At 49.7% G+C, this 69,841-nt stretch overlaps 2 protein-coding genes across 9 annotated transcripts in view; one reads left to right on the top strand and one right to left on the bottom strand.

Moving 5' to 3' along the window:
- PDLIM4 (PDZ and LIM domain 4) overlaps positions 1-10,596 on the bottom strand; it is a 14,764-nt gene extending 4,168 nt beyond the window's left edge. For both annotated transcript variants that reach the window (XM_032837623.1, XM_032837624.1), the window contains exons 1-3: positions 10,430-10,596; positions 5,399-5,550; positions 1,607-1,688 (exon numbers count right to left, since the gene is read on the bottom strand). In XM_032837623.1, the coding sequence (XP_032693514.1) occupies positions 1,607-1,688; positions 5,399-5,550; positions 10,430-10,522 (327 nt within the window). In that variant the 5' untranslated portion in view covers positions 10,523-10,596. The remainder of the gene's footprint in view (positions 1-1,606; positions 1,689-5,398; positions 5,551-10,429) is intronic.
- A 22,010-nt stretch (positions 10,597-32,606) lies between these two features.
- Positions 32,607-66,908, top strand: P4HA2 (prolyl 4-hydroxylase subunit alpha 2). Of its 7 annotated transcripts, none has more exons than XM_032837564.1 (16): positions 32,607-32,653; positions 33,199-33,332; positions 41,131-41,230; positions 41,853-41,949; positions 42,309-42,460; positions 45,335-45,472; positions 49,011-49,250; positions 50,520-50,713; positions 51,498-51,674; positions 55,476-55,546; positions 55,795-55,894; positions 61,534-61,587; positions 62,120-62,185; positions 63,961-64,029; positions 64,367-64,463; positions 66,430-66,908. In XM_032837564.1, the coding sequence occupies exons 3-16, from the start codon at positions 41,149-41,151 to the stop codon at positions 66,498-66,500; spliced, it is 1,608 nt and encodes a 535-aa protein (XP_032693455.1). In that variant the 5' UTR covers positions 32,607-32,653; positions 33,199-33,332; positions 41,131-41,148; the 3' UTR covers positions 66,501-66,908. The 7 variants fall into 7 exon arrangements, with proteins under 7 accessions (XP_032693455.1, XP_032693456.1, XP_032693458.1 ...); XM_032837565.1 differs by having other exon boundaries at positions 41,107-41,230; XM_032837567.1 differs by lacking the exon at positions 33,199-33,332 and having other exon boundaries at positions 32,608-32,653.
- The last annotated feature ends 2,933 nt before the right edge of the window (positions 66,909-69,841 follow it).

Raw genomic sequence — 69,841 nt, 5'->3', positions numbered from 1 at the left:
AAGGTAAATTGTGGGGGCAGGGGCAGCTGCTCTCCAGCCCACCATCCCCAGGTGCCCTGGCCCTGAGCCCCTCCTGAAGGATGGTCTAGAGCTGAGATTCAGATTCCAAGACTCAGGCGCTCTTGCCCTATCCACCCTGCACTCACACGTTACAGCTGGCCTCACAGGTGTGCTGGGGGCCTACACAATGCTGCTGCCTTCCGCCTGGCCTGCATTAAGCCTGGCTGACTTGTCAACCTCTGCTCACCCCTGGCCCCTTGGACCAGGTCATGCTGTGGAGACACAAGCGTGGCTACGAATCTCTGCAAGGACAGCTGAGGAAACCAAAAGACTGTCTGTGGTTCTGCCCCATCACCTCATCCCTTGCCTCTGCCCTCCCACCCACAGAAGCTTGTTTTTTTCTGAAACTGTGATGCACAATCTCACTTCTGCAGCTTTGCATGTGCTTCCTTGCACACTGCCTTTCTCCATGCCTCTTTGCTGGCCGGATTCTTCCTAGTCCTGCAGGTCTTGGCTTGGCTACTTCCTCCTCCAGGAAGCCCTCTCTGAACCCTTAGGTGAACCATGTGCCTACTCTGGACTCCTTTGGCCCTTGGCTTCTGCCATTCCAGAACTGCTAAGTACCTCTTCCTTTTCATAATGGGCACTCTCTGGCGTGTAGTAAGCATCTGGCCTCCGAGATTCTAGCAAAAGGAAGTTAAGGAACAAACACCAGAACGAGAGGATTAGGATAAAGGGTGAGGGAGATGGCCTTCTCTACAGGGAAGCCTCCATGGCAAGAAAGTAGACACAAGCAGGCCTAGATGGCCATGGCCCCACATTCTGAGTCCCACAGTTCTGCTTCCATCACAGAGCAGTCCAATCTCCACCTTTTCCAAACTCTGTAGCCCAGGGATGTGGAGTGGGCTCTGGATACCTCAGTCCTGCCCCCTTGGCTACCCCTCATGTCCATGGCAAAATGAGGCCCTAGAGCCCCTTCTTCCTGCCCCCCACCCTTCATTTGAAGACAGTATCATAGTTGTGACTCCTGTCAAACATGGAAAGGTAACTGTGGCCTGAGGTCTGCTGGGTGTAATCACAGGACAGCCAGGAGAAAACTTCAGCCTTAAGGGCATCAAAGTGCCTTATATTCTAAGGTCAGTCTTGAGGACTGAGTTTGGCTCTAGCCATGTGGGTGCCCAAGGCTAAGATAAGACAGAAGAATACCCAAACGGCCTGAGGTCAAGCCATAGCCTACAGCTTCCCCCGACCCAGCCCCCAAGCCAGTGACTTCCTCTCGGTCTGGTATCACTAGGCACCAGAGTGAAACCCAGCTAGGGCGATGGGGGCGAGGTAGCCCTGAGCCAAGGCCTAGCCCCGTTCCTACCCACTCTAAGTACCTTTGTCTCAGAATCTAGGACTATTTAGAGTACAGACAGAGCCCCCAGCAGATGCTTATCACCTGGGGAGCACAGGATGGGGCATGGACATGGCCCAGAGAAGTCTGCTGCTTCAATCTCTGGTTTGGGCATCTGAAAGCCAGACAGCAAGACTTCTAGTGCAGGCCTGGCCCCTCTGCCCTGGGCTTGCTCTGAACCAGGCCAGGCCAGGTGGTGTTCATACATACCTGGGCCTCAGGGTCAATATGGATCCTCTGTGCCTGAGCCTTGCTGTCCTCTGGGGCACCGGGCCAGCTCCTGCCTTCAGGTCTGTGACAGGAATTAGGATGGTCAGATAGATCTGCTTACTGTGCCCACCATGACTGGAACCATGGCTAAGAGGGGCTGGGCTCGGGGCCCAGAGCCACCCAGGACCAGGCCTGGCACCCTGAATGGCAGAAGCCACCACCGCAAGCACTTGCCCCTGCACCAGATGGTAGCTGTTGTGGCGAGGAGACAGAACTCGAGATCTGCCACCTGCCTAGGGTGGGGCTGTGTGTTCCATCCCCACCAGCTGTTCCAGGCCTCTCTGGTCTCATTCCCAGACAGGATGCAACAGAAGCCCTTCAACTTCCCCACTTTTTCACCCTCTCCCTGGCCTCAGCAAAAAAGAAGGCAAGCTCATAGCAGGGTGTGCCAGGCCTCACACATGGATCAGCGAGGAGCCCATCTGCTTATCCTCTTCCATCCACAGCCTCTGGCCTGGCCTGGAGGTCAAGCATCCCTGGGCTCTAGGGGAGGTGACATAGAGGCTTTGAGGGGTGCGCCTCCCCTCTTGCTGCCAGCAGAGTCATCACCAATGTCTGCCCAGCCCAGATGGGAAACAGGCCATTAGGAAATTCCTGCTTCACCATAGAAACCAAAAGCCAAACACCACTCAGGAGGGAGAAAAACATCATAAACCTGCCATAAGTTCGGCAGGCGGGGCTGGCGGGGCTGAAAGACTACAGGCCTGGGGCCCAGTCTTGCCATTCAGTAGCCCTGTGAGGAGGCAAGCCAGGAGGTTGCATGGACCCTGGACTGACAGGTGGGTGAGAAGGGAGGCCCATTAGACCAAAGGGGAATAATGTCCCCCTTCACCTCAAAAGGCCTCCTGGGGCTTTCCAAGAACTCACCACTGGGCCAGCAGCTTCTCTCCCTGCAGTTCACTGAAGGATTTTTAACTATCTGTCTACACATATAGACCACACTTCCTCTACACTTCCTCACCGTGGCCCATTCCTTAAACCGGTACAGACTAGCCTCTCTCTCCCAGAGCCTTCCGCAGGCCTGTGCCACCAAGGCTCTGCTGCCTGAGGGCAACACCATCCCCACTGGCGCCTGGCCCCTCTCATCCAAGCTCCCGGTGACTGCCCTAACTCACAGCTCCACCTTTGGCCTCCACCAGCTCAGAACTCTGATGGGATCAGTCTAGGACATCGAATGTGGCTACGACGACCTTATACTCCCCTGAAGTTCTGCCCAGAAGAGAAGTACAAGCCTGTGGTCTGGAGATCAGAGTGCACGAAGTACCCAGAGCAAAGAGCGTAGCCCAAGGCAGCAGATCAGAATGAAGGCTTATTCAATCTCCATCCATAGGCCTTCACTTCAGCTGGACAGGTGGCAGCATCTACCATCTTTAAGCAAAACGACAGCCCAAGGGTGGGCCATGTAATTGCATCTTGTAACATATACAATGGGCAACACAGACCTCACCGGAAGCCTGGGTTTAGAGCTGATGCCAGGAAGGTTCTGGGCCTAGAGAACATGCCCAGAAAGTATGGGTTAGCTTGGATTGTTGGTTAACTGGCTCTGAGTTCTAAACAAAATAAGCATAGCAAGAAAGCTGGGCCCTTCCTTCACTTCTCATCCTGTGGAGAAGTCTGTGGAGGATTAGACCCCTCTGTAAATAAGAGGGCAGGCAGGGAACTGGTCTGGGTCAAGCTCTGTGGGCAGGGGCACAGAATAGCTCTCTCCAGTCAACAGGCTGGATCCTCCACAGAAACCATGCTGAGGGGGGTCTGTGGAGCATAGGTCCTGTCCTAGCAGGAAGGTCAGAGAGCAGGGTCAGAGGCCTTGTGGATGGTGCCCAGAAGAAATGCTGGCCCAGAGGGTCAAGGTGGCCTTCATGTCTTAATTTCTCAGAATCTGCATGTGTGAGCACTGGGGTTGGGGGCTGGAAGACAGGACCCCAGATTTTCACCCTAAGCAAACCCAGTACATCATAAGCATTTAATCTCCCAATCATAAGATGGTCCCATTTTGGAGCTGAAGAAACTGAGGGCTTTGAGATTAAATCACTTGCTGGAGGACAACACAGTTCTCCAGTGCAGAGCTGGGACTTGAACCCAGATCTGTGACAGTAGAGAATATGCTCTCACCTGGTCCATGGCCAGGCAGCATTCAGGGGCAGAGTAGAACAGATCAGGGGACCCGTGGCTCCATCCATGCTTGGCTTGGAACAAATGACCAGGAAAGGAAGGAAGGAAGGAAAGGGAACCTCCACCCTGCCCCCATCCTGCTGCCCTCCCCTGACATCATTCCCTCTGGGAACCTCCTGACTCAGGCCCCCTATAAGCTCCCACTGCCTCCCCTACCCCACTACTACCAGGGCTTCCCTTCTTTAGCAATGCAAAATGAAGGCCGGAGGTGAGTCAGGGCCGAGGAAACCAGCCAAGTGGGGCGGCCGCAGAGGCCACTCGTGGGCAGAGCAGTGCTGATGTTTCTCCCAGCCAGACTATACCTCAGTCTGGGAGAGGGCAATGAATGTGATCCTGTTTGGTGGAGTAGGAAACCCAGGCTCACAGAGGTCATCTTGTACCTAAGATCCCACAGAATCTGGATTAGAACCAGCTCTGCTGAACTCCCAAGCCAGGGCCCATTGCCCTTGGAGTTGCACTCAGCTCCAAGAGCACAGTCAGGGGTCCTGACCCCAACCTGGACCCACAATTGGGCCAGACGCACATGGAGGCTATCTCAGAGCCTTCCTAACATGTTTAATGGCTCCCAGCCCTGCCAGCTCTAACGCATAGTTAGCCGTGTTGTGGTTTGGAGAGGCTTTGCTGACACGCATCTACAGGAGGGTCATGGAAAGTCCCTGTTAGCAGTGAACGTGGCAGAGCTAAGCAGTTCTGTCTGACTTCTCTGGATCCAAGCAAGATAGGGGGAAGGGAGATCCCACTCAGCCAGGACCTGGCCACCTACCTTTAGAGCTAAACAAAGACCTAGTGCCTGACTGGGGCTAGGGACACCTCAGGTGGACCTTCCATCCTAGATCATTTATAAGGCACACACACGGCCTGGGGAACCCCAATCCTCCCCCTCCATGTAGGCAATATGGCATGATACAGTCCCTAGCATCCAGATTGAATCAGAATCTGTTGCAGAGGCAGGAGGCGTGGTGGGGCCAGCCGAGGCAGGGTACCCTTGTGGGGGCAGGAGTGGTCAGCAGCCACTCCTAGGAGTAAGAGACACCTGAGGACAAGCTTTGCTTTCCTACTCCCTTGCTGTGGAACTTTAGGCACCCACTAACCTTTCTGGGCCTCAGCTATCTCATCTGCAATATGAGGACCATACCAGCTTCCATTTTATCAAGCAGGTCTAAAGGTTAAATGAGGTGTGGAACAAGAAACCACTTTGAAATGATCATCAAAAGGATCACTCACTCAGGGGTGGGAAGAAGACTGAAATCACTGCCTCCATCCCCAGAGGCTGCCCAAGGTCTTATTTCATCATTGATTTGAGCTGCCTGTCCCCTCCCATAAGTCCCTCAACGACTTCCAGTCCTGAGCTAACAGGGGGCTTCTTTCCTTCTTAAGCACCACCCTCTCCAAACAGTGTCACGCCCCCTGGGAAAGCACTAGCTCCTAGGACTGGAGTGCCATGGAGCTGAGGCAGAGAGGCTGTGTGGGGCCTGGCTCTCTGAGGATGCTGGCTGTTCCTGACTTATCCTCCCCTTCATTCCACCCCCCACCCCCCAGGCCAGACTACCCTGTGCGTACCTGCTCACAGAGAGTGTGAGGTGGTCGTGGCAGCCCTTGATGCGATTCTGCGCCTCCAGGTGCGTCATGAGCTCTGTGCTTTCCCCATTGATGGCCTGGATCAGGTCTCCAGGGCACAGGGCAGCCAGTGCAGCCTTGCTGCCAGCATGGACCTGTAGAGGGACAAGCCAGAGGGCTGGGCATCGGCCATTATGTGGCCTTGCTGTGGTCTCGGGCCTGGACCCCCTCCAACCTCAGAACCTGGGCTGTGCAGCCCTTCTGCCCACATGACCTGTGGGTGGGCCAGCCCTAAGACTGGGTGAGTTCCCATGTGGTCTTGCCACAGCCTCTGTTGTAAACACCCCCAATTCCAGCACCTGAAGGACCTTTGGGGTGTGAGGGCATGTAAGCGGGCCTTCCTTGGAACTGGGACAAGTGGGATGTCCCAGTCCCAAGCAACTCTTGTCGCTTGCATATGTGCCCACGGATATGCAAGGGATACACGGGAATAAATAGGCTCCCAGATACGTACAAAGCATGGACATGTCATATATACCCTACATAGACAGGGCCCTACCCAGACACACAGCATAGCAGCCCCTTGACCTGGTATTTCCTTGTCTCCCTACTCATTTCGTTTCATCCCTAACCCCCACATTCACCTCCACTTCCCCACACTCTATCCAGACCAACTGAATATCCAGGCGCTACCGACAGCCCCAGATAATTCTCACCTCCATGCTTCTGCAGATACTCTTCTCTCTAGCTGGAACACTCTTTCCTTTGACCTCAAACCCTAATTACCAGCTTTTTCCTCCTCACTTTCACATCTTAGCAGAGAAGGCATTTCCCCTAGGAACCTCTTCTTTGGACTCTCACAGTCCTCTGTGCACCCCTTTACCACTTTGCTCCCCTAACATTGTTAGTGCCTCATTCTGGGTCTCTGTCATCACCTCCCCAGGCAAGTCCAGGACCACATACTTCCCGCTGCCTGCCTGCACTCCTGAGTCACCATTTTACCTCCACTTCATCAGCAGGATAGACACTCTATCAGGCCACCCCAGTGCTACTATTGACTCCAGGCAAATGGTGTCCATATCTGGAGCTTCTTACAATGCTGGTGCCCTGACGAGGGCCACATGGGGTTGAGGATAGGCTAACAGAGAGGCCAGAGTAAGGAGCCCAGGGGAATTCAGGCAACAGGGAACTCTTCACCCTTTCCCCAGTCCCAGTACCGCCTTTGGAAAGAAACTTTAGGCACCCTTATTAAAGAAAAAAAAAATTTTTTTTTTCGGTAATTTCTGTGCCTGATATGGGGCTCAAACTTACAACTGCAAGATCAAGAGTCACATGCTGTACCAACTGAATCAGCCAGGGTGTAGGTGCCCTCATTCCTACCCGGCCTCTCCAGTGGTGTCCTCAAGAGCTTCCAGCGACCCCGTTCCTATTGCTGGAGTTGGGAGCTCCTGAAAGCCCAGCTAGGCTCAGCCTATCCAGTTTTCAGTAGTGAGTGGACAAAGCCGAGGTGCTGGCAGCTCCTTGGCTGGAATCCTGGTGTGGGCAGTGCTGAAGCTGGCCCGCCCTGAAATAGGCTGCCCCAAGGAATATTTTTCTGGAGCATGGCCCCCTTAGCAACCAGCCCACCATGAATGCTCATCCACAGGGCCTGGGCACCTGCACAAGCCTATCATCCTGGGGGAAGGACCTACTGGGCATTATCCCACCCTCCACTCAAGGCCCTGCTCCAGGCCCCTCTCCTTCATGGACACATGCTCTGTGACATGGCCTGGGCTCAGTGCTTTACCCATAACTAGTTCATGACAACTTTTCAACCACCTGATGAGACAAAGGCTGTTCTCATTCCTAGAAATGAAGTAAGGGAGGCTTGGGGGAAGGGGCACCTTGCCCCAGTCCCCATGCTGGAGAGAAGTCTTCTTCTTCAGGGGGGTGGCTAGCTGCACGATGACTCAGCCAGGACAAGGGGTGCATTCAGGCCCCTGTGGGTGGAGGAAGTTCTTGAAAGCAGGGGTGGCTGGGACTCTGCCAGCTCCACTAGCTCGGGGAGTTCTGGTCAGAGAGGGCATGAGGCCAGGAAACCGTGACTCTCCCAACTGCCTTTATAAGCATTGTCTCAATCCTCCAGGAAAGCCCATTTCTTAGGTGAGGAAACTGAGGTCCAGAGAAGTGCAGAAGGATGTTCAATTAATAAACGGCAGAGTCAGGATTTCACTGCAAGCCAGCCGGTTCCAAGTCTTATCCACTAACCCCTGTGTGATTTGCTGCAGAAAGGGAGTGAGGGGAGAGACTGTCCTAGGGGAGAGAGAGTATCACAGGTAAAAAGGTCAGCATGTACAATGGCTCACTCGGAGAGAGAATAAAAGCAGTCTTCTGGGGTTGAAGCATCATTAGTGAGAGGAGAGTGAGAAAAGTCAGAGAAGAAGCAGGGACCCGACCTGCAGGTCTTGTAGGCCCAGGTAAGAAGCTGGCATTTCTCCTGGGTGGTTGGGGACTATGGAGGGTTCTAAGCAGGGAAGTCACAGGACACAGTTTAACTCAGGCCTCTCCCTCTGGCTGCTGAATGCAGGATAAATAGACAGAAGGAAGGGAGAGGGGTACAGCGAGGTCAGCTGGGAGGCTGGAGCACAAAGCAGGCTCCTCACTTGTAGCAGCTACATTCCTGGCCCCTGCTTCACTCTGCCCAGCCTAGACACTGTGGTGGACTGGGAGTCACAGAGTCTGGGGCCATATTGTCCCATATAGTCACAGCAAGTGCCGGGTAGGCCTGGATTCCTGTCCCTGCTCTGCTTCTCTGGATGCACCGTGGCCTCTCTGAGCCTCAGTATCCCCATCTATAATGTGAGCCCAGAGGGAGCCCTTACTAGTAAGAGCTCTTGTGAGGACTATCTGAGGCAATCAGGTCAAAAAGCCCCCACAGTGGGTTGAGCACATGGTGGTGGGGAGCTGATACCAGCACCCATTAGGGTGGGGCCTGGAATGCTATGGACGCTCAGTCAGGGCCACCAATCACTGTAGTTCATAGGGGAAGAAGCCCAGGCCAGGGATCTTGGGGGCTCCCCCAGGCTTCATGGGCTGAAGGTGTAAGGCCGCAGCTCTGCCAGGCAGCCAGCCTCCTCCCTGTCTGAGTGTAGCTGTCCTCACAGCAGGATGGGCGGGGGATGGGGGGCGGCTCTGGAAGCATGGAAGAGGTTGGGTCTTGAGCCCCCTTGGTAAAGACACTCTCACACATCATCCGTGTCTGTAGATCTGCCCTTGACACACCTGCTGGGCAAGCTATGGCCTGTGTCTCCCCAGCCTCAAAGATCTTCCCAGATCCACCCCCAAATCCAGACTCAGGCATCCTGGTTCCTTAGGTCTGAGCTGCTGCTGCATGACTTTGGGGGACAAGGAGGGGGGTTCTTCCTGGCAAACCCTCTCCCAACCTGCCTGCCTGCCAGGAGCCTGCATCCCAGTTAGCTCCAAACAAGGCCGCCACTGCTGCTGCCACTGTGACGTGTGGAGGCCTTTCCTCCACGGGCCAGCAGCCGCGTGGGCAACAGATGTCTCTGCTCCCCGCCGCCTGTGGCCGTCAGCCGCCGCCACTGAGCCTGTCAGCGGCCTCACGCCCAGGGTGCCTGGACTGCTGGCTGGCCTAGCACCCCCACCAGCCCGCCTTGGCGGACACACAGCAAGGCATACATACAGCAAGGCAGACAGACACAGAGGTGCACGAATACACACACACACACACAGAGCAGTCTCCCTCAGGGAAGTGGGAGATGTGTTGAAGGCCCACCTCACTTAGCCCCAGGAAACTGGTGGCCGTGGGGTAAGGGCAGATGTGGGAAGTCTCCCAGGACAGCTGGGCCTGCCTGTCACCCTGGCCCCCAGAAATGGGATTCCATGATTTTTTTACTCCACCGGGTGCCCACTCCCTTCCAAGTAGCAGAAAGAAGCCTCTGAAAGCCCAGCCAGCTTGGTCCAGCCACCACAGAGAGAGGAGGCAACACAGTGGGGGAAGGTGATTCTCAGTTCTCCTGACTCAGGCCTCCAAAGGCAGCCTGTGTGTGTATAAAGGATGGCCCTCAAATGGCCCCAGGTCCCTTTGCTCTTCCTTCCAGAGTGAGAGCCTTCAAGGGCAGGACCTGGGTTTTGTCCTCTTTTGTCCCCTAGTCTGAGATCCCCAAAGGCAGAGTCTGACTCCCTTTTTTAGCCCTTCAAACTAAGGAACCCTGAAGCCAGACCAGGATCCTGTCTCCCTGAGACTGGGCACCCCTTCTGGCAGGGCCTGAATCCCTTCCTCAGCTCCTCTGTCTCCCCAGATTAGCCACTCCCCAGGGCTGTGCCCACTCCTCTTTCTCCTGTCCTAAGCCTGGGGCAATGCATGGCCCTGAAAACCAGAGAAACTGGGCGGAGATTATTCTGGCCCCTAGCCTTGTGTGGTCTTGTGGGGAGAGGTCTCAAAACCTCACAGTCAAGTCTCCCCTTCCCCTGGAAGCCCCAAATTCCTCTTGGTCACTTCCCCTTAGGACAACTGAGGTCACAGATGAGAGTCGGCCCAGAACTGGAGTGAGGAAGTGAATGGATCTTCTCCTTTTCATATTCAGAGAGGACCCCAGACCTCCCTGGGGTTACCCAGCTCTACTGGCAGGGACCTTTGATAGAAGGGGCTCTCAGTCATTTTGCCCCAAATGCTCAGGCTGGGTTCAGTTTAAGCAGCATTTCCTGGCCTCTGTAGATCTGTCCAGAACCCTGGCCCAGTGAGCTCCTTCCCCGGCCTGCAGCAGCTCCCCCAAAATAAGACCAGCAGGGAGGCTGGTGTGTGAACTGGGGTGGGGGTTTCCTTCAAGAGATAGGGCAGGCAGGCCCGGCGCAGGGAGAGAGGGGGTTGGGGCAGTACTGCCCTGCTTGGAAGCCTCCAGAGGCCATGTGTCGCCCAGGCCAGTCTTTGGCTTTCGAACCTCAGGGACGTCGGGGATCTGGGTCTTGGATGGTCCGCGAGGACAGGGTCTCAGATCGAAGACCTCCCCGCCGCCCCGTGGCCGCCGGACTCACCCGCGAGATGGTGAGGGGTGCGCTGAAGTCCCGGCCGCCTACTAGGCGGAAGCCCCAGGGCGAAGGGCCGCGCAGGGTCACAGAATGGGGCATCACGGGCCGGAGCCGCAGCCGGAGCCTGAGCCGGACACTGAGGAGCCGCCGCCACCGCCACCGCCACCGCCGCCGCCGCCGCAGCCGCCGCCTGGACGCCGCGCCCCGCCCCCGGCCCGCCCGCCCCCGAACCCCGCTCCACCCGGCCCCCGCCCCCGCTCCCCTCGCGCCCGGATTGGCCCCGCGGCCGGCCGGACCCGCCCACTTCGGGGGTCTCTGAGGACCCGCCCCTTGGCTCCCGCTCCTAGAGCCCCGCACCCCCGGCGCAGTCGCGGAGACCCCGGGACTAGCACAGCCCCGACGACGGGGATCCTGCCCTGGCTTCCCTCTGAGGGCCACGGACCCGACGTCGGCCGCGGAAGCTCAGGCACAGGCCCTTTGAAGTCGCATCTACCGGGCGGCGCCCCAGCCTGATGAGGGACTGGGGGGGGCGTGTGTGGGGGGGGGGCGGCCCAGATGGGGGATGGGGCCGTGCCTTGCTCCGAAAACTCCTTAAGGTCCTGGCAGACAAACATGCCTCTCTACCCCACTGTGTGGTGCGAGTTCTGTGAACAGCAAGCCCTGAGGAGGAGCCTCTTGCCTGAGGAAGCCTGGGCCTGGGACACAGCCCCAGGATGACAGCAGGCAGTGCCAAGTATGGGGTGAGAAGAGAAAGGTCCCCAGCCTCATTCTGGGATGTCAGGAGGTCTTTCTGGAAGCAGTGGCCCCCAACTTGAGTCTAGAAGCAAGGTGGTGTCTTGTCCTTCCAGGTGTCACTCACTCCTTCCCCTCTGGGGCCATGTCCCTGGCTGCACTGCCTCTTCCCTTCCTCCTTTGAAAGGTTTTTTGTTTTCCCCAGGCTTCCCAGAAAAGGAGCTGCTTAGGTGGTTTGGGGGTAGTAACTGCATCACTGGAGGGGAGTGATGTGTTTGAGGGGCATGGAATCGTGGGCAGGCTTTCGCTTGAGGCCCTTCCTGGTGCTGTCTTCACTCTCAGCCATTGTCCTCCAGGGACGTCCTTGAACGGCCCTCGTAGGCGCCATGACTGGGCTCCCCTAAACACTCTGTGCCTGGCTGTGTCAGGGAGCACTGTTTGTTTCTGGTCCCCCCGCCCCAGGTTCTGAGGAGGCCCCTAATTTAGCCATTTTTGACAACCCTGTGTGCTGTCTTGGCCAACTTTGGGAGGCTAACGGGTGATGGGGTGAGATATGTCCATGGGGTCTCTAGCAGCCCCAAGAAGGAAAGCTGCTTAAGAGGCACAAAGTTGGGCACCTGGGTGGCTCAGTTGGTTAAGCATTTGCCTTCCGTTCAGGTCATGATCCCAGGGTCCTCGGGTTGAGCCCCACATCTTCTGCTTGCTCAGAGGGGAGCCTGTTTCTCCCTCTCTGTCTAACTGCGGGAGCTGCAGTTAGACGCAGAGGGAGAAACAGGCTCCCCTCTGAGCAAGCTGAACAAGCTCTCCGCTCGTGCTCTCTCTGTCAAATAAATAAATAAAATCTTAAAAAAAAAAAAAAGAGAGAGAGAGAGAGAGAGAAACTTACAGTAGTCCAAAGAAGGGGGGTGCCTTCACCGTAGAACATGGATTCCTCTCTGGGAGGTGAGGTGCTGCTGTCTATTCAGCTGGCAGAGAGAGGTGAGTGGTATGCATGGCGGGGAAGTGTGTCAGCCACATATTGGGCTCTCAGCCCTGTGAGGTGGAGGTTTCTGCTCAGCCCTATACAGACCTGGAGAGGAATGGACTTGGACAGAGTGGAGGGGCCAGCAGGAAAGCTGGTCTCTGGATGGTCTCTCAGAGGTCCTTAGGCCAGAGACTCTGCGGACCTTGGATCCCACTAAAGGACAGGGACAGTGGGGGCAACCATCACCTATCACAGACCGTCCAAGGGTTAGATGCACAGAAAGGCTGGGTAGCCAGAGACCCTGTATCTGGATTCCAAGAACTATAGTGAATGTAAGTGGCACAAGTCATGCTGGTACAAAGGGTCCTTAGGTCTGTGGAAGCTCCTACCTGAGACATCCTATAGTCTTGAAACTTGAAACATATTCTTTTTTTTTTTTTAAAGATTTTATTTATTTATTTGACACAGACAGAGATCACAAGTAGGCAGAGAGGCAGATAGAGAGAGAAGGGGAAGCAGGCTCGCCGCTGAGCAGAGAGCCGGATGCAGGGCTCAATCCCAGGACACCGGGATCATGACCTGAGCCAAAGGCAGAGGCTTTAACCCACTGAGCTACCCAGGCACCTCTTGAAACATATTCTTGAAACTCCTCCTTAACCCTGCTTCCATCACCCAACTTACACACCTCCAGAGACTGTCAACTGCCCCCATCCCTGCCCCCCCCCAGCCCATCCTGAAATCACTTCACTGTCTTCCTGTTTATGTCCTTTTTTGGGGAAGCATATCACTCCCTCCCAGAAGTCCTCCTGAATATGACTTTCCTAGCCCTTTATCATCTCATCAGTGTAATCCGTCTGTGGGGGCTTCTATCACAGGGTTGAAGATGGGGCGCGGGGAGGGCTCTTCTCAAATCTGTACATAAACTTACCCTTTTCAGTGTGTAGCTTCTGGGTCTGTTCCAGGGTCCATGCCAGTTATCCTGCACAGTGGGTCATTGAAGACATCCTTGAGAGGACATCAGAGGCCCATTTCTGACAGTGCCCTTCCATAGGACACAGCCTGGGCAGGCTGTGCTCCCGAGACTGGGAACAGACCTTAGGAGCCACACTATGGGCTTGCTTCTGAGGTAACCTGTGTCTTGAATAACAGGCCAGAAGAGTGCTTCCAAACCATCCCTGATACTTCCTCCAGGAAGCCTTCAGGATTTCCTTTCACTCTTAACAGCTTTATTTGTCAGGGTTGCTATGTTGTTGGATCTCTGTCATGCCAGGGCACCACAATACAGGGTAATTACAGGGTCTGGGAGTTCTCTCCAAGGTGGGGGATGGGTGGCAGCTGGGTCATGCCTCACCTCTGTCCTAGTAGACTTCATTTGTTCACTGCACACCGCTAGGCATCTGTGCTGTTGGATATAGCCAATGCATTTCATGCGTTCTCTATTCATTCAACAAAGATGTACAGAGTGGTTTTCCTATGCCATGGCCTGTGGCTGCCCAGGCCTGTGGTCAAGGCATCTATGGGGGCAGGGGCTGCATCTATCTTATTTATTTCTGTTTTCCCGGTACCCAACAGAGAGTCTGGCACACAGAGGGTGTTTAAAAACATTGGCTTTAAATAGCATTATCACTATTATGGGAAATATCATCCCTGCTCACTCCTTGGTCATCACCCAGACACAGGCAAGGAGGGCACGAGGGGCCAGGAAGGGGGAAGACTTCTGCTCCTGCTGCCTTGGAGGTCACTCTCAAGGGCCCCAAGTGGCTCAGGGCACTATGCCCAGGCTCTCTGTGAGCAGCCAAGGTCAGGAGAAACCACAGTGCTTTTTCCTCAATGGGTTGGCAAGCTGAAGCAGGAGCAGAAGTGTTTGGAAGATGCCCTTGGGGCTGAGGGTACAGTGAAGGAGAGGGAAACACTAGGGCAAGAAGAACCTCAGGCCAACCTGAGGCCAACCTGAGCCAGCCAAGGGGCCTGCCCAGCACAGGAAGCAGACCTGGGTTTGGGGGTGGGGGTGGGATGAAGCTAATGGAGCTGACCATGAGGATACCTTTCTGTGAGGTGCTGGAGGTTAGCTGGAGAGCTCAGACCTGGACCTACCCCATCCTGGCCCAGTGGCCACAGGTCTCTGGGTGGATCCTGCCCCATTCAGGCTCAACTCCTCAGGTCAATACCTCCCTTTCTGCAGGCCCAGCTTCCTTCCCCAGTCAATAGCCTGGATTCCAAGGGGATTTAAATCCTTGATGGGGCATCCCTTTTTCTTCATGAGAAGTCAGTCCACAGTACTGACTACTGCAGGGCCCCAGAGGACAGCCAAAGAAGAACTTGAGAAGCTCCCATTTTAGGATGGCCTGTTTGGCCTGGCTCCCAGTTCTGTAGCTTCTGGTCCCCCAGGGGTCTGCTCTCCACAAGGCTTGCAGGTGAAGGTTAGGAGTCTCGGAGTCTGCAGGATGGAAAGAACAGCAATCTGTGGCAAGCCTGGAGGAGGAGGGGCTGTGCGGGCTTTCTGTAGAGCTAGGACTTGGCCCCCCAGTAATAGGGAGCCAAGGTGGGTCCTAGGCAGGGTTTGAGGAGATCTGAAAGGAACAGAGGCATCCAGGAGCATGGGCACCAGGCAATATCTAAAAGGAAACCTGGAGTCTTGTGGCCTATGGGGCGCATGGAGGCTGATGCACCACACATCCTGGGTGGACAGGACTTTGTCAGAGAGGTAACAAAGCTGGCTTTTGAGCTGTGTTTGGTGCCACAGAACACACAGGGGAGGGCGTGCCTGCGACCAAGGGAGTTTCCCAGCTCCAGTTTTGTGCCATTCGATCCCTCAACAAACACGGAGTACCTGCTGTGTGTGTGTAGTCTAGACCTGATTAACAGGACTTGGAGGTGTGGTAGGGACTTCCCACCCTTCCGCATCTCCCCCGGGGCCCGAGAGGCTAGGGGCTCCCAGGGGGGGGGGGGCGGGGGGGGGGGGCAGTCTCTGTGGGCCCAAGGGAGACAAAGCTGATTTTGACAATTGAAGCCTAGTTCCTGGCTCTGAGCCAGGTTCCAGGACAGGCACAAAAGCAGAACCAGTTTCTGTCAGGAGGGCGTGTGACCAACCCAAGCTCATCTATCTTCTAAGCAGTTGATGTGGGGCTTTGACCCTACCCTGGTGGCTTTAGGCCATGCCCCTTGCAGCAGGGACAGGACATGTCTTTGTCAGACCTGCAACCCCCAACAGCACCCCTGTCAGATTTGCTCTGTGTCCACTTTCACGGAGAAAACCTGTCTGCTCTGGGTCCCAACAAAGGGGCTGCCAGGCAGCAGGGTGGGGGCCGGTTTACCCAGCTGGGCCCAGGGAGGCCTGGGCTCTAAGGCTTGGGAGCGAGTGTTGGGAGGAGTGCCCTCTCACACAAGGGGGAGGCAGCAGACAATGGGAGAGCCAGAGGTAGCTCCACTAGCTTAGGCAGGGAAGTGACAGAAGAGGCTGGCAGCAGCGGTGGTGGTGAGATTGAGTAGGACTGAGTGTTGTGCCCCTGGGGCCTCACAAAGACAGCTTCTAAAGGCACCATGGTCTTGCCCAGACACAAGGATTCCCTCGTCCTTACCTTCCATCCTACTTCTTATTCAGGCCAGAGGGTGCAGGCAGACTGCCCTAGATCACCTAGCCTTCCGTGGCACCAGATGTCTCAATTCTACTTGTATCCTCCAAATAGAAGCCCAACCCAGGGGTTTTCAGGTTTCCAGCTTCTCCTGACACGTGGGGGCTGCTATCAGCCAGCCAGGCTGGGCCTTGTGTGGGAAGGTACCTCCTTGTATAAATCAGCTCCTCTGGAGCAGAAGAAGAATCGGGGAGCAACTGGACTCTGTGCTCATTCTGCCCCTTGGACACTCTTGCCCTTGGCCTGATCATCACCATGCTTTGGCACAAGCAGGGGTGCAGGACCCTTCCCTTCCTCAGCCCAGGGAGGGAGACATGGCTCTCAGATTGGGGTAAGCTTCCACCAAAAGCAAAGGAACAACAAAGAGGAAACAAGCATGGGCATCGTGGAATCCAGTTACCGGGGCTCCTCAGGTACACACTGCTTATCCATCAGAGTGGGACTCACTGCCTGGGCCTGGACTGCAGCCCTGTCCTGGTCTGCCCATTCACAGACGCATTCAGTAGGGCTGGGCTGGGGCACTCTGGTCTCTTGGATGAGGACCCTCCTCCCCTTCCTTACCTCTAGAGCTGAGATCCAGGGCCCCTCAGAGAGCTAGAGAGGTGCAGGCCACTTCCATAGTTCTAGGCTACCAGAAAAATAAAAAATGGAAATAATGTAAAAATAGTGGTTTTTTTTTGTTGTTTTGTTTTGTTTTAGATTGTATTTGTTTATTTGTTAGAGAGAGAGAAAAAACAAGCAGGGGGAGAGGCAGGACTCCCCACTGAGTCCTGAGCAGGGAGCTCAGTGTGGGACTCAATCCCAGGACCCTGGGATCATGACCTGAGCCGAAGGCAGATGCTTAACTGATTGAGCCACCCAGGCAGCCCATAAAAATTGTGTTTTAGGAATTATGTTGTTTATGCTTTGCTCATTTATTCTACAGAATATTATATTCAGTTTTACTCCATAAAATATTCAAATAGCTTTGAGAGTCTTTTGTGTGTCAGGCACTGTTTTACTGTCTCAGCAATTCAGTGTCTGTAACCCACATATATAATGTAGAACATCATTTGGAGATAATTTCAAAGATTTAAATTCTAGGTTTCCTGGCTCTTCCTTTCTCAGGCTGGACCTCCACAGTCTCCAACCCCCCACGATTTTCTTTTTTTCTTTCTTTACTTAAGGAATCTCTACACCCAACATAGGGCTTGAACTCATGATCCCAAGATCAAGAGTCACAGGCTCTACCAACTAAGGCAGGCAGACACTCCCCATGATTTTCTCATTGGTATGGGTTAGGCTCTGTCCCCTGCTCCAAGGAGTCCTGTGGCCCACAGGGAGATTTGTGGAGGCAGCAGAGGCTTCACTGGGAGTCCAGCCACCCTAGACCTGTCTCTAGCCTGTCCTCCCAGCCCTGTCCTTTCTATACTTTCTGCCTTCTCCTATGCAGCACCAGCAACTTTAGTCACTGATTGGTCTTGGTGAAGGGTCCTGCCCAGTGGTGCACAGCACTGCCAAGTGGTGCCCATGGTTCCCCTTGTGGTTGAGTCACAGGCTTGAATGTTCAGACTGACCTCACCTCCGGGCCTGGCTTTGGGACACCCCAGCTGTGGCCACCTGGTATGAGCCTGGCTGCCTGGGAGAGTGGGGCAGAGCTGTGCCACCAGCGTGCAGCAGCTGCTGGCTGGCCCTGGAGTCTGGGAATCCAGGTGCAGGGAGCCACGGGGATTAGAGCAGGAAGAGCCAGATCTGGGCCAGCAAGGGTGAAATTGGGCTGAGGCTGCTTTAGGCCCATGGTGAGAATGGACTGGAGCAGGACCCATGAGGCAGTCTCATGTTCTGGGTGGCTGTTTTCTTGGCTCCCAAGAATCTTCAAAATCCTTTTCCACTTATTTTCCCTTCCAAGTTTAGGTGGATAGCTGTGCAGAGCCAGGCTCAGCAGTGGGGAATGAGCGGCGGAGCCCGCAGGGCTGGGGGCCACACTCACGCCCCACATCTCTTATACCAACCCACAAGGGTAGGAGCAAACATCTGACTTGAGCCCCCACTGAGAGGACTCCTGATCAGATTGTTTGCTGCCTGTGAGATCAGCGAATCTGTGGGAATGCAGACTTGCCTAAGCATCAGGGAGGGGACATGCCTCTCCCAAGTGAGAAGCCAGAATAGTTTCAAAAGAATGTGTAATGACAACTTCTATGGGCTGAGAATTAAACAAGAGCTGTCTCATCTCGGGGAAGAGAAAGAGAAAATGGCAGGTCTGGACTAGGGATGCACTGAGTGTTGGAATGGGTGCTGCCCAGAACCCTGGGACCAGTAGGCCCTGAGAAGTAGCTGTGTCCAGGATTAAGACCAGCTGGCCACAAAGAGCTGTGACATTGGGCATTCAAGCATGAAGCATTGTTGGCCCAGAGAAGGAGCACAAACATTCTCCCTCACAGAACTGCGATGTTCTAGAGCCAGGGACAGATGAAGAGCTTCCATAATCCTTGTGAGATCTATTTATTATTCTAACACCAAGATCGCCCCTGTAAGAAAATGACAGATCCATCAAGTTTGTGAATATAACAAATTCGCTTCCATTGTATGTTAAAATAGTTACCAACTTGGAGATTTTCTTGGATTACAAGGTTAATTTAATATTAGAAAATCCACTGACTAATAGAAAGTGAAAAAAAGAAACCCTGTGATCATCTCGAAAGGCATTTGATAAAATTTACCAGTCATTCACAGTAAAAAGTTGGAAGACCATGAAGAGAAAGAAATGTTCTTTGCAGTTTATTTTATTATTTTTTTTTAAAGAAATTTTTCTCCTATTTATTTGAGAGAGTGCATGGGCAGGGAGGGGGGCAGGGGTGGGACAAAGGGAGAAGCAGACTCCCTGCTGAGCAGCCAGAGATCCTGACTTGAACTACAGAACACTCATGAAAGAAATTGAAGAAGACACAAAAAGATGGAAGACCATTCCATGCTCTTGGATCGGAAAAATAAACATTGTTAAAATGTCTATACTGCCTAGAGCAATCTATACTTTTAATGCCATTCTGATCAAAATTCCACCGGTATTTTTCAAAGAGCTGGAGCAAATAATCCTAAAATTGTATGGAATCAGAAGAGACCCCGAATTGCTAAGGAAATGTTGAAAAACAAAAATAAAACTAGCGGCATCACGTTTCCTGATTTCAAGCTTTACTACAAAGGTGTGATCACCAAAACAGCATGGTACTGGCATAAAAACAGACACATAGACCAGTGGAACAGAGTAGAGAGCCCAGATATGGACCCTCAACTCTATGGTCAAATAATCTTCGACAAAGCAGGAAAAAATATACAGTGGAAAAAAGACAGTCTCTTCAATAAATGGTGCTGGGAAAACTGGACAGCTATATGTAGAAGTATGAAACTCGAAATGGATAAAAGACCTCAACGTGAGACAGGAATCTATCAGAATTCTAGAGGAGAACATAGGCAGTAACCTCTTCGATATCAGCCACAGCAACTTCTTTCAAGATATGTCTCCAAAGGCAAAGGAAACAAAAGCAAAAATGAACTTTTGGGACTTCATCAAGATCAAAAGCTTCTGCACAGCAAAGGAAACAGTCAACAAAACAAAGAGGCAACCCACGGAATGGAAGAAGATATTTGCAAATAACAGTACAGACAAAAGGTTGATATCAAGGATCTATAAAGAACTCCTCAAACTCAACACACACAAAACAGATAATCATTTCAAAAAATGGGCAGAAGATATGAACAGACACTTCTCCAATGAAGACATACAAATGGCTATCAGACACATGAAAAAATGTTCATCATCACTAGCCATCAGGGAGATTCAAATTAAAACCACATTGAGATACCATCTTGCACCAGTTAGAATGGCCAACATTAGCAAGACAGGAAACAACATGTGTTGGAGAAGATGTGGAGAAAGGGGAACCCTCATACACTGTTGGTGGGAATGCAAGTTGGTGCAGCCACTTTGGAGAACAGTGTGGAGATTCCTCAAGAAATTAAAAATAGAGCTTCCCTATGACCCTGCAATTGCACTACTGGGTATTTACCCCAAAGATACAGATGTAGTGAAAAGAAGGGCCATCTGTACCCCAATGTTTATAGCAGCAATGGCCACAGTCGCCAAACTGTGGAAAGAACCAAGATGTTCTTCAACGGACGAATGGATAAGGAAGATGTGGTCCATATACACTATGGAGTATTATGCCTCCATCAGAAAGGATGAATACCCAACTTTTGTAGCAACATGGACGGGACTGGAAGAGATTATGCTGAGTGAAATAAGTCAAGCAGAGAGAGTCAAGTATCATATGGTTTCACTTATTTGTGGAGCATAACAAATAACATGGAGGACATGGGGAGATGGAGAGGAGAAGGGAGTTGAGGGAAATTGGAAGGGGAGGTGAACCATGAGAGACTATGGACTCTGAAAAACAACCTGAAGGTCTTTAAGGGGCAGGGGGTGGGAGGTTGGGGGAACAAGGTGGTGGGTATTAGGGAGGGGCGTATTGCATGGAGCACTGGGTGTGGTGCAAAAGCAATAAATACTGTTACGCTGAAAAGAAAAAAAAAAACAAACCCTTGAAATTTCCCGTGATAAAGGCAGTAAGTGTGTCTTTTGTTATGTTAATGAAGGTGACTTTTGGTCTTTGCCCAAGGATTGAGGGGGGGCAGGCTGCCTGGGCGACCAGCCAGGTGATTAGAAAATTGGAACCTTCCATCCCACCCCCTCTCCTCCAACTTTGGTAGCAGGGAATGACAGGTTTAAGTTGCCAATATTCAATGACTTATTTAATCATGACTATGCAATGAAGCCTCCATAAAAAGCCAAAAGGATGGGGCTGCCTGGGTGGCTCAGTGGGTTAAGACTCTGCCTTCAGCTTAGGTCATGATCTCAGGGTCCTGGGATCGAGTCCCGCATCGGGCTTTCTGCTAGGCAGGGAGCCTGCTTCCTCTTCCCTCCCTCTCTCTCTCTCTCTCTGCTTGCCTCTCTGCCTACTTGTGATCTCTCTCTGTCAAATAAATAAAATTAAAAAAAAAAAAAGCCAAAAGGATGTGTGGTTCTGAGAGCTTCCGGGCTGGTAGGGAACACAGGGAGGTGGGTGACAGTTGAGTGCCTGCAGAGGGCCCGAAGTCTCTGAGCGCTTTCCCATACCTTGCCCTATTTATCTCTGCATCTGGCTGCCAATTCGTATCATTTATCATATCCTTTAATAAACTGATAAATGTTAAGTAAGTGTTTCCCTGAGTTTTATGAACTACTCTAGGAAATTAAAAGTACTGAAGGAGGAGGTTGATAGAACTGCCACAATCTATAGCCAGTAGGTCAGAAACACAGGTAACAGTCTGGGCTTACGACTTGGTATCTGAAGTATGGGGTGGAGTACCTGAAGTAGGATGGAGCCCTTAACCTGTGGAATCTCGTGCAATCTCTGGGTAGGTAATGTCAGAATCAAGTTAAATTCTTGGACACCCTGCTGGTGTCTGAGAATCACTTGGTGTTGTGTTGGGGGATCCTTCCACATTGGAATTGGGTTTGGCAACACAAAAGATGAAAAACCAGAAATTGGGTGAAAAGACTGATAAGGTAAGATTTGCCCTTATAGGCATCCAGCGTGTGATAAAGCTAAAGTAAATAATTGAAGAATGTGGTGGCTTCACAGCAGGGGAAAAAAATACATCAGTGGAACAAAAGAGAGTTCACAGTAAGTGATATAGGAAGCATCTTAATTTAGAGGATAAAGAGTAGTTTATTAAATCAGGTGAGGCCATTTATTATCTACACACACATAAAACAGTTAAAATCCTACATGCTATGTATTTCTCCACACTATAAAATGAATCACAAATTGGTTCACTGTGGGTGTCTGGGTGGCTCAGTTGGTTAAGTGTCTGCCTTTGACTCAGGTCATGATCCCAGAATCTTGGATGGAGACCCACATTGGGCTCCCTACTCAGCAGGGAGTCTGCTTCTCTGCCCCTCCCCTGGCTGTCCTTTCTCTCTCTCTCTTTTGCTTGCTCACTCTGGGTCTCTCTCAAATAAACAAATAACATCTTAAAAAAATTTCTGATTCACCATCTTTCCAACATGTATATTTTCATAAACTATTTATATACTTAAACACAAGGGCTGGTAGAAAATACAGATAAATATTTTTATAATGAACATCTTTTTCATCAAGGTAAACATTTTTCTTTTTTGTTTTTAAAAAAGATTTTCTTTATTCATTTGAGATAGAGAGAACAAGTCGGGGTGGGGTAGGGAAAGGGAGAAGCAGACTCCCCACTGAGCAGGGAGCCCAATCCCACAACCTCAGGATCATGACTTGAGCTGAAGGCAGATGCTTAACCAACTGAGCCACCCAGGAACCCCAAGGTAAACATTTTAAATGTTTTTCTATTACATAGAGATAAAAAGTATCAGAAATACAGTGTACACTACTGATAGTTGTTATTGTTGACAATAGCACTTTGGGACATTTACATTTTCTAGGTTATATATTAGTCTAGTTTTAATTTTACATAAATTTGTTATAGTTTTAACTAGAAAAATGATAATGGGGCACCTGGGTGGCTCAGTGGGTTAAGCCGCTGCCTTTGGCTCAGGTCATGATCTCGGGGTCCTGGGATCAAGTCCCGCATCGGGCTCTCTGCTCGGCAGGAAGTCTGCTTCCCTCTCTCTCTCTCTCTCTCTGCCTGCCTCTCCGTCTACTTGTGATCTCTCTCTGTCAAATAAATAAATAAAATCTTAAAAAAAATTTAGAAAAACGATAATGACATGGAAAATAAAGGCAAAGAATAAAGGATAAATACTGCTTCTTATATAATGTAAGAATCTTGCCGTAACATACTTGCCTTTACTCCCTCTATGTTAGCATCCTTGTACATTTACTTCTACAAATGTCATCAACTAGTACATAGTACATAGTTACTGTTTTTGCTTTCAACAGTCAGTTGTCTTAAATAATTTAAGAAACAAGAAAACATTTTATATTTACTTATTATATTTACTGACAGTCTTTGTTCTTTTTATAGAGCCCAATTTCTATCAGGTATCGCTTCTTTTCAGCCTTAAAATTTTCCTTTCATGTTTCTGGTAGTGCAGGTCCAGTGGGGATGAATTCTCTTAACTTTTATTTAATTTTTTAAATTAATCCCAAAATATCTTTATTTCTTATCCCCTTTTAAAAGATAATTCCTCTGGATATAGAATTCTATGTTGTTTTTCTTTTCTTCATAGTATATCTAATATATCATTCTATGTTTCCATATTTTTCGGCTTGCTTAACTTCTGACAAGAGGTAAATAGTAATTCTTATCATTGTTCCTCTTAATGTCATCGGTTTGTGTTTTTTCATTGTTTTTAAGGTGTTATCTTTGGTTTTAAGATATTTGACTATGATGCAGCTAGGTGTGGTTTCCTCTGCTTTTATCCCATTTTATCCTACACTTCTGACGGTGGTAAGTTAATACTTTTTACAACTGTATTTAGGAATTTAGCCACTTCCTTTTTCTTTTAGTTTTTGCTTCAATCTCTTTCTCCTCTCTTTTTCTGGGACTCCAATTTTATGTACATTAGATGGCTTGATACTGTCATTTCACTGAGGTTCTGTTCTTTTTTGTTTTTGTTTCATTTCTTTTTCTTTCTATTGTACATGTTTCTATGTTTCCATTTAGATCATTTCTATTGGCTTGATGTCAGTTTCACTGTACTTGTTTTCTTCAGTGTCCCCTCATCTCTTAAGCCTACCTAATAAAATTTAATTTTGATATTATATTTTCCAGTTCTAGAATTTCCATTTAGTTCCTTTTTAGTTTCCTTTTTTCTGCTGAGATGACTCATCTGTTTATTATATCCATCTTACCATTTAAAATTCTTGGATATATTACAATAGCTGTTTTAAAGTCTTTATCTGCTAATTCCAATATCTCTATTATCTCTGGATCTATTTCTATTCATTATTTTTTTCCCTGGTTATGGAATTATATTGCCCTACTTCTTCACGTGCCTGGTAATATTTGATCCCAGCTGGGAACTGTAGATGGTACATTGTTGAGAGTCTGGATTACGCTGTCTTCTTTACAGAGTGCTAAGTTTGTTATGGTAGGCAGTAAATTTACCTGAGGCTCGATACGATCCTGTCGAGGCTTGATTTTAGGCTTGATTGTTCAGCTGAGTATAAAGCAGTGCATATAAAATAACTAGAGTAGTTCCTATTCCTAAGGCATGGACTTTCAGTGATTTTAATTAAATGCTCAGCATGTCCAGCAAGGTCTTTCCACTCTGGTTGGCCAGAACATGTCTCAGCACTGTGTGACCTCTGGAATCCCCATTTAGTTCACAGACCCAGAAGTTGTGGTTTTGTTTTGATTTGTTTAGTTTAAGTAGTCTCCATACCCAACATCAGGTTGGAACTCAGGATGCCAAGATCAAGAGTAGCATGGTCCACTGACAGCCAGGCACCCCACAGAGCCAGAGTTTTTAAACCACCAGTCCTCATAGGTCCTTTCTGTGCTCACATGCAACTTAGACGAAATCTCAAGACAACCTCTGTGCATAGTTCTAGAGCTCCTTGTACTCGTGGTACAAGGAGCTTCCCTCTTCTTTGATGCCCTGCTCCTCAAATTCAGCCAACTCTTCATCTTTTATCTCTGATATCTGTACCTTCACCCAATGAGACCATTGCACCATTTGGGTTCCCCTTCCCTCTGCCATGGTTTGGAAAATGCCCCAGGCAAAACTTTGGTGAATGTGGAATTCACCTTTTGTTTCCCTTCTCGAGGATGAAAGCTATTTGACGTCCAATGCCTGTAATCAGTTGCTATAAATGTTTTATCTAGTTTTATAGTTGTTTACAGTAGGGAAGTAAGTTTATTACCAATTACTCAGTCATGTTTGGAATCCAATAAAAGTTTAAAAGAAGAAAGGAAAGGAAAGGAAAATAGGGAGCCCTAATTCAGGATGTGGATGTGATGTCACACATGGCTAGGAATCTAATTTAGCTGAAAGCAGCTGGGCTAGTAGGGGCTACTCATCTCCAGTTCTCTCTAATCTGGCATCAGAATGGTGCTGAATAACACCTTATTTCTGGCGATGATGGTAAGTTGTATCAGAATAATCCCCTGCCAAAAAAAACTATAAAAATTGAATAAAAAATATATATAAAGAACAATTTGAGGACATTGGAGAACAATCAATACAGGTAAGAACTGAAGAATTGTGGTCCTTGAGAAAATGAAATAATATGTGCTGAGTTCCACATTTACCCTGGCTTTTTCCCTAGGGGCATTTCCTACATTGTTGCATGGGAGAGAGGAGGGAGAGACCTAGCAGAAAGCATTAGTCTTACCAGACAGGAGATTGGGGGGGGTGGATGGGTTTGGAGTTCAGGAACGCCGAAGAGGCTAGAACTTAGGGGCAGAAGACTGTGGAAAGGAGGAATTATCAGAGAAGGAGCCCAGTGAACAAATTTCTCCGAATTTATGGGTGAGTGAGGGTGTAGTGGGCTTCTGAGGCCTCAGGCTGAGTGACCTAGTGTGGAAGCCCTTCTAGAACAGATGGGTCTGGCTGTTCCTTAGCATGGCCAGGGCATCTCAAAGACAATCCTGAGGCTACACAGGTCACTGAGCCAGGCCCACAAGTGTAGGTTGCAGGCAACCTCCCCCAAATCCATTTCCTCCCTCTTACTGATGTTTCTTTGTTATTCCCTATTGGTTGGACGCAATTAGACGTCACAGAGCAGGAGAACTGGTTGATGTCATCCACACAGGTCAGCAGCCAGAGGCACAGAGCAAGGGCAAAGGTGGGAGAGGAGGACAGATCTAGAGAGACTAGCAGAGATTGTCCTAGTCCATCAAGTGTTAGCTACACCTGGTACAGGGAAGTGCTCCATATGTTAACTGCCCAATCACAGAAACAGCTTGGAGTATTGGAAGAACCCACATAAGGACTGCCTGTTCCTGCTCCTCTGGCCCCTCTCTTCCAGGGGCTCATTTCAACAGGAGCCAGAATATTCTAGATATGTCCAGAATCCTGTCAGTTGCCTCCCGTATCTCCTTCCCTAACTTCAGTGTGCTACTGTTTTTTTCCTTAGGCCTACTGGCTCCTATGCCCTGAGCCTCCTGTAAAGCTATAAGTTAGCTTAACTGGCTGTGAAAGACCCTGGTCACCCATGGCTGAGTAAGGGCTTTGGGATCCTCCCCATAGCTTTCCTGCCTTCCCCACCACTAGAGGTCGCAGCATTGATCATTGTCTATGAAAACATCTCTATCGGCCCCAGTTGCTCAAGCTTAGGTAGCTCTGAGCAAGGGTTCCGGCTAAACATTGTCAGGTGGGAAAGATACGGCATTGGATCAGGCCCCGGGGGGCTTTTTGAAAGAGACAGGGACTGCTTCTTTAACTGGGTGTCCCATGGTGGGCTCCAGGCACCCTCTGCTGGCCATCTTCATTTTTGCAGATGCAGCTCTCTAGGCAGGACCAGAATTCCAAGGGTTCTCAGGCCCCCTGTGTCTTTGCCTGGGGACACAGAAAACTGCTGGTGTCCCAGGATGGAACAAGAGGAAATCCCAGGTCTTGCTGAGGGTAGAGGAACATCCTGGGCTGGAGCTTTTGGGGTGGGAGAGCATGGCTTGCCTCTAGGACTACTGAAACCCCAGAGTGTCTCATGGCCCAGCCGTTGTGGGAAAGCTGTCTCTCCACCTTCACCGGCTGGATTACTTACTCTTCAGCCAGGGAGAATCCTTGTCCTAGGCATTCCTACTCGCCTTTGGGCTCTGATTCTTGTAGATGATGAAGGTGGACATCTTCCTGATTCCAAGTCTTATCTGGCTGGCTCAGGGTCAGGAATCAGGTCAGATTCTGGTTCAAAGTCAACATCAAGTTCTGAGTACGAGTCAAGTTTAAGGGCAGAGCCAGAGTACAGAGCAGAGGGCTTCTTCCTCCTCACAGGGGAGGCCAAGTTCCACAAGTGTGTGCATGCTTGGACCTTCCTATTTGCATGTGTTTGCGTGTGTCTGTATGTCTAGTGGTAAAGGACCTTTCCACCAAAAGCTGGGGCCAAGTTGTTGTGTCTTTCAGGCGCCAGAGGCACAGGGATCATCAGGCATCTCATAGGTTCACAGAGGTGCTGGGGAATAGGAAAAAATGCGCAAAACTATGAAAAGAAAGTATAAATACTAAATGCTAGCAAATGTAGCATTATGTCATGGAGACTAGTCCCTCCTGGCTCAGCCATGTTCTTGTTGGACAAGAATAAAATGTACTTCTGTGGGATATCGGTACATTAGAATATGTTTGATGTGGTGTCAGGTGGTCAGGGCCTCTAGAGGAGTGAGCGCTCTGGCCTTCCTGTGGTGGGTATGTTGGAGTCCCAGGCAGTGTCCCACAGGGGCAGAGGACAGGGCTCACCAGGTTTGGATGACAGTGTCTACACCAGGGACTGGGGGAGAGTCCAAGCCACAACCAGACCAGATACAGGCCAGAAAGTGGAGTGCAGTAGAGAGCCCACAGGAGAGATTGGAGTCTTTGAGGCAGGTGTAAGCAGGCCTCAGTCACATGGGTGACACAGGCTCCTTGGACGTGGATCTACATAAGCATATGGTGATTTTGTACCAATTAGTAGAGGATACCCACTTTTCAACTCACTTTCTTTTTGATCTGCTGGAAAGCTGTTGTAATGAATATGTAAATCTATAATACCTGTGATACGAATGGAGCTTCCCCACTTACACAGTACAGAATTTGCACAAATGAGACTGGGCTAGGGAGACTCACAGATGGCCTGACACCCATCTCACTCCAAAAGGGATATAAGGTAACTTACAAACATGTATCACTATAGCAAGATGACATGTATTCATTGAAAAATAGGAGGGGATATGAGCACAGGGAGAGGAAGGGTAACATTAGTGAGTAAGTGTTGAAACCATCATTAAATGGGTGGTTACCTCCTGGAGGAAGGAGTCTGGTGATTAAGGAGATCAGACATTGTGATTAAGATTCCTTGTCAGTCTGAAACCTCGAAGCCTGCTGGTGTGTTCTCTGTGGGTAGTCAACTAGCTCCTCATTCTTGTGCTGTCTGGGGGCTGCCACTGATTGCCTTCAGCAGGACCTGCTCTGGGAGCAGAGCAGAAGGAGCCAAGGGTGAAAAACCCTCATTGTGGATGAGAAGTAGGTTCTCATCCCCAAAAATGAGCTCAGAATAGGGCGAAGGAACATTTGATAAATGTTTGTGGGTTTTTTGGGTAAGATTTTATTTATTCACTTATTTGAGAGAGAGAGAGAGAATGAGAGGGAGAGGGAGACAGAATCTGAAGTAGACTGCACTAAGCGTAGCCTGGCGTGGGGCTCAGTCCCATGAAATCCAGAGTTGGGCGTTCAACTGACTGAGTCATCCAGGCGCCCCTACGTATTTGTTGAATAAACCAATGAGTGAATAAACACAGCCCTTCCTATTTTAATTCTTTGTAATTGTCAAGTCTACCCACTTTTCCCTCTATGCATTGCCATTTCTCAGTTCGGGTTACCAACACCTGTCATGTAGACTCTGTTCCCTCCCAATCACCTCCAGGCTCTGCTCCTCCTCCTCCTCCTCTCTCCTTGGGGTGCTTTTCCTAAACTCCTCCCATGTCATCTGCCCCTGGGACCTCTGCAGCCTTACCTCTCATTTCTCCCCTACCTTCTTCTCTGTTGGCTGCCTGACGTTTTGACAAGGCCTTAAAAAAACCAAAATATAGTAAAGCCACTGCACTTTCAGCCTTTTAGAAAGTAGCTAAGTCAGATGTCCAATAGCTATCCCAACTCTCCCCTCATCCTTGCTCATACGTAATCCCCACCCAATCTTAATTTGGGCACAAGGATCTGGGAGGATGTATGAAGGGCTTCTGTGTTATGATAATAATGACTTTTTAAACTGTGATTTATCTGTATATATAAAAATATCAGGATTTGCAAGCATCATACCCAGCTAACTTCAGGTCCTCTGGGCATTTGCACCAGCTGATGCTTCTTGCCAAGGATGGAAGGAAGTCGTGAGCAGTGAGAAGGGAAGCTAAAATCTAAGCCTACTATCTTTATCATGAGGGCTTGCCCTGGACCTGCTGGCTAATTACAGCTCCAAAGGCCCTGGGACTCCTCTCTCCACCCTTTAATGACAGCCCAGCTTGTGGTGATTCCGCTGTTTTGGGCTGCAGAGGTCCAGCGGGGAGGCAGCTGGGAAGGGACATTCCATGGGGCCTGTCTTATTTTTTTGTATGAACCACATGGGCTCGGGATTTGGGGAGCACTTTCTGGGGACCTACTTGTCTCTGTCCAGGGCTGGCCCCACAGAGACCTGGAAATTCTGCCAGACTCCCTTTCCTTTCTCCGGGGTCACACACCAAGCTGGTCCTGGACCAGAGTACCTGGGAGGCCCTATTTCTGAAGCAGTAGGGCCACCACCTAGTGGTGGCCCTACTCCAACTGCACCTCGCTACCCTCTTTTGCCAGCCTGGGGTCAAAGTACTGGTCAACTGGGACACCCAGTCTTTTTCCTCAATGCCTCAAGTGAAGAAGCTGGAGTGGTGGGGTGGTGGTCCCAGAGTCCAGTGGACAGCTGTATGTTGAATGTGCTGCAAATGTACAGATGTGTGTCAGCGTATACAAGGTCTTCTGTGTAGCACTGATTGACCCTGGGGACCCGGCTCTAGGGAATTTCATGGTGGGACCTGGTGCTCATAAATTCTGGCCAGGCCACCACTGCTGCTGTGTGGTTGCCCAGGTCTGCAAGAGTCATTAGTAGCCAGGGAGGCCTCAGGGCCAAGCAGTGCAGCCTGCCCCCCTCCCTTTCCCCAGAGATCACAGGTAAGCCGGGGGAATCAGGGGCAGCCTGAGGAGGCCTCTGTTTGGAGGGAAGTACTGCACCCACACATCTCATCCCCTTACCTATCTACCAAGTAGGAGGTATCCAAGTATTTTTGCCATCTTTTCTGGAGAGACACCAGCTCCTTCCCTTGGGATGGTGGTGGTGGGCAGACAAGTCTAGTCCACTAGGTAACATCTATAATGGGCGAATGCAGTGGGGAAGAAAACAGAAATGACTGGGAGATGTTCATTTCATTTCCTGAGACACAGAAAATGCTGGAGCAGAAACAGTTCCGGGGTGTGGATAGGGTTTGGGGAAATAATTAATTCACTGACCAAGCAGCTGCAAATAAAAGGCTATGTGGGTCTGGAATGGGCCTGGGCTAGAGCTTCGGACTTGAGTGTCATGGATTTACCCAGGCCCAGTAGTCCCTCGAGGGCATGACAGAATGTCAGGGGTAGTGGGGTGAATGGTGGCCTCTAAAAAGATACGACCATGTCCTAATACCTGGGCCCTGTTTGCGTGAACTTATTTGGAAAGAGACTTTACAGATGTAATTAATTTTCGGATTATCTGATGAGATCATCTTGATTATGGAGGTGGCCCTCAATTCAATGGCAAGTATCCTTATGAGACAGAAGATTCAGGCACTAAGGAATGACTGCGGTACAGGACTCTGAGGGCCTGTGGAAGACTTAGCCAGGCCTTTGAATACTGGTGTGTGGTGGAGTAAGGGATTAAAGAGACACCCATCCCTTCATGTAGTCAGCAAGTATTTATTGAGCCCAGTTCTGTGATCAGAGCAGCGGATATGATCATGGGCAAAAATATACAGTTAATGTACTCTTGGAGGTCCCAGGCAGGTGGAGGAGGCAGACATTAATCAAATAATCATTCAACTATATCAACTATGGCAAGTGTTACAAAGCACATAGGCTCTGAGAGGTTGTTAAAGAAGGTTTTGACCTGGCCGGGGACATAAGAAAAATCCCTCTAAGGGGACATGAAGGATTTAATTGGGGGGGGAGGGAAGATTTTCTAGGCAAAAAGAGAAGCATGTGCAAGGGCCTGGGAGTGTGATGGGGAGGGAGAACAGTCCGTTAGAGGGATGGGAAGAAGGTCAAGCATGACCAAAGAAGTGAGCAGGGCCCAAATCATGTGGGACCTTACAGGTCACCTTTAGGATTTTTCCTAAGAACAGTGCTATTTACTAAGCTTGGAGTGTTGGGTTCAGACTTGAACTTTGAGAAGAGGACTGAACTTTACTGCATAAGGAGGAGAAGAAGAGGGGAGGATGTACTGGGAGGGAAGAAGCTGGGGCAAGTGGTGAGAGGGCGATGGAAACCAAGGAAAATGAGAGTTCCAGGGTGTAAAATGCTGTTTGGGGCCTTCAGCAGAGGAGAACTGAAGAGAGGCTATTGGGTTTTTGAGGCTCCGAAGTTATAGAGAGTTAATAGAGCTGGTTTCGTGTTGTGAGCACACCAGAAAGCCCACTGTAGGAGCCTGAGGGGTGGGAGAAGTGAGGACAAGGATTGACAGACTGTTCTGTCTTGGGCTTTTGCTGGGGTGGAAAAGGAGAGAGACATTGTAGTAGTTGGTGGAGTCGAATGAGGGTTTTGTTTCCACACTAGAGGCTTAAATATATTTCTAGATCAAGGGAAGGATCCATTTGAGAACGGCAGGTTGAAACTTCAGGAGAGAGAAGGTTTGATCCACAGGGCAAGCTCCTGAGATGGGGGAGAGGACAGGGAAATCTGGGCAGACAGAGGGATACTCCTTTGTCCTAACAGGATATAGCAGATGCAGGAAGGTTTCTGTTTGGTTTTAGTGGAGCTCTGGCTGGTGGCTGACGCAGGTCAGAACAGTGGCTTGTTCCTTATTTTATGTGTGCAGTGTGTAGTTCTTTCTATGTGTATGCTCCTGCCTTCCCCACGGCTGGGCCGCCAGCCTGGACAGAGTGCCACATGGAATATCCCCACAGAGCCCGGGCGGAGGCGGGGCACCACCCACTCTGGGCTAGCTCCCTGATGAGATTCTCAGCCCGTGTTTCCCCTCATTCATGACCAGATAGGTTCACAGAGCAGGCGTGGGAAACTGCTTGGCCGCCAGGGCCTCCTTCAAATCGGGCTGAGATTTTTGCTACCTCCCAGCCTTCACTCCCTCACACACCGGCCTAGGCAAATGAGGTGTCCACTGCTTTTGGCCCCTGTTGAATGAAAAGGTTTGGGCAAACCAAGAGTTGGCCCCAATATGCCACCTTCCTGCTCAGTCTTTGATTGGTCCCCTTCTCATCAACCCATCACCCACACATTCGTCACCAGGACGAGTGCCTGACACAGGAGCTGGGGACAGGCAGAATCTCTTCGGGATCTTGGTCCTGTGGGTGGACCCCGGGTCTCTCGTCGCCTTCAAGGTCTTCTCCACGGGTCTATCCACTTCGCTGATACCCAGGCCCCTGGCCCGGATGGCCCCCCACCCCACCCCCGCGCCCCTGTAATCCAGAGGTGGTGATGATGCTGAGGGTCAGCAGGAGCGCGTGTGCCCAGCAGGACCCCTGAAGAGATGGGCAGGAGCGGAGGCCAGGGGAGTCCGCACGCGGACAGGGGCGCTCCCCACCGCACCCGCGCCAGGATCGGGTGGCGGGCCCTTTAGCAGCAGCCGGGGGTGCTGAGAAGGAGGGAGGGCCGAGTCCCGCAGGTGGAGCAGGGCTGGGGAGGCGGGCGCGGCGTACGTGCGGCAAGTAGCCGGCGGCATGAAGGGCGTGGATAGCGGCCCCCGCCCGCTCCCAGCGCCCGGCGCCGGGCTCCGGCGCACACTGCAGCCGGGACGTTCCCTGGGGTCGCAGGCGGGGACGACCTCCGGCCGAGTCTGTCAGGGCGCGGAGCCAGGGCAAGGGCAAGGGCAAGGGCCGGCCCGCGGGGGGGGGCAGGAGGTGGGGACGTGGCGACGGCTCAAGCGGGCGGGGCCCGGCCGCGGCGGGAGGCGGAGCCGCCCGGGGAGGAGGCGCAGAGCTGGCCTGGCGCCGCCGCGGGAGGTTCTGGAAGCGCCGAGAGCGGCGCGTGTTCAGGTGAGCGCCCCGCCCGCTCGGCGGTCGGGGCCGCCGCTGGGCTCGTGCAGGGGCCTGGGGTTGCGGGCGGTGCGTGCTGCCCGCGCGGAGCCGGGAGTTGGGGGCCGGGGGTCTCGCAGTCCGGGCCGCAGCTCCAAGCCCTTCGCCCTGTTTCTCCTCCCGTCTGGGTTCCTGTCCCGCCGCTTGCGTGCCCTCCCCGAGCTCGGGGTGGTGAGATCAGCGGCGCCCTTCCTGCCGGTCCCTAGGCATCCGCTCCCGGCCGGGCGGGGAACTTGGCCGCCCAGCGTCGTCAGGCTCCCCGGGAACGGGAACGGGCGGCCTGGCCCCGAGGACGGCCAGAGGTTAGAGGCGGAGGCGGGGCGGTCTGCCGGGCCCCGGGGGGGCCATTTAATGTTAGAGAGGTCCGCCTTCCTTCCTCCAAAAGGCTGGGAGTCTCTGGCCTTGGCCCGGCGGGGTCCTGCTTGGTGCTTGTGAAACGGGCTGTTGGTTGAGAAAGTTTTTAACCCCTCTAGACATCTCTTCCCAGCGTGCTTGTTTTTCCTCAGCAGCTGCGCAGACCTGTGGTAACTAGTTAACTAATTCGCCAGACGGACCCTTCTCTGTGTCAGAAACTGCAAGGAGTTGCTAGCCCAGTGAGGCAGACGGATTGAAGAGGAAAGTCCAGGTCCAGAACAGTGTGGTGAGTGCTGTGCTCGGAGGGAGTACCAGGCTGTGGCTCCTTGGTAGGAAACACAGGAGACACTTGGTAGGACAGGATGCTTCAGGCCAGAGGGCTTCCTGGAGGAGGTGATCTGTGAACTGGAATGGTCAGAGGGAAGCTGAGTAAGACAGAGGAACAGCACGTGTGAATGGGAGCAGACCTGGGCGCTCCAGTTGAGGCAAGGTGATGAGAAAGGAACATTTAATGGGATAGCTGCCCATGGACCCAATCCACAAGAGTTTCAAGTGAGAGGGCAGTGCCTTGTACTGTGTCCAGCATGTGGATGCTCTCAGCCTGAGCATGGATCAGGGCACTTACTACATCAGGACACTTGGGCCCTTGGCCTTTTTTTCTAATGTGGCATCTTTAAGATGGTGTAGAATTTTTGTGTGCCTCCCAAGTCTGAGGCTGGTGTCTTCCGCTGTGGAGGAACACCTAAGGCTTGTGCTTCTTAATGTGAACTGTCTGAGGCCTGACAGCCTCAGCCCCCTTGCAGCAGATCCTGGTTCTGTGAACAAGGGTTGGGGGACATGATTTTGTAGTGGAGGGCATTCTCACATGTCCCAGATTTTGCCAAGGTCTGCTGTCCACATAAAAATTTGTAGAATGTTTTTGCAAGCTGCTTCTTCTCACCCTGTATCACATCTGGAACAACAGGTTCTGTGATTTAGTTCTCTGTTAAATGAACCGAGGTTTCCTTTGGCTTGTGCTTAAATTGCCCCTGAAGTGTCTAGGGTACAGTCTCTCACTGTGGTTCTGGGGCTCAGAGCCCAGGTTCTTCTGTTCACTTCAACACACTCACAGGAGTGTGCTTTGAATCCTTTTTTTCTAGGGCTTTCTTATTCTCAGATGGCCAAGTATGTCCACTGTGCGGCCCAGCCAAGGAGGCCACGTAGCAAGGATGGAGTGGATTGGCTGGGGGCCTCATCCCAGAGAGGCTGTCATGTTGGGCCACCCTCATTCTCTGAGAGCTCAGCAGTCAGGCATGATGACAACTAGGCATTGCCTGGGACTTGTGATAGGCACTTTTACCTAGAAGGAGGGAGGAGGAAAGAGGCTCTGAAACAGGGTGCCTGGGAGAGTGCTTACTTAGCCACTGCTATAGCCTGTGCATAGCTGATCTCTGTTCATTCCCTGAGTACCTCCCCAGTTCCTGCATTCTGCTTGGAGTGTGCCTCAGGGTGGAATTAGGAGGGAGAGGAAGAGGGGAAGGAGGGGGTGGTGACACCCTCCTTGCCCACAGGTAGCTCATAATCTCCCCGAGATTGCTGCTTCAGCCTGGCAGCTGGCCGTGTGGCAGAGGAGAAGCTCAGAGTGTGACTACTCTTCAGAAAGAGATGGTGTGGGTGCAGCCCTGTGGAATGACTTGGGTGAGGGAATCTGGGTTGTACTCATTTCCTGACAGAGCCTGACTTTTTACTCTGCCCTCCCACGTCCATGGGAGGTTCTGAGGCTGGATGCAAGACCTTGGCCGATTTGTGGCCACGCTGGCTGATAGTGTACATTGGGCTGGTGGGTGTGTCCCTGGCTCTTGGGATCTGTCAAGAATTTAATTTTATGCAGATGGTCATTGGCAGGAAATGCTCTGATGCAGGCACGTGCAAGCCTAGACAGAATGCTAGAGCGAGAGTTAAACCGAGATTGCTTGAATCTAGCAGTTTGGATGTGCCCCAAAGTGGAATATCAGCCTGTTTTAGAGTGAAAGGGCTAGGGGCTCCTGTGGTCTCTGGGGTTTTTGCTGGGTATGTGGACTGAAGGATATGGTTTTTATTCTCAGAAGGGGTGGAGGAGAATGAAAAGTATGGACTAGACTTCTTGGACCCCAGAAGAGAGTTTTTATTCAAGTGGTGTCGTTGCCAGGCAGAGGATTAACTATTTGGGTAGTGAGTTCTCCACTCAGATCAGTCTGAGCCTGTTCACAGACCAGTACGTGTTCTAGACCTTTCAGGAAGTGCTTGCTAGAGTATTGCCCGCTCTGTACCTGGTACTCCCAAGGACCATTGTGTGGCCACAATCCTGAGACTTGGTACTTGTAGGAGCTCAGAACCAGTAGGTCAGAGGTAAGGAAATACAAGATATCTGAGAGTATTAGTCCAGTCCCATGCCTTTTGCCAGAGAGCTTTCTTTCCTTGATGAGCTACTGTTTGACCTGTTCCAGGGTTATTCCCTGATGGTCATTGTGCTGCATTATTTCTGATTTTGCTCTCTCAAGTATGTTTCATTTCTTTTGGCCCTTGTGGGATGTGGAGATTGCCTGGTATCTGCTTTGTTTTCATCTTGTCTGTCCCTTAGACTGGACTCTTCTTCTTTGCCAGGCGTTAGCCAGGCAGCTGGCGTCTTAAGGTCTACTGATGTTCTTCCAATACCATGGGTGCTGATGTCTGGTATACGCTGTGCTGGATGGTAGGCTGCCCACTGATAATCGCCATCTCCTTCAGTCTTCGCAACAACCCTGTGAGATACAGGTCCTGATCACCATGATATAGATGGGAAACAGGTTGAGAGAGATCTGGAACTCGTGTGAAGTCACAAAGCCAGGTAGTGATAGTGGAGTTGAGATTGAAGTTGGGGTTGTCTGACTCCTGACTAGACGGTACTGCCTTGCCTGGAGCTGGGTGGTCATTGCTGAGTGCCATGATGTCTGAGGCGGAAGTGACTGCTCACCTGAACTTGAGGCCCCATGGTGCTGTCCTCCTTTTGGTGGAATCCAACCCGGAATGTCATGCCGCTGATTGGTAAACCTTGATAAAGTCCTTCACCTGGGCAGGCCTGCTCGGCTAGGTCAGAGTGCCTCCTCCTTGTGGGAGACCCTCGGGCTGTAAGGCAGTAGATGTTACTGAGTGGGACTGAGTGGTTGCAGTATCTGATGGAAAGTGTGCTCTGGGTTTGAGTCTCAGCTCTGCCCCTGATGTATGGTAGCAGGTTAGGTATGTGGGAAACTCTTGCTCAGCCTCACTTTTCTAGCTTCTGTATCTGAAATGGAGATGATTGTCTAGTTTACATGTTTTCATGAGGATTAGATGGTAGAAATGAGAGATTTTTGGAGATACAAATTGTGGTTCCCAAAAAGCAGAGCCTGAGGCAGTGCTTCATGCCTTATTGGAAGGTGCAGAGCAGCAAGGGTAAGGGAAAAGAAACCAGAGAGAGAAGGCTGGAAGGCACAGGGTGGTGCTTTAGGCAGCTGGCCAGTAGCTGCCATGCAGGATATCTCTGGGGGAGCTCTGCAGAAACTCCATGCCTGCAGAACAGTTTGTCAGTGGAGGCCTCATGAGGGAATTTATCTGCTGACCTCCTCCTGTCTTCTGTCTTCATTGGTCAGAGTTGCTTCATGGGAGTTAGCTCCCTCTTGCTCCTTGGTTGCATTACCCGAGTTCCCCAGCAGCCACAGAGGAGGCCAGTACAGTATTTCTGTGGAGTTTGGAAGTACAGGAAGAGCCAGAGATCGGGGACCTGCACACACTTCCCCACTGACTCTGAGGCCTGGCAAGAGACCCAGGGCCCGGGAGACTGGTGAGGCCAAGAGGCTGTGAAGTGGGACGTCGGAGGCATCCTATATATTGCTTTGTGGATTGTGTTCTCATTTGTAGTCCCTTCTTAAGAATTAGTCACACTTAGATTGCCAAGCCTCTGCCAAGCCCCTGACTGATGGTCCAGTTTGGACTTTGCATGCTGATTTTTACAGCCTTCTCTGCTCCTTCATTGCCTAGCTATGGAAGCAGGAGACGCTGTGGTTTTGATGGTACCCAAGTGGGAGGTACAAATCAACATGTTTGTATACCTGATAGAGAAGTATAAGGATGGATGCAGGTGAACATCGAGGTTTCAGTGAAGAAAGCCCTCAGTGAAGAATATTTTTCCATGTGAGGTAGCATCCGAAGCTGGAAACCTAGAGTCATGAGATGGGGCTGGGGAGGGCCATCAGGCCATGTCATGCAGAGTCAAAAAGGCCCCTGGAGCTAAGGAGTTTGGACTTGATCCCGAGGACAGTGGAGAGAGAGACCAAATGAGGAGCGGCGGTAGCCATGCTGGCTGCTTTGTAGAGCAGAGGTTGGCTGGGGGACGCCAGATGAGAGGAGAGACCGGTGGGGGAAGGGGCCAGAATGGCTGTTGGAAGGAATTGGGGGTGGCTCAGACCAGGTTGATGATTAAGGCCTGATGTCAGGTAAGGAGAGTAGGGTGCCTTCCGTCCTTCCCGGGGCCCAGCTTCTGGGCCTGAATGGACCTCCATGTGCCTAAGCTCTGGGACCTTCTCTCCACAACTCACAGGTCCTCATGGCTTTGGTGTTCCAGAGTTGGCCACACCACTGGGAATCAGGGCCACTGGGGGGGCGCCTTTTTCAGACAGGTTTTTGCTCCTTCACAGAAGGCAGGCCACTTCTTGATTAGTGCCAGGCAAGACCTGGTTGTACTCTGCAAATCCATGTTCAGTCTCTAGGCTGTTAAATACATTGTTAAAATTCAAGCTGTTGCATTTGGGTTGCAGCTGGGAGCTTGGCAGAGGTTCGTGCCTGATGAGGTAAGGGGAGAAGCTAAGGACGCTGCTGGTTTGCAGCTGGAAACCTCTTTTCATGGCCATTTGGCCAGATTGTAAATGTCCTTTCCAAAGGGCAGGCTTGTTGGGGCCTCTGATTATATGTCTTGGAATTTGCCTGTGCTTAGAAACAGTGCTGGTCACCTGGTGAGTGAATCATTGTCACTGGGGTGTTGGTGGTCTTTGGAGAACCTCCCTGTGGGTGTCCAAACTTGGGACTTACTATGCATACAGTGTCCATTCTTAACAATGTATAACAGTCCATTATGTGGAAAAAATGTAACATTTTCTGTTGTTGTTTCTAACTTGAACAAGTCTGTGGTGAAGCCTTATTTGTTGGATGCCTGATATGGGTCAGACATTGTTCTAAACTTGAGATGCAGAGCAGATAAAATTCAATATTGGTTTTCTTCTTAGGCTTGATGCCACTTTGTGTTTTGTTTTTCATAAAAAGAGGTTTGATGTTGCCTATTTCCAGGTCTATTCAGCATGGATTTATGAGGGTTCCTGGAAGGGCTTTTGGCAGCACTGGACACTTGGGGTAGGGGAGGGGTACTGGGCATGCATACACATTCCCACCTACTCTGTCCCAAGCAAGGTATGAGATAGGATTGGGGCCAAGGCAAGTAGGGGATTGGCCTTTCCCACACTGTGGGACAGTTGCTCTTGGATGCTACCTCTTCCCAACCTGGCCCTAATTAGAAAACTTTTCATACAAAGCCTGTAGCATTCAGGGTCAGGACAAGGGAAATGCTGGGACTCTAGGGCATCCCTGCCTGAGGCGACAAGTCTAGGGGCTGCTTGCGGGTACCTTGCTCTCTGACGATTGGAGTAATCTTCCCCTCCTCCATCAGAGCAGGACTTCACAGGCTCTTGGCAAGCCATTTCTCAGAACCCCATCTGTGATTCTTTGGGGCTCTGCCTCTGGGCTGGTATTCATGGATGGGCTTAGTCTAAGCCAGAGAGTACATTCCAGAGAAATGACAGCTGGTATTCATGTAATGAAGGAACCTGGCTGCTTTTCCCTGAGTGCTGTACGGCATGAACCCTGGACATTATCACCAGGAGGATTTGAGAGGAACACAAAGATGTCTCCCTCCCTTGAACTTGTCACCCCATCTCTGAAGAGGTATGCCACTGCAGCTGGAGACACAGCAGGGGAGAAATGCTGGGCTCCCCTCCTTCCAAACATGTCTGTCTGGTCTCCTTCCAGGGCCCTGCTCTTCTACCATCCCAGACAGGCAGCTGGCTGGTCCCTCACGTCCACAGATCCAACCTCTTGGCCCTGGACTTTACTGTTCCTTCTTTTTAAAAAAAATTTTTAATTTGTATTTTTTAAAATATTTTATTTATTTATTTGATAGAGCAAGAAAGGGAACACAAGCAGGGGGAGTGGGAGAGGGAGAAGCAGGCTTCCTGCTGAGAAGGGAGCCCGATGTGGGACTCAGTCCAAGGACCCTGGGATCTTGACCTGAGCCGAAGGCAGATGCTTAACAACTGAGCCACCCAGGCACCCTTTACCATTCCTTCTGTTTACCTATAGAAGGTGCTTTCCTGAGTTAGTTAAGCCTCTTGAGGTAAAAGGAACATATAGTACTCTAGTATATAACATATAGTACTCCTGTAAAGGGGCTTCTGTAAGCACAACGAGAGGCTTTCAGGAATCCTGGGCTGGAGATACAGAGGATGTGAAACCTGGGAGCAGACCTGTGGCTGGAACACGGAGGACCTGCACTCCACCTCGGGGCTGATGGCCTGCTCACCTCTCAGTGACTTGCTTTTCTCTGCTGCCCTAACTGTATAATTCATTGCTTAGCCTGATACTCTGTGCCCTGCAGCAGGTTCTGGCCCAAAAGACGTGGCTCTGTGCATCTCGGCCCCCAACACCTAGGCCACTGACAGGCCATGTTGATGGCTCTGCAGACATCTGGCAGGGACATGAACAAATGCAGCCATTCGTTCATCCTCTCCTCTTTCTGATAGAAGAACCCGTTTGGGGTTGGGCCTTGTGGTTGGGCTGAGCCTAACCTGGAACCACAGTGGGTTGGAATTTCTTCTGAGGCGAGAAGTGGTAGGCATGACTGTTTGTCTCTTAACCAGAGCAGGCAAAAAATGAACTGGCATTAGCTCAGACTTGGAATTCTGTCAGGTAAGGCTTCCATTTTGGGGAAAAGCATTTGTATTTTCTTCATTTTCCCCTGTTTTCTCTTAGTATATTTCCATGGGGCTTGGCTGACGTTGAGCAGGAAGAGAAGGGACTGGTAGAGGTGGGGCTCAGGTATGTGCTGGGTTGCTTGGCTGAGCTGGGAGACCATGTTCAAAGCTTCTATTATGTACTCAGGTCCCCTGCCAGTGGAGCTTGCCCCAGGTTGTGCCTGCTGCCCTCACAGCTGAATCTGGCTATTTCTAGGCTAACGAGAAACCAGAAGCTGGTCTTGCATCCATGTCAGCAGTCCATCCCATCCCAGGGTTTTGGCCTTGCATGGCTGATTGCTTTTTATATCCCAGGTGCCTAACTTGGTAAATAGCCCATGTGGATCTTCAGCAGATATTTGTGAGTGGTGACTTGCTAGCGAGGATAGTGTCTGGTGAGGTGGCAGACAGGAAGAGTAGTGTCTGCCCAGAGTGCCTGCTCCCCACGCTGCCTTTTCTGTGGCCAGGTGCAGACTGGCAGGGGGCGGTTTTATTCCCCTCTGGCCAGCCATCTGCTATATACCTCATTTTGGGTGTGGGTTCTCTGGAGCCTATTGTGGCACATTCTCTTTCTGTCATTGTTTCTCCTGTCCTTTCAGTCTCCTCACATGCAGAAGCTGCATGTTACCTGTGGGTCCCCAGCACCAGGCACTGTCCTGACACATGGGTTGGAAAGAAAGACCAAAACAAGACAAGCAATCTGTGAAATCAGAAGGGGTGGGCTAGAATCTTGGACTAACTATTGGAAGCAGAGGGGACTGTCTCCCACACCATTCAGCCTTTCCATGTTGCTGGCAGTTACCGGGAATCGGGTGCACAGGGGCTCTCCCAAGGGGACATGGCCTCCCAGAGCAGGGGCCAGAATTGAGCACACATCACTGGTTGCACATCCGGGCCTCTTTCCACTGCTGGTGCAGAATATCCTTAGTTTCTGTGTCCTAGGTCAGGATTTTAGCATGTTCGGTGTATCTTTGTGCACATGTATATGTATGTCTTCACCTACGTTGCTTTATTCACCTGTTGATCCAGTGGCTGTCACTGAATGCCTTTCAGACACTGCTCTCTGTGACCATGAAACGCTGGGTGCCCACATTGCTGGTGGCCTGGTTTGGTGTCCTGGGCTGTGTGCAGGCTGAATTCTTCACTTCTATTGGTATGTGCCAACAAGACTATCTTCTTGAGCCATCTTTGGCTCAAGTGCCAGGGAATGTCACCACCTGAAGCCCGTTCTCACTCAAGGTGGGATGGCTCACCCACTGGTTTTGACAAGTTCTGGGGAAAGTAGGCTTTGTGGAGCTGCCATTTCCCCTTCTGAGGCCCTGATGACCTGAATGTCCTTGCTGGGAGCCAGCTGTCTCAACTCCTCTCCTCTCTGAGAAGCACAGGCTGCTCCTGGGCTCCCTGGCCCTCTGACTGTCTTTGTCCAGGCCAGAGAGTGGTTCTGAGCAAAGAAGCCCTTAGGATGTCCAGGCCCTGGTGACATGACCAAGCCAGGTACTGATAGGAGAATGAGATTTGGGGCTTCTTCCTTAAGGCTCTCCCAGTGTGCTCATCTAATCCTCCCCTGGGTGCCTCCACCCCTGTCTTACTGAAGCTGGGGGCCAAGACCATGTGAGTGCCTTGCTCCCCTTTAACTCCCAAGTCCCTTTGATCCCGAGAGAGTTGCTATGCTAGTGATCCAGAGGACTTGCCTCTGTGCTGGTGTTCTGTGCCTCAGGAAGGGGGATGGATGTCCTTGATCTGTTTCTTACTGGCCCTTTTCTCTTTCCTTGCAGGTCATATGACCGACTTAATTTATGCAGAGAAGGACCTGGTGCAGTCTCTGAAGCAGTATATCCTTGTGGAGGAAGCCAAGCTCTCCAAGATTAAGAGGTATCTGATGTCCTAAGCACCCTCTGCCCCAGAACCCATCCAGGGTGCTCATAAGAGGAAGTGCTTGAGAGAGCCATGAGGGGCTGGCCTGGAGGTTACTTCATGCCAGTTCTCCAGAATGGCTCAGTGTACCAGCTAAAGACTCCCTGCTTTTCCCTTCCCTATTTAAGAGCCTTTTTGCATACATGAGGATTCCCACCTCTTCTCTAGATTAAGGGGCTACAAATGTCAGTGGGGAGTTGCTGTATTCATTTTATATTGCCTCTCAATAGAAAAAGGGGTTTCACCAGGGAAATTACCATAGATCAAGACCTGTGTGAGTGGGCATGTTAAGTCTTCCTTTTCCTCTCTTTCCACAGCTGGGCCAACAAAATGGAAGCCTTGACCAGCAAGTCAGCTGCTGACCCTGAAGGTTACCTGGCCCACCCCGTGAATGCCTATAAACTGGTGAAACGGCTGAACACAGACTGGCCTGCACTGGAGGACCTTGTCCTGCAGGACTCAGCTGCAGGTGAGGAATGGTGAGCAGGTGCTTTGGGGGCCAGTGGTCTGTGTGCCCGTGTATGGGGTGCGTCCGTCTGAGCCTGTCCTGGCTCTGCCATTGTTGGTGGGCGTGTGCGGTATGTCGATATGCACCCTGCCAGGCCTGTGGCCATCTCCCTTTTCTGGGGGTACCTAGCAGTTGGCTGTCCTTGTTTTTAATATGTAGCAATAATCAGTTCTTGCCTTGTCCTAGTGTGTTCATTCCCCCTTTTTTACACTTTTTTAATACTTTTTAAAAACGTGCTTTACTCGTGTGTTTTTGTAGAAGAGTTAGGAAATAAAATGATGTAAGTAAATTAGAGTTCTTAACCCAGTTGTCTAGTGATAAGCACTATTAAAATTCCTGTCTTCCTAAACTCGCATTTACATTAAAAGAAGAAATGGACCCATTCATATAGTCCAGGGAGCGCAAACTCACTTGCTTTGCGGGATGAAACGAATTAACAAAAGTGAGTCAGGTGGGCTGGGTGATGGGGCCAGCATAAGCTGGGGATTATGGGCCTCATCTAAATTGATTCCCATTCATACCTTTTAGAAATAAACATATCTGTAGGCAGATTTGTGCCATAAGCATACAGTGATTTCCTGAATTTTCCAGCTTCTTTAAATGTCTATTAAATGTTATAGGGCATGGTTTTAATGGCTACATAGTAATAACTCAAACTGATATAGTGTGAAATTGGTCAAGTTAGTGGATGTGGGATTGTTTCCAAATTATCAGCAATTGTGCATATACATCTTTGTGCCTACCTCTGATCATTTTCTTTTATTAAATTCTTTTTAAAGTTTATTATTTTTTTTTTAAGATTTTATATTTGAGAGAGAGAGAGAGAGTGACTGAATGCACAATGAGGGGTGGGGAGGGCAGAGGGAGAGGGCAGAAGCAGGCTGCCGACTGGATCCCAGGACCCCGGAATCATGATCTGAGTGGAAGGCCAATGCTTAATTGACTGAGCCACCCAGGCGCCCTCTCTGATTATTTTCTTAGTTTAAGTTCCTAGAAGTGGAATTTAGGTCAAAGTATGAACTTTTTAAAGCTTTAAAGCTTTGACCATGCTTGGTATCGTTCACTGTGCTGGTATTTTTTATGCTCTAACATTTTCCTCTCAGCAGGAGGTGGTGGGGCAGGCGTGGAGGTGGGCCCTCCTGACTCCAGCCAGCCCTGGGCTCAGCCTCCCGGACTAAGTGCCTCTGCTCGCCCAGTCGGGGGTGCTGATTAACTTCAGACTGGTTGTCTCTGGCTGAGCAGTTCAGCGTATGAGGCCAGACTGGGCTGGGCTTGGCTGGGGGCAGGGTGGCCTCTGGGGAGGGGTTGGTGAGTTGAGCCTGGCTGGAGCTGTGCCCAGTAAGCTCACTGCCTCCAGAAGCGGTGGCTGCCTTTCCCAGCCCCTGTCTTCCATCCTGGGGCTGTAGCTCAGAACTGGCTGTTCTGCCGGCACTCCAGAGCCCGACGGGTAGAATAAGCCTGCCTGGGTGACCTTCCGCTCCCTAGTCTTGCTCTCCACACCCCGCCCCCACTGTCAACATCTGGTTCTTGTAGAAAACCTTATAATTACCAGAAGGCAGACAGGACAGGCCCTGAGAGCAATAGGTTGTTTTCACCTCTGATTTGAGAGTTCTTGCCTCTGAAATGAGGGGGACGTGCTGACGGTGTGGCTTTTTCTGGGGGCATGTTTTCTTTTTCCTGAATTCCAGACTCTGAGAATCCCTGACTGGGCAGCCACCAAGAAAGGCAGGATTACAACTTCTTGATCCCTGGGTCCCCAGGCATGGTTAGAAGTGGGTGTTTGAACCTGAGGTCCTAAGAGTAGGTGACCATGGGTACTGCTGCCCTGAGGAAGAGGCCAGGGAAGAAAGGACCTTGGGGTTCCCCTCCCAATTCTTAGCTCATAGGTAGCATTGAAACTCCTGAATCAGTTTGGGAAGGCCTGGCCTCCACCTGGAGTCCTGAGATACAAAAGGTGCATATCCTGCTTAAGAGCTAGGGCTTGGAGTCCCAGAACAGCGTCCTTGGGCACGTCTCTGGCAGGGGCTGGCCTAGGTTCCAAACTGTGGCCTTGTGCACTATATCCGGGGAGCTCATGCCTTTGAGCTCATGGCAGGTCTGAGTTGTGGGAGTCCTTGAGAGAGCAATAGGAAGAGCCAGTGTGGTCTCTCAGTGTGCTACAGTGGGCTTGGGCAGGCCCACCTCAATGCTTGTTCTGGCCAGATGGTCCCCCAGTCCCTAATCTGGAGGATGGAGACAGCACTAAATCCCCCCAAGACTGTCATCATCACCTTTCTGGATGATAAGTGCCAGTGGTCAGTAATCAGTGGCTAGCTAGGTTCCCTGAGTTGACTACTTCTGTCCCTTAGACTCCTTGACCTGGAATGTGGGCTGGAGGTCTGTTTATCTGGTCCCCCCAGTGATCCTGGATTGAGGTTTTCCATGTGATTCATTTTCCATTAAGTGGAAAAATCAATAGGTCCTCCGTGAGTCTTCTCCTGTGTCCTTCTCAATTACTGTTTCTGTCCTCTGTCCCTTCTGTCTCCACCAGATTTGACTGAGTGCTTTGGAGCCAAGACTCTCAGCCTCCCACATGTTAACCGGTTTGTGGGCCATCTTTGTTCAATTCCAAATGAGCAGTACAGGCAGTCCGTACAGTGAGGAGGAAGAAAAGAGAGATCTTCATGGACTGGAGCCATCAGGGAGGGCTTCCTGGAGGAAGGGGGAACCGCCTTTGAGGGAGGGGGCAGGGAGATTGCACTAGCCAGAAACCCTCCACTGGGTACCTTTCTGGTTCCAGGTGGAATTGCACCCCTGGATCAAGGGTAACCTCTTGTTCTCACTCTCATTTGGAAGGTTTTATTGCCAACCTCTCTGTGCAGCGGCAGTTCTTCCCCACTGATGAGGATGAAATGGGAGCTGCCAAGGCCCTGATGAGACTTCAGGACACGTACAAGCTGGACCCAGACACGATTTCCAAAGGACAACTTCCAGGTACCTTACCACTCTAGGCTTTGCCCATGCACTGGGTATGTGTCTACTGTGGCCTCTGGACAGAGTTGGAGCCACCACCATCTTGTGGTCTTTACCCTCAAGCACACCATCATCTGCTGGTGGTGATGCTCTCTTGGGTTTCCAGTTGGTGCCAGTCCCCCCCCCCCATTCCCATGGCAGCCACCTCCCCTCAGCTCCTCCCCTTCCCTCCCTCTCCTCTCTCTTCTCTTCTCTCTACTCAGAGAGAGCCAAGGCTGCTGCTCAGAACCCCTCGGCCTCTGCCCCCTGAACACTGCTCAAATCTTCTTCCAGACCTGCTTCTGTCCCCACACCCTCTGATTTCTTTTTGACAAAGACTGATCTCTGGACTCACTGCCCGGTGTCCTGTGTGTCCTCAGTTACAGTCTCTGCCTTGTTCCTTCTTGGCCCACCCTACTTGGCTCTTCCCCTTGAGCTCACACACTGTGGGTTCTTACTAATCTTACAAACCCCTCCCTCAGGATCCAAGGCCTTTTGAGTCTCTGGTGCTGATGGATCTGTTGGTTAGCCTAACCTGGCTAGGCTGCTGGACAGTCATCCACATGCTCTGTGTTTCTTTGCTTCCCAGGTCCTCCTGAACACACAGTCTGGCCTCTTTGCTCAGCATCCACTGATCCTGTCCCTGCCTGGTCTCTAGTGGCCACTCAGCTGCTAAAGCCAGTGGCTGAGTTTCAGGCAGAATGTCCTTTAATTTTTTAGCAGTGTTTGGCACATTGATTGTCTCAGTCTTCCTGATACTCTCTGAATTCTAGGGTACTGATCTCTACTGCTTCTCTTTTTGGCTTTCTGCTCGCTCGCTCTCTCTTTTTTTTCTAAAACATGCCCCTTTCTCCTGATTACCTCAGTATGATTAGAATAAGGTATATTTGGTTTGGGGGACTGTTAGAGGCCAATAAAACATGGGGTTCAGTTAGACCCCATTATACTTTGGATGTCACTCACCCTTGAGGACCCGGGAGGAGGCACAAGCCCAGGGAATCACAGTATGTAGGACAAAGAGACACTCTGCTGGCGGCTGGTTAAGGTCCAGAGTTGTAGCACTGAGGAGTCTGGTGAGCCAATGTGATGGAGTGTAGACTTCTTATTCCTGCCTCTGTCAAATCTTAGATCAAGCCAGGCCACGAAGCCAGTGAGAGAAGGTCCCTTAGGGCACCTGCAAGATGTGTTCCCAGTGTAGCTATGAGAATGGTTGGTAGGAGGAGAGAGCCACACCCAAGCATTGACCTTGTACATTCATTTAACAGATCCTTGCTTGTTCTAGAGGGGCAGGGAAGGTGGATTTTCTTAGGTAGAGTTTTCCCTGAGCACCTTCTGCAGGTGAGCCCAGCCATTTTCATCAAATGTACATAGATGACATTCACATCTGTGTTTCCTATCAAGGCTTATCACCAAAGATTCCAACTATTGAAGACAAATGCCTTTGGGGTATCTCCACTTGGGTGTTCTCTGGGCTCCTCCAAAGTCATGTGTTCCAAAGAGAAATCCTCATTGCCTTGTGAAATGTTTACCTTCCTCTCTTGCTCCTTGCCTGAGCAAACAGCAGCTCTGGCCACTGGCAGCCCAAGTCAGAATCCCAAGGCTGATGGATTCTGCCTCTCTTGTGTCGTCTTTACTTGGAGGCCCTGACTCCAGCCTCATCACATATTTCTCAACTGGATTATTGAAATAACTTTCTGACTTTTCTTCTATCTCCAGCTCACTCCTTAAAATCATTCTCCATGTGGTCTTAAGTGCATCTCTGTTTATATCAGTTCCTGATCACAAAGCTTAACTTTAAGTGCTAAACCCAAATTCCTCCTGTGTGTGGTTTTTGAGGTCTTGTATGGTCCTCTTTCCTGGGCCTACTTGCCTATCTATATTAAGTTTGTACTAAACTACCCACCACCTAGCTTCCTTGCCTATCCCACCCGATCAGCTAGATCTCATGTCTGATTGCCCTTTGGCATTCAGTTCTCTGAATAAAGAGCACTCTCTAGGGAGTGCTATCCAAAGGCGTAGACTTTTGGTGGGCTTCTGGGGAGGATGCTGAATATCTGGGAGCTCTTCTTCTTCTTTTTTTTTTTTTTCTGGGAGCTGTTCTTTACCTTCTTGGCCTCTGTAGGATATGTGGATTATAGCTACTGATTATTAGCATCCTGGAGATCATAGAAGACATCTTTATGTGTCATCTCATTGACTTCTTGCCACCAGTTTTCTAAAATTGATGGTATTAACTCTAGACCTAAGGGGACTGAGAGTTAGAGAGGCTCAGTAATTTATCCATTGTGACACAGCTGGTGGGAACCCTAGCGAGGCCCACACGGAGCCAGCTTTGTGCAGCTGGCTCAGCTTCTGTGTTATATTGTGCCTCATTGTGTGTTCTGGAAACCTGCATAGCTAAAGGAGATCTGTAGAGGCCCAAGGATAATGACCAGGGGCTCAAGGAACCCCTCGATCACTAGCCCGTCTACTAACTCCATCTCGTGTTTACTCTCTTCATCTTCCTATCCCACAGTGCCTAATGCTGCGCCATCACGGTGAGCAGACCTCTGTCTTTGAAGTAGCCAACCCATTGCAGTAGGTGTTTCATTGTGGACAGAGCCCCACCTTGGACATTAGGCAGAAGGAAGCTCCTCTAAGGCAGCTCTTACATGTCACCCATGTCTAGGTCTGTTAATGGGATTAACAGAGACTCCCCTGCCTTCCAGGGAGGGTCATAGCCCTTCCTTCTTCTGCATGGGGCCTGCTTTTTCATTGTTCCTTGAGGAGTACACTCATGTCCCTCCCACCTTACCCCTGCCCTGCATCCTACATTTTCCCATAGTTAGCATACTATATCTCATCCTTCTTGACCTGAGACTATTTTCACAGTCACTTTCCAGTATGGAGCCCGTAGCAAATAACCTGTGGTCTCAGGACCTGCAGTGCTGATGCTCACCAAATTCCCCGCCACCTAACGGTCAAAGCTGGCACTGCAGTCTTGGCTCTGACCTCCCTTGGCATCTGTCCCATTGCTCCTGCTCTGTTCCTGCTACCTCTCCAGTCCTGTTCAGTGTCATTCATTGTCCTTTCTCTGTAGGGTTCTGGCCTTAGCCACTTTCTCTACTCTCTTCTTACAGTCTTGCTGGAAGTGGTTATCCCCACCCATGGCTTTAGCTGCCATCGAAGTTCTGTTTTTTATATTAACTAATTTTTCTATCTTCTAGACTCATAAGGTCAGCTGCCCAGTAGATATCTCCTCTGTGGCTCACAGGACCATCATACTCTCCTGAATACTGCTTCTTGGGCTTCTTCACAACAGAGGCCCCTTCCCACATGGCAGAACAGGAGTCTGTGGCCAGGAGATTGGCTGTGAATCCTGGTCCCAGGCAGGCCCAGCCTGCTTGTGCTTACTTAGAAGTCTGGGTGGGACTCTGCTGGGATGATGCCCCCCTTCCACTGGCCCAGGCTTCCTTGTGGGAATCTCTCTCCCCAGCCCAGCGGCTCTTTAGAGCCTGACTGTTTGCATTTCCTGCTGCAGGAACCAAGTACCAGGCCATGCTAAGTGTGGATGACTGCTTTGGGATGGGCCGCTCGGCCTACAATGAAGGTGACTATTACCACACAGTCCTGTGGATGGAACAGGTGCTGAAGCAGCTCGATGCTGGCGAGGAGGCCACCACAGCCAAGGCCGAGGTGCTGGACTACCTGAGCTATGCTGTCTTCCAGCTGGGTGACCTGCACCGTGCCCTGGAGCTCACCCGCCGCCTGCTTTCTCTTGGTGAGGAAGTTCTAGGGGAAGGTCAGAGCTGAGGGGGTGCTGGCAGGAGAACTGGTTACTCCACCAGCTACTACCTGACCACTCTCCTGGGACTGAGCCACTTTGACATGTTGCCTGGCCAGTGACCCGAGCCTTACTGCTTTCAGGCTCATTCTGGCTGCTGGTTAGCTCTTTACCCACCTCATTTCTGGCCTTAGCCCTTGCCTGGTTGCTTATGGATATAGTCAGACCCGTGGCTCTCTATAGTCCCTTTGAAAATAGGAATCCCATGGTGCAGTGCAACGGCTGCTCTGCAGGGTGAGCCTTCACGTGGTCAGGAGTGGCTGGGGAGGCAAGCCATACTTCGCAATTGCTGCAGTGATTGTGGCCTGACCCGTTCATTCAGGGTCCGAGGTCTTAGTGGTGGGACTTGCTATGGCATTGGTGGTGTAAGTGTCTTGAGGTGTTGGACTGAAGGAAGTTAAAAGCACTGTGTTTTTAAATCCTGTATCTTCTACCTTTTACTGATAGATGGGATAATCATAATCTGGAATTCACACAGATCATCAAAGACTTCTTTTGCAGCTGCTTTTCATGGACCTTGAGTCTGATGCCAGCAACCATATGAGTGTTCTGCAAGACTGATGTGGGAAGAGAGCTTTGTAGATGCTATCATATTAGTAAGAGCCTTGGCCTGGGAGTCAGGATACCTGGTTTCCTGTTCAGTCTAATCTTTGCCTAAATCTATTAGTATCTTTGGGCCTTGGTTTCCTCACCTATGGAGTGACACAGTAATCCTGCCAAGCTTGCTCCTTTGTGTTGTGAGGCCCACAAGATGAGGCTATGGCATTGTCATGTGGCTGTTCTTTTTGCCAGGATTTCAGCCTGCCTTCTCCCTGTGGCCAGCATGTGATCTGGTCACCAGTAATGGATGTACTCTAGGAGACGGATGTAAGTGACTCACAGCCAAGTTGGGAGGAGGTGGCAGGAGTCTGGACTGCTTCTCTAGACCTGTGCTGTTGGGCCCTCCAGGGCGGCCTGAGAGGAGAGCCCCCCGTGTGGCTAGCTAGGTGGCCTCCTTGGTGTCTCCTTTCCCATCTCTGGCCAAGCCGGAGAGCCCATGTTGGCTTTTCTGCTCTGACCAGCGAGCCCTGGTAAGATGCTGTGGAAAGCAGAATGCTGCGTGCAGATGAGCTGCTGGGAGAGAAAACTGCTTACAGAATAATTTCTCTAAATGACCTAACAGATGTTTGTGGTTTCCTTTTCCTTCTTGTTCTTTGCTCTTTCTAGACCCGAGCCATGAACGAGCTGGAGGAAATCTGCGGTACTTTGAACGGTTGTTGGAGGAAGAAAGAGAAAAAATGTTATTGAATCAGACAGAAGCTGGGCTAGCCACTCAGGAAAGCATCTATGAGAGGCCTGTGGACTACCTGCCTGAGAGGGATGTCTATGAGAGCCTCTGTCGTGGGGAGGGTGTCAAACTGGTGAGATGCATGGCTAGGTCCCACATGTGGACCTAGACTTTGGCTCTGGATGGGGAGATTTGGGAATGATGTTCCTCTGTGTGTAGGCTGTTTCCTCAGTATCTTGCCCAATTCTTTGTAGCATCTGCTGAGGCTGATGGGTAGGTGTTCTCTGAGGTATAGGACAGGAGACTGTCTCCCCCAATGTCCCTGGCAGAGTTTGAATCCTCTCAGTTATTGCTCAGCTCCCTTCCCTACCCAGCATGCCCAGCTTCTGCTTGACTCACACTCTGAGGAAAACCATGGGTGTGGATATGCCCCATGGGAAGCTGTGGTCTCTGTAGTGAAGACGTGGCCATAGCTAACAGCTCAGCCTCCAGTGTCACTGATTTTTGAGAGCCCTGGGATCCCAGTGCTTCCTCAGTAGGCTCAAGTATGAGGCGGTCTCTGGGCCTTGTCCATGTCTGTATCTTCATGCCTTCCACTGTTTTTTTCACCTAGAATGGCCTCTCCCCTGCCTCAGTCCTTCTGACTTACTCATATCTCTGTGAGAAGGCTCAGGGATTAACCTTGTGCTGCAGGACCTGTAGACATGAGGAATTTTTGCAAGAGAGGAAACATTGCATGATTTGTGGGGGTATCATTTCTCTCAGTCAAGCTGTGGGACTTTTGTTTCTTCTGTGGTGGGGCAGGAGGGAGCAGCTCCTGGACACAGGGTATGAGACCCACGTCTGCAGCCAGCCAGTCTGGGGCTGAGGATTAGAACTCATTATGCCCAGAGCCTGTTGCTTTGTATGCTCCCCAGACTCCCCGGAGGCAGAAGAGGCTTTTCTGTAGGTACCACCATGGCAACAGGACACCACAGCTCCTCATCGCTCCCTTCAAAGAGGAGGATGAGTGGGACAGTCCACACATCGTCAGGTACTACGATGTCATGTCTGACGAGGAAATCGAGAGGATCAAGGAGATCGCGAAACCCAAAGTACGTGTGTCTGCAGTTCCTTCCTGGGCACCTTATCCCCGTTATCATGGGGTGGTTTGTTTGCTTACTCCACTGGCCTTTGCCAGTGTCTAGCGTAAGTCTGCTATCTGGGTCCTGAGGTACTAAAGACTCAGTTTGATCTTGTGGGTTCACGGTCCAATGGTAAAGAAAACTGAAGGAAGCAATGTGGACAGCCAAGTGCTATGACAGAAGGACTCCTGGGGAGCAGGGCAGGTCCACAGTGGGAAGGGTCAGCTCACCTGCTGGGGGGCTGGTGTGTGGGTGAGTTTTGGGGAATTGCCATAGGGTCCTGCCATCCTGGGTCATGTGGAGCTCCCAGTTAGTGCCGTGAAGAAGTGACTGACATGGACAATGAACATCTTTACAGTGTTCAGTCTTCTCATCCACACTCTGGTCTCTCCATTTATTCATATCTTATAAAATTTATTCATATATGCTCAGTACATTTCTTGTTAGGTTTATTCCTAGGTAGATTTTTTTGTTGTTTTTTTAATCATATTTTTACTGCTTACATCATTTTATTAGTTTACTATTTTATATGCTGAAGTATTGATTATAAAAATACATTTCATAGTAAGAGCAAATGTTTACTGAGTTCTTTTCTTTTTTGGAGATTAATTTATTTGAGAGAAAGGGAGCAGTGTGAGTGAGAGAGAACACAGGTCAGGGAGAGGGGCTGAGGGAGAGGAAGTAGCAAGCTCCCTGCTAACATGGGGCTTGATCCCAGGACCCTGGGCTCATGCCTGAGCTGAAGGCAGATGCTTAACCAACTGAGCCATCCAGGTGCCCCTGGGGTGGTTTTTTATTTGTTTGTTTGTTTTTAAGATTTATTTGAGAGAGAGAATGCATGAGTGAGGGTGAGCGGGGGAGGTGGGCAGAGGGAAAGGATCTCAAGCAGACTGCCACTGAGCCTGGTGCCTTTTCAGGGCTCGATCTCACAACCCTGAGATCGTGACCCTAGCTGAAATCAAGAGTCGGGTTCTTAACCAGCTGAGCCACCCAAGTGCCCCTGTTTTCTGAGTTCTTAAGTGTGATATAGGCCTTGTTTTAAGTGCTTAAACATACATTAACTATCACGTCTGGTAAGCGCACTGTCACTGTCTTCATTTTACCCACAGGGAAACAGACCCCTGCAGAGTGCAGCTAGTTATTCAACTTATTACTCTTTTGATTTTTAGCTGATTCTCTTCATTGTTCAGACACTGTCATCAGTTGCAAATAAAGATTGTTTTCTCTTTCCTAATAATTATATTTCCTTTGTTTTTATCATCTCATTGAACTGCCCAGAACTCCCTGAGCATTGTTAACATTTGGCATCCTGGTCTTTTTCCTGAATTTCCTGGAGATCACTCTGGTATTTCGGTGCTAAGTATGCAGCTGGCCATCGGTTTTGTACATGCGTCATTAGGCTGTAAAATTATTCTTGTATTTCTAGTTCATACAAGATTTATTCCCTTTTGACGTCATTCAGAGAACCACTTCCTACCATGTCCCCACCCTTTTCCTATCACTGGTGATTACAAGGGGGGCATTTAGCTGGAGCCTCTGTTGCTTTGTGCCCGATAGACTTGTAGTGGCCAAGAGACCCTACACTTGTGGAGAGACGGAAAATAAGTTCCCATCCTGGCCCCCCTGCACCTCATCTTGAAGCGACCTTGGCTTGAGGTACAAGGACATCTAGCGCCCAGAATCAGCCATTGAGTTTGCTGAAGGATGGTCTAGCAAGTGTGTGTGGAGAATGGGGACCAGTACCCACCCTTTCTACTCCCTGGGTCAGCTGCAAAGTCCTCCAAGGAAGAAAACTGTTTCCCTGGTTGCCAGGTGAGAGAGGCTTTGTTATGGTAGGACCTCCTGAGATTGCTCAGTTGTCCCTCAGGCGAAGGCACTAAAACATTTCTGTGTGTGTTTTCATGCTGGGTGTGTATGTGCACGTGTGTGGCAGGGGCGGTGTGGGGGGAGTGTTGGGAAAACTTGTCTTTGAATAGAAGCCATGACATGGGCTGTCACAAGCTGACTTCTCCTTTCTGGAGCCTGTGAGAGACAGATGCTATTCTGACTTTGAAGTAGAGCCCATGAGTTTAACTTGGCCTGTGGAGAATGCCTGGCAGCTGCTCTTTTGGGTCCATGGCCTGCTTTCAAAATAGCCCTGCCTATCTCTGGGAGGAGAACACAGCTGCTCACAGCCTCCTTGTGGATGTCAGGCCAGCAGTGAGGCTTAGATGTTTGGATGGGGCTTAGCTGCAGCTGCACTTGTCATCGGGAGGAATCATAGATAGGAGCTCAGGGAAGCCGTCTGTCCCGGGTGCACTGTCACGTTGCCAGAACTGGGTGCAGCAGTACAGTGTCCTGGCAAGGTGGTCTCCTGGCCAGTCTTCTGGTCTATCCACACCTCTCTATCTCTTCTGCCATCGACTCTTGCCTTGCCCTCTGCCTGGAGCTCCTCTCTGGCCACCTTGTTACCACCCCAGCCCTTCGTTAGCTCTCCCTGAGGTGTCCACATTGTGATTGTGAGTGTCTGTTACCTGCCTTCCCTGTTTCTTGTTCACCGCAGACTTGCTTCCAGGCCTGGTCTCCACTTGCCTCTTTGGCCTCTTCTCATCTTAACCTCTAACGTCAAATCCACGGTCATGGTGTCACACCCATTTTTGTGCCTGAACCTCTGCATTGCTGTTCTGTAGTGCTCCCCTACCTGGCTAACTCCTGCTTACCCATTAAGTCTCAGCTAGGTGGTCTCCCCTGACCATTCTTGACTGTGTAGACTGAGCTTCCACAGACATGAAGCTTACCTGCTTCCAGCTCCTCCCGTATTGTGCTGCGGGGTTAGGCAGCTAGTTTTCTGCCTTTCCCACAGACTGAGCTGTGTGAGGGCACGGGCCATGTCTCGGTCACCTAGTGTAGCACCAGCCACATAGCAGGTGCTCATTAAGTATTTATTGAAACCGGGGGGAAGTGCTGTTGGGGTGGGAGTATCTGGGTCTATGGTCCCACCCATGTGAGATCATTAGGACCGTGCAGAGCTGAAGCATAGTGAGCTGCCTTTGGGCAGCATGTGCTTCCTTGGAGCGCCACTGTAGCTGTCTGTGGAGAGTGAGAGGATAGGAGATAGGTCAGGGGTGTTTGTGGGTGTGTGTGTGTGTGTTAGCATACATATGGAGAGGTAGGTGGCTTTCAAGCAGCAGATCACGTATTTCAACTTGTACAGTCCTTTCCAGATGCTGTCATCTGACCTTGTAAGGCTCCTAAGTGAGTAGAAGGTGTGCCTCCTATCTTTGCTCTTCACAGCAGCGGGAGCCCAGTGGGAGCTGCTGCAGCAGAAGGGCATTTGAGTAGGTTTCTTGGCAGAGGAGGCTGCTGTGGTTGAGAAGGACCAGGTCAAGAGGAGCATACAAGGTTGAGGCTCAGGGACAGAGACACAGTCTGAATGTGGTGGAAGTAGCCACACACAGGTGGCGCTCAGGCAGGGGTGGTATGTGTGCCTGGTGAGAATGGGTGAATGAGATGGGTGAATGGTCAAAGGGGACTCCAGAGGCACAGTTCTGCAGACAGCACAGACCTGGGTGAGAGCAGGGCAGTGGCCCGGGGGTGACCGCCGAGCAGGAATGTGGGGGCCTTAGACTCCTGCCCTCGCGTGGCTTCCAGGATCACAGTGCCTTGTCTAGGGCCAACCACCTGAAAAACTTCTTTCCCCCAGTGGTCTGAATGGCAGATCTGGTCCCAGTCTCTCTAGGAAAACACTCAAGGCAAAGAAGGATAAGTCTGCCCTCTCTTCCTGCCTTCCAGCTTGCACGAGCCACTGTACGTGATCCCAAGACAGGCGTCCTCACTGTTGCCAGCTACAGGGTTTCCAAAAGGTTAGCAGAGGTGGTGGTGGCGGGGGTGGCAGGGGTGGCTGCTCCGGCCCTATCTCCAGCCTATCTCCAGGGCTTCCTAGTTTATACTCCAGGGAGCTTGGCGTGGCTTGTCCTTCCTGCCAGCACCTTCCCTACTTAGAACACTCACCCTGTACTGCCAGTTAGTACTGGCCCTGACTGTGGGGATAGCGTGAGACCTCCTATAAGCTGCCTTCCCCACCTTCCTTTCTCTCCCTCCTTTGGCTTAGCTCATGGCTGGAGGAGGACGATGACCCTGTCGTGGCTCGAGTGAATCTCCGGATGCAGCACATCACAGGGCTCACCGTAAAGACTGCAGAACTGCTGCAGGTATGACCGGCCCCCGGGATGCTGGGGTTGGGAAACGGCTGTTTCTGGCTAGAAGGTCTTGCAGGGTGCCCAGATCCAGGCTCCGGGAGGCTTGCCCAGTGAACCGTGTGGCTGCACAGTGCTTTGGGTATGGAGTGACCTCGCATAGGGAAGCCAGAAGTAAGCATGCTTCCTGTCATTCTGACAGTTCATCATGCAACAGGTGGTGATCATCTTCTATGTGCCCAAGTATCATATGAGGAGCTAGGGACTGGTGGTGGGCGTGGCTGACCCATTTGTATTTCTTGACTGTGGGAGCTGAAATCCTGCGGTGTGTTAGGAACACTTCTAAGAGAAATGTGAATATCTTCAGGGGTCATAGTTCGGATGCACGTGGTTCACACGCAACTGGAGGTAAGGTATTTTGTGATGTGTTGGTCAGAAAAGTGAGAGGTTGGGAGATGCCGATGAGAATGGAGACCTTTTTTCAAAGTAGCTCCTGTGGAACCCTGGCTTTCTGCCTTTATTTCAAAAGTGATTGTGAAGACACATGGCAGTTGGGTAGGGCTCCTAATAATATATTCTCTGTTGTATATTGAGTTCAAATCTGTTTTGTCCACGCTCCCTTCTGAACATTGGAACTTCTGGGTTTTTTTGGTAAAGTAATGACCTGAGACACTGCCAGAGAAGTTTTGCTGGCATTTTTAAAAAAGATTTTATTTATTTATTGAGAGAGAGAGAGCACGTGCATACACACTAGCAGGGGGAGGGGCAGGGGCAGAGGGAGAGAGAGAATCTCAAGCTGACTATAAGCTGAGCGCAGAGTCTTACTTGGAGCTTGATCCCATGACCCTGGGATCATGATCTGAGCTGAAATTAAGAGTCAGATGCTTAATCGACTGAGCCACCCAGGTACCCCTCACTGGCATTTTTTAAGAGTCCCTTGGGTCTGTCTGGCCAGAGTTTCTGTATATTTAAGGATTGCACCTTTGATCTTTAGGCTTGGCAACCATAGATTTCATTAGAATATTGAAATGAGGGGCGCCCGGGTGGCTCAGTGGGTTAAGCCGCTGCCTTCAGCTCAGGTCATGATCTCAGGGTCCTGGGATCGAGTCCCGAGTTGGGCTCTCTGCTCAGCAGGGAGCCTGCTTCCCTCTCTCTCACTCTCTGTCTGCCTGCCTCTCCATCTACTTGTGATCTCTCTCTGTCAAATAAATAAATAAAATCTTAAAAAAAAAAAAGAATATTGAACTGAAGAGCATTTAGAAGATTCTCTAATCAAGCAAATGACTGAGGTTGTTTTTTTTTTTCTTCTGTAGCTCTGTCAGCAATCAGAAAACCAATTTTGAAGATCCTCTTTGTGGATTTGTGTGAAATCCACCAGTTTTTAAATACATGCTAATTACCATTTAGTGTTGTGAAAATTTTATATAATCTTCAGTTCAATCCGACTTAATGTTGAGTTTATAAACTTAATTTTTTTTGAAGATTTTATTTATTTGAGGTAGTGCATGTGTACATGAGCTGGGGAGACAGGCAGAAGGAGAGGGAGAAGCAGATTCCACACTGAGTGGGGAGCCTGACACAGGGCTTGATCCCAGGACCCTGGGATCATGACCTGAGCCAAAGGCAGCCACTTAATGACTGAGTCACCCAGTAGCCCAATTTAATTTTTTTTTAAAGATTTTATTTATTGGGGCACCTGGGTGGCTCAGTCATTAAGCATCTGCCTTTGGCTCAGGTCATGATCCCAGGGTCCTGCAGTCCAGCCCCACCCCTGTCATGCTCCCTGGCGGGGGAGGGTCTGCTTCTCCCTCTTCTGCTCCCCCTGCTTCTGTTCTCTCTCTCTGCTGTCTCTCTCTCTGTAAAATAAATAAATGAAATCTTAAAAAAAAAGATTTTATTTATTTGAGAGTGTGTGTGAGCAGGGAGAGGGGGAGAGAGAGAATGTCAAGCAGAGTCCACACCGAGGCTCGATCTCACCAGCCTGAGATCATGACCTGAGTGGAAATCAAGAGTCAGATCCTTAACCAACTGAAGCACACATGCACCCCAAGCTTAATTTAATTTTAAGGTAGTTCCATAAACAAGCACATTGATAGAGGACTTCTGCCACATCTCCTACTTCCACCATTTCAGGGGCAGTAGGGACTCTCAGTGCACTAGGTGCGTCTCTATTGGCATTGTTGGGTTTCCTGTCTCTGTGGAGCCAGTCTGTTGTTATAAAACATCTGTCACGGTCAGAGCCAGTGTTAGGACTCTCATGGCCCCCATCGAGGACAGCATTCTGTTTGGCTGATCCCATACCCTGGACCAGTGGGCTGAGGAGACTGGATGGGACCTGTGCCACTGTTGGCCTCCTAGCTGACTTCCTGGCTACACTCTCTGTATGCTATCTCACACGCAGCCGAGAAGGCAGCAGCTTCGTACTTGGACTGGCTTCTCTGTCACAACCCCGGTTCCATCAAGTTTGGCCTATCATCCTTTTGTAGGTCAGTGATGAGTGGGATCCAAATGCCAGGACTCTTTGTGGAGGGGCTCTTACAGTCAAGGCTCTTCTGGAAGATCCAGACCACACTTGCCCAGGCACTGAGGCCCCATTTTTATTTATCTTCTAGGAACTATATTGGCATTAACTTTGCCTGCCGGCAGTGTTGAAACCTTTGGCCCTCTGTGGTCTGGGGGACAGGGACCTGGGTTTCAGCACCTCCCTCTAGGTGCTCATTGAGCATGGACTGTTTGTGGTATAACCAGTGCCTAGGTACCAGCAAGAGCCTGTACCCCCTGGCCCCTCAAAATGTTACAGGCTTCTGGAAAGGAGCTGGTTCTTCTGCTCCCTGTTGATACTCTTCCACCTGTGGCCAGTGTGTTTGCCATCGATCATTTGGAAGAAAAAGCAATTGAGGCTTTCTTATGAATTGGATGAAGGCTTGTCTGATAGTGGAGGAGATGCTACACTGACAGAATTCTCTAAGATTGAATGCACTTCTGACTTGATGTCTCAGCTTTACTAAAAAAGTAATTTCTGACCTTTTTTTTTTTTTGTCTTCACTCTGACTTCAGTATAATAAATATTCATGGTTTTCAAATGATTGGCTCTTCTATTTTTGTAACAACACATCTGATGAGTCAAATGAATGCTATCACAGGAATCAGGGTGTTTTTTGGATGGGGGGGAGGTATTTATTTATTTTTAAATTTAAATTCAATTAATTAACATAGTTTATTATTAGTTTCAGAGGCAGAGTTCAGTGATTCATCAGTTGCATATAACACCTAGGACTCATTATGTCACATGCCCTCCTAATGCCCATTACCCAGTTATCCCATCCCCCCCAGCAACCCTTGTTTCCTGTGATTAAGAGTCTCTTATGATTTGTCCTCTTTCCAATTTCATCTTATTTTATTTTTCCCTCCCTTCACATATGCTCCTCTGTTTTGCTTCTTAAATTCCACATATGATTAAAATCACATGATGAATGTCTTTCTCTGATTGAGTTATCTTGTTTAGCATTATATACTCTAGTTCCATCTGCGTTGTTGCAAATGACAAGATTCCATTTTTGATGGCTGAGTAATATTCCATTGCATGTATATATACACCACATCTTCTTTATCCATTCATATGTCGATGGACATCTAGGTTCTTTCCATAGTTTGGCTATTGTGGACATTGCTGCTATAAACATTGGGGTACATGTGCCCCTTCGGGTCACTACATTTGTATCTTTAGGGTAAATACCCGGTAGTATGATTGCTGGGTCGTAGGGTAGCTCTATTTTCAACTTTCTGAGGAGCCTCCATGCTGTTTTCCAGAGTGGCTGCACCAGCTTGCATTCCTACCAACACTGTAGGAGGGTTCCCCTTTCTCTGCATCCTTGCCAACTTATCATTTCCTGACTTGTTAATTTTAGCCAAGGAATCAGTTTTGATGTATAGTTGCTTGTTATTAAAGTTGTGAGTCTGGGCTTAGAGTTTGCCCACATCCACAATAGCACATCCACAAGCTCCCATGACACTTGCAGTTTTGGGGGACAGTGTTAAATAGTGTAGACACAATAGCATCGGTGCATGATTCAATGGGATTCCCAAAACTTAAAAGATGAGCCTGCTGCGGTGATGTGGCTTCTTTCATACCATGACATCTGCAAGTTTAAGCATCCCATCCCGCAAATGGGAGTATTGGAAAATATAGTAATTTTCTGCAGTTCCTGCAACAAGCGGTGATCAAATTTTGCAGAGTGCATTGGCACCTTAATCCCAGTCATGTTGAAAATTTTCTTCTAAGTTCCCAACAAGTGGATCCAACGAAAGTGTTTGTAATGTGACTTTATCAATGGCTGTAGCACTTCCCTTCTTAGATGCACCTCCAGGCTTAGGGTCATCTGCTGAATCTGGCCTCCTTGCACTGTTGACAGGATTTCCAGGTATTTCTGGTGCAGGCATCTTGAAGGCTGAAGCAGCTTGTGATAGCATATTTTCTTCATATCAAAATTTTAAATTTTGCAGACCCTGAAAATCATGCTGTCCTAATTCACTACATCACATTTGATAGATCCTGCTTTCTTTTCCAATAAGAGGATTTTTTTTTTTTGTAAAGTATCCCCCCTCCTACTCTCTCCCTCATGTCTATAGGTCTTAATTATTGCCACTTTTGCAGACTCTCACATCTGACTGTTGGAATTGCCAAAAAGGATATGCAAAAAATACGAACTTCCTGAATACCGATAGCTGAGCCCCAGAGGTTTTTAGGGTTTCAGTACGATACAGTAGCCAAGTGTTCCCAGGTGGATATTGGTGGTACCACCTGATCTATCATCTTCCTTATCAGACTGTGCACTTTGTCTTGAACTTTGTCTCTCATTCTGTCCACTGTGGCTAGAATAACCGTGTTTGACTTAAGACTTATGTTGTGCTGGTAAACTGTTCAGTCAGGCATTTACAGCTTATAGTCCAATTAATGATGTCTGATAGTTGTGGAAGCTAAGATGGCTCAGGTCCTACTCCAGGCACAGGCTCCTTCTGGGGACGCTGAGGGCGCAGCAGTCGTCAGCTGCCCGGGGCCTGCTGTTTCACTTGGATGCACAGCTACTCCCTGCAGGGAAGCACTGTGAGAGGGAGTAGGGTATGTTCTCCTGGCTCCCTTTGACCTGGGACAGCAACGAGGGTGAAGTGACCTGGGGTAGGGGCAGTGTCAGGTCCTCAGGAGCTACCAAGCTAGCATAAAAGCAAAGTTCCTGTCTTGAGTTTCTCATTGGATTTCCTTGGATTATCTTTCTATTATCCTGCAAACAAATAGGGCCCCAGCCAGGGCCTGTCTCAAGGAAAGCACTCCCTTCTGCCCTCTGAGAGTCCCTGAAGGGCTGGAGCTTCTCCACAGGGGCTGCCTGCAGGTTGCCCATTTTGCTGTGTTTGGGAAACCCCATTTATGCTGTGGCCTGACTCTGCGACAGAGCCATGAATACATTTGAGGCATGTGGGCTTCCTGTGCTGGCAGGGCATACTTACCATCTACTTTCGAGAGGATGCACTTGGGGGTTCTGGTTATTAAGGATGCAGGTTATTTTGGTTCATGTGGGGACACGGTGTCCCTGCGGAGATGGGCTGTTTCAGGACTGTTTATGCTGCTGACAAGGTCCATTGCTGTTCTTTCCCACCAGGTTGCTAATTATGGAATGGGAGGACAGTACGAGCCACATTTTGACTTCTCTAGGGTAAGGTCCAAACCATGGGTGTGGTAGAGGGCCCTGCTCCTTCTGACTTAAGAAAGTTGAAGCTTCTTAGAACATTTCAGCCTTGACATCAGTGCCCCCCAACCCCCACCCCATGCCTTACCAGGACCAAGTCTTTGTTCCTGGAAAAGTCCACATCAGGAACATGGGGCCTTTGGAGCCCAGTGCAGCCTAGCTGTTTCACTGTGCCATGACTATAAAGCATGGGCCCTGACTAGGTCTTTGTGAAAGCTGTTCCTGCCCCCGTCCCCCTGTGCCCTGGCCAGGGTTTTCTTTGCTGAAAGGAAAAACCATGGTCCAGGCTGATGTATGGAACACATGCTTAGTGTTCCCTTTTGGCCCCAGTCCTGTAAGTGGGGGGTGGAATCATCTGCAAACGTGGGTGAAAGTTGTTGTTTGTTGCAGCGACCTTTTGACAGCGGCCTCAAAACGGAGGGGAATAGGTTAGCGACGTTTCTTAACTATGTAAGTATTGGGGCCAGGTCCACCTGTTCATTCTCACTTAATTTTATAGAAAAATGAGCAAGATGCTTTCAAGCGTTTAGGGACGGGGAATCGTGTGGCCACGTTCTTAAACTACGTGAGTATGATGCATGCAGCAAATGGGTCCTCGGGGAATCTGGGTCCAGAGTGCTATCTCATATTCACTCTTGTCAGGGCTGAAACCACCAGCTGCCGCTCAGTGGCTGGGCCCTTTTAGGCTTCAGCACTCTTCTTGGCTGGAGGAGAGATTTGGCCTGTGTTCCCACCTCTGTGCTCACCCACATCCCTGACGTTCATATCCCTGGCTCTTTTTGATGGGCCCAGTGCTAGTCAGGACTTTTGGGGTGAGTGCTCTGGAGAGTTCCATCCTTGGCAGCAGAGTGAGGAGGCTGCCATGAGGCCCTCCTAAATGAAAGCTGCCTTTGTTTCTCCAGAGCTCAGTGGCATGCCTCCCATCTGTTGCCTTTGCTCCAGCCACAGGCCGTCAGGTTTACCTCTCACACGATGAGCAGTTTGCTTTCCCCTCTGCTTAGAGAGCCTGCTCTAAAGAGGCATACAGACTGTCAAGTAACTTAGATATGGAATCCTGTGGCCATCTTTTCCTTTGATGGCTCATTTATGTTTTTGTGTATAGTTATTATGTTGTGGGGCTGGCCATGAACGTGCTAGTGAGCAGGACAAGTGGAGTCTCTTGTGGGCTTTATGGTCTAACATGAGAGACTTGCTTTAATCACAGGAGAGGTAATTTATTTAGTTACCGTGAGGACAAGTACCTTGAAAAAGTGGCTCAGGGTTGAGGTTCAGAGAAGGCCTCCCTGTGGAGTAATGTGTCAGTGGAGACTTGCAGGTTGAGTGGAAATTAGTTGGTGGAACATGTTTTCTGGCGGAGGGGAGAATGTGTGGAGACCTGGAAAAGGGAAGGGGCTGGGGATGGTGGAAAAAGGGAAGAAGACTGGTGTGACTCAGAGGCAGCGCTTGAGGCGAGAGTGGCTGGAGCGAGAGAATGGCTGCTGAGACGGACAAGGCCTTTGGGTTCTAGAAAAGAGCCTGGATTTGATCCCTAAGCCTGTGGGAAGCCATCAAAGGTTTTCAGCTTACTCATTTACCATATGTCTGTTGAGTGCTTTTTAGTCTGTCTGGCATACATCCTGTGGAAATATTTTTAAAACTCCATGTTTTATTACATCGTAGACAAAAAAACTTGAAGTGAGACAGCCAGATGAGAGCGAAGTGGTGCCTTGGGCAGGAGTTGAGGCCCGTTTTGTGGTCCTAAGTGTAGCCTCCCTACCGTGGTGCTTGTGTTCCATGTAGTTGGAGGCCTCCCTGGAAAAAAGCAGGGCCTGTGGAACCATACCCTGTGTGCTCACCGCGCTAGCCCTGGGGGAGGGCTGCCGTTCTGGGAAGGTGAGGGTGGTGCTAGAACTGAGAAACAGAGCCCACATGGTGGGCTACAGATGGTGTTGGGAGCAGCAGGGAGCTTTGAGTTAGGGCAGATCCCAGGGCACAGTGCCCAAGGTGTGGCCCAGGCTGGATGGTGATGCAAGAGCGGGGGGTCCGTCAGGCATTTTCCATGTACAGACTTGGATTGTTCCCATCCGAGGACAGCCAGGGTTTGGGTCTCCTACAGGGCTACCGCTCTCAAGTGCCCCTGGCATAGGACTATCCTGATGAACCACACAGATGAAGCAGGGTTTAGGGAGGGGTAGTGCATTGGATGAGGTTCTCTTGGTGGAAGGGCTGGCTGTGGAGCAGAGCCTTCAAGCAGTGCCACTCTGGCTCAGGAAAGGTAATCTGCATATTAGTGTCCTTGGTGGCTCAGTTGTTCTGAGAGCTTTGAGTACAGGGGCCAAGCTCTATGCTTTGTATTCCCAGATGAGTGATGTAGAAGCTGGTGGTGCCACTGTTTTTCCTGATCTGGGGGCTGCGATTTGGCCGAAGAAGGTAAGTTCTGGTTTTTGTGGGTCACAGGTTGAAGCTCCCAGTTCCCATTCCCTGGCTGCTTGACTCTTACTGTGAGAGGCCTTAGCCCCTCCCTGCCTGAACTCTGACATTGTAGCCTCAGCTTCTATCTGGGGAGATGGGCTGGGAAGGGAAGTCCCTTTGGGGGAAGGTGGGTTATTAAACACCTGCCCACCGTGAAGGGTGGATACTTCTATATTGCTGGAATGCCAGAGCCCTGTTCCTTTGTACACAGGAAGGTGAGGGTGTTTCTACCTAGGGAGGTGTTGTCCTTGAGCCCCATATCTAAGAGTGTTGTCTGATGGGCTCTTTTTCCTAGGGCACAGCTGTATTCTGGTATAACCTCCTGCGGAGTGGGGAAGGTGACTACCGTACGAGACACGCTGCCTGTCCCGTGCTTGTGGGCTGCAAGTGGGGTGAGTGGCCTTAACCTGGGCTCTGTGGTCAGCCTTAGACTCTGAGTTGGGAGGTGCCTGCTGCCCTATTTTCACAGTGCCAAGACTGTTTTCCTTTTTGAGTTTTTCCTTTTCCCCCTGCTAACTGGTTGTCTCATCCAGCCATGTAGCTGTCCTCAAAGCTAATTATGGGCCAGGACAGCTGGTTGGGAACATGCTCAGGGATGCCCACAGAGCTGAGGGAGCTCCAAGGAAGAATAGCTACACAACCACTATAGGTTCAGGATGGTTCCCAGAGGAGTGGCCTCAGGCAGGGGTTCTGAGAAAGCAGTGGGAGAGAACTGGAATCAGAATGGGGAAGGGGTGACCCAGAAAAGCAAGGCTCACATGGAACAAGGCCCACACTAAAACTGGCATCATGGGTGTGGGGTCCAGCTGTTTTGTCCCTTGAATAAGGGGAGGCCTGTGGCACAGGGACCAGAACATGAGGCTCAAGTCTGGGACCAAATTACAGAGACTGAAGCCAGAGCTTTGAGCTTTGTTCTGGAAGCAGCTATGGTGAACCAGAGAGAGGCTTGGGTGAGGATGATAGGAAGTGATTGCAAACAGAGGTGTTTATACCTCTTGGAGAGTTTTGGGGGTAAGAGTGGTAGGTTCACAGAAAGTTAGGCAGTTAGAAACAAAATAAACAATTGCTGACTTCAGGGAAAAGAAAACGTTGTACTAGAAATGTCAGCATACACTGCTGGGTGGCTCAGGTATGAGCAACATTTACGTGACAGGATAATGAAAGCACTGTATGTTGATTTAATTAAAATTTGTGATTTAACACTATTGGGAAGATAGGATGTGATAAGTATGTGTTTTAGAGGTAGAAAAAAAGAATTAAAAAAATTAAAAGTCAAGAGATAGCAGTATAAGCATGTTATTTAGAAATATGTGGTTAAATAGAAGAAACAATGAAAGATATTGAGTGTCCTCTTGAAGTGGGGTTTGGTAGTGGAAGGGTTGGGTAGAAAATCGCTGTTTATTCATTTTAAGCTTTGTAGACAATTTAATTTTTTTCAACTAAGTGCATTTCTACTTTAAAAGCTCTATGGCTTGGGGCACCTGGGTGGCTCAGTGGGTTAAGCCTCTGCCTTTGGCTCAGGTCATGATCTCAGGGTCCTGGGATCAAGTCCCGAATTGGGCTCTCTGCTCAGAAGGGAGCCTGCTTCCTCCTCTCTCTCTCTGCCTGCCTCTCTGCCTACTTATGATCTCTGTCTGTCAAATAAATAAATAAAAATCTAAAAAAAAATAAAAGCTCTATGGCTTTAGTAGTGCATTGGGATAAATTTGTTTTATCATTCTGAGAGTCTGTGTTAAGGAATGAACTGGCATGTCACATGGATTGGGGGTACAGCTTCAGGTGACAGACAGTGCTAGCACCGGCTCTGCTCCTCTGCTGCCTAAAGTATATACACCGGGTCAGCTGGTCCCCAGGTCTTGAGGTTGATGGTTCAGGCGCTCCACAGTCCTGACAGGCTTCCTCGCCCTTGGCTTCTATATCTCATTTCCTTCCCAGTAATATCAAGCTGCTTGAGGTCCCTCATACATGCCAGGGTGGTTCATGCCTTGATGTCTTTCATATCCTGTTCCCACTTCTTGGACCACCTTGATAAAGGAGTCATCTGGTATATCCATCTTCTTCCCTGGATAACTCCTGTTCAGTATCATGTCCCAGCCTGGAGTCTCCTCTTCATGGTTAGATGCCCTTTGGTTCAGTTTCCATGGCAATGTACACATATGTATCTTTTATCACCTTTGAACAGTTATCTATTTATACAGAGCTCTTCCTTACCAGCTCATGAGCAACTTGAGGTGTGAGACCATATCTTACTCATGTTTGAGTTCCAAGGCCCAGTGTGGGGTTCATCATGAAGGAGTCATTCATTCTGGCTGCTAAACTAACCAACAGGATTGTAACATACTTTCCTTTTGTTCACAGTCTCCAATAAGTGGTTCCATGAACGAGGACAGGAGTTCTTGAGGCCATGTGGATCAACAGAAGTTGACTGACTTCGTTTTCTGCCCCTCCCTTTCCTGGCCCTACAGCCCATGTCATCCTCAAGTTCAACATGACAGACACCTTTGTATGTTCCAGGCCCTATCACTTGGGACTTTGTTGGAATAAATGTTTGTCTGGAGCAAAGGGAGAACTGACTGGGGAGGGTCCTAGGTGACCTGGGTCCTGACCTCTCTGGTCAGCCTGTGCCACCTCTGGCCACAAAAGTTGGGTCAGGGTGGCTACAGCAGAATCAGGCTATCTAGCACCTAGCAGGGTGCCTTTGTACCTCAGATGTTTTAGGTGTGAGGTGTTCTCAGTGAACCAAAGTTCTGATACCTTGTTTACATGTTTATTTTTATGGCATTTCAATCAATGTGGCTTTAACCAAAAAATAAAGTGTCCCTGCCGGAAGCCTTAAAGAGCCTTATTCGGAATCTTTTTTGAGATGGGGCAGCTTATACCACATTCACGATTTCTTTCCTATGCATCTCTTCTGTGCTGGGAAAATCTGGGTAGTGAATACTTGATTGGCAAAACCTTGACCTTGGGTTCTAGATCTGGTTTCAGCACTTATAGTTCCATACTTCGGTATCCTCTCTGGAAAGTGAGAGAAACAGTCTCTCCTTGCTTTCCAGAGAACATAGCGATCATGTATGTTCATGATTGTTTTGCTGTTAAAATCTGAAAATTTTTTTTGAAATATCTTATTTAAAAATTTGGAGATACATAGAACTGTGAAACATAGATGTACAATTTAAAGAATATGAAGGTGAACACGAGCACTCATGTGACTACCACCCAGGTTAGAGAAGGGATCATTTTAAAATTTGCTCCTCAGGAGTCTCTTGTAACCCTCTTCTGGATCCTATCTCTTGTCCTGCTTCCAGTACCTTAGTGGTAACCATTGTCTAGTGATTTGTGGCAGTTACTCCTTTTTTTTTTTTTTTAAAGATTTTATTTATTTGACAGAGAGAGAAATCACAAATAGGCAGAGAGGCAGGCAGAGAGAGAGGGGAGGAAGCAGGCTCCCTGCAGAGCAGAGAGCCCGACGTGGGGCTTGATCCCAGAACCCTGGGATCACGACCCGAGCCGAAGGCAGAGGCTTTAACCCACTGAGCCACCCAGGTGCCCCACAGTTACTCCTTTGTGCTTATAATTTTACTACCTGTCTACTTCCCTAAATAAGTAGTTGTTTTGTTTTCGCTGATTTTGAATGTTTTGTAGATGGAATCGTGTATTTTTAAGGGTGTTGGGCTTCTTTTGTTTGACACATCTTTTTAAGATTCATTCCTGTTGTGTAGCTCTGGTTTGTTTTAATTTGTAGAGCTGCTTCAGTTTTGTTAATGTGACAGTACATAACATAGCCAATGTACTGTTAATAGATAATTTGAACTGGTTTCAATCTTTGTATATTATAAAAACTACTATTTACATTTTTATACATGATTCCTGGTACACATAAACACATTTCTATAGAATATATACCTAGCAGTGGATATGTGGAGTTTTAGTAGTTAGTCTTGAACTTTAACATATAATGTATTCCAGAGTGGTTATCCATACTCTCATCAGGAGTGAATGAGAATTCTTGTTATTCCAACCTTCTCCAGTATCTGGTATTGTCAAACTTCTGCATTTTAGCTAGCATTTTTTTTTAAAGATTTTATTTATTTATTTTGAGAGACAGAGAATGAGCAAGTGAGGGAGAGAAAGTACAAGCTGGAGGAGGGGCAGAGGGAGAGGGAGAAACAGGGTCTCACTGAGCAGAGAGCCCAATAAGGGGCTAAATCCCAGGATCCTGGGGATCATGACCTGAGCCAAAGGCAGATGCTTAACTGACTGAGCCACCCAGGTGCCACAGCTAGCTTATTATATGCATATTATTATCTATTTTAACATCATTATTGATGACATTGAATACCTTTTTATTAGTCCCTAGGTTTCATCTTTAACTGTCTTTTCAAGTCTTTATCTTACTGATTGATTAGAACTTTTAGCATATTATAGATATAAGCTCTTTGATGGCTATAGGTTTTCAAGTATCTTCCCTTTTTTTGCAAGTATCTTCCTTTTTCTAGTTTGTCTTTTCAGTCTAAGTTTTGTCTTCTGATGAACAGAAGTTCTTAATTTTTATGTCAGATTTATCAAGCTTTCCCTTTTTGATTTAATGCTTTTTATATTTTGTTTAAGAAATTGTTCTATTCTCCAAAATGATGAAGGTATTCCCTATATTCTTTGCCAAAAGCATTATAGTCTTGTCTTTTACGTTAATGTCTTTCACATACCTGGGTTTTATTTTTCTTGTTGCAGGGGTCTACTTAAAACCTTCTTGTGTATTTTGTTAGGATAGAATAGGATTATGCTACAGTAGTAATCAAACCTCTAAATCTCAGTGGCTTTTAATATATAAAATGATAACTCTTCTAAAAAAAATTGCTGGGATTGGGCACCTGTCACTTATCTAATGCCATGTAATCTTCTAGACCTTCTATTGGCAGATCCTAACAGGATGTCAGCTGGTGAAGGAATATGGGAAACACAATTTATCGAGTTGCAACTCCAGTATAGCAGCAAGAGTACGGAAAGATTTGCTTAGAGCTGAGAAACAATGGAAAAATTATTGGCATGCTAGATGGGTCATCTCCACTCCCGCCACTTGACAGTCTTCAAGCTTCTTGAAGGTATATAGTAGTCTCTTTAATCAGTTTTGGAAAACAATTAAGCCATTTTCTCTCTCTCTCTCTCTTTTTAAGGATTTATTTATTTATTTGACAGAGAGAGAGCAAAAGTAGGCAGAGCAGCAGGCAGAGGGAGAGGAAGAAGCAGGCTCTCCACTGAGCAGGGAGCCCTGCAGGACCCTGGGATCATGACCCAAGCCAAAGGCAGCTGCTTAGGTGACTGAGCCACCCAGTCATCCACATTTTCTCTTTTAATATTTTCTATACTCCTTCTGGAACTCTGATTATATGTAAATTAGACTATATCATACTATTCTTAACTCTTAACCTGCTTTCATTTTTTTTTATAACTATACTATATTTTGGGTAATTTTTATAATTGTTTTCTAGTTTATTCTCTTATCTTTTTTTTTTTTTTAAGATTTTTAAATTTCTTTATTTGACAGAGAGATCACAAGTAGGCAGAGAGGCAGGCAGAGAGAGAGGAGGAAACAGGCTCCCTGCTGAGCAGAGAGCCCTGTGTGGGGCTTGATCCCAGGACCCTGAGATCATGATCTGAGTGGAAGGCAGAGGCTAAACCCACCCAGGCGCCCAGTTTATTCTCTTTTCTATTAAATTCATCTACACGTTTTTCTTCTGCCAGCTTAAAGATGAAATTCCACCATTTCTAGGCT

Source organism: Lontra canadensis, unplaced genomic scaffold (genome assembly GCF_010015895.1).
Source record: "Lontra canadensis isolate GAN:19392208 unplaced genomic scaffold, GSC_riverotter_1.0 scaffold99, whole genome shotgun sequence".
NCBI lineage: Eukaryota > Metazoa > Chordata > Mammalia > Carnivora > Mustelidae > Lontra > Lontra canadensis.
This window is presented reverse-complemented; position numbering and strand designations above follow the sequence as displayed.

Coding starts and splice junctions, on each gene's coding strand:
- P4HA2 (XM_032837569.1), top strand. CDS start 41,149: ATGAAACGCTGGGTGCCCACATTGCTGGTGGCCTGGTTTGGTGTCCTG. Junction 41,950..42,308: donor AAGCTCTCCAAGATTAAGAG/GTATCTGATGTC, acceptor CTCTTTCCACAG/CTGGGCCAACAAAATGGAAG. Junction 61,588..62,010: donor CACATTTTGACTTCTCTAGG/GTAAGGTCCAAA, acceptor TGTTTGTTGCAG/CGACCTTTTGACAGCGGCCT.